This window comes from Poromitra crassiceps (genome assembly GCF_964638095.1).
Source record: "Poromitra crassiceps genome assembly, chromosome: 19".
NCBI lineage: Eukaryota > Metazoa > Chordata > Actinopteri > Beryciformes > Melamphaidae > Poromitra > Poromitra crassiceps.
In genome coordinates, this window is record NC_139646.1 from 3,219,920 (window position 1) to 3,277,419 (window position 57,500).

At 42.6% G+C, this 57,500-nt stretch overlaps 5 protein-coding genes and 1 pseudogene across 7 annotated transcripts in view; 4 read left to right on the plus strand and 2 right to left on the minus strand.

The window, feature by feature from the left end:
- rasd2b (RASD family member 2b) overlaps window positions 1-47 on the plus strand; it is a 1,429-nt gene extending 1,382 nt beyond the window's left edge. Inside the window, exon 2 of the mRNA XM_083655419.1 lies at window positions 1-47. This exon is cut by the window's left edge and continues 521 nt beyond it. Coding sequence (XP_083511545.1) covers window positions 1-27 — 27 coding nt within the window. The 3' untranslated portion in view covers window positions 28-47.
- A 5,228-nt stretch (window positions 48-5,275) lies between these two features.
- LOC310794281 (GTPase IMAP family member 9-like) lies at window positions 5,276-8,264 on the plus strand. 2 transcript variants are annotated; one of them, XM_083656249.1, is made up of 3 exons: window positions 5,276-5,376; window positions 6,287-6,376; window positions 6,592-8,264. In XM_083656249.1, the coding sequence occupies exons 2-3, from the start codon at window positions 6,289-6,291 to the stop codon at window positions 7,575-7,577; spliced, it is 1,074 nt and encodes a 357-aa protein (XP_083512375.1). In that variant the 5' UTR covers window positions 5,276-5,376; window positions 6,287-6,288; the 3' UTR covers window positions 7,578-8,264. The 2 variants fall into 2 exon arrangements, with proteins under 2 accessions (XP_083512375.1, XP_083512376.1); XM_083656250.1 differs by having other exon boundaries at window positions 5,342-5,376; window positions 6,247-6,376.
- Window positions 8,265-9,062: 798 nt separating this feature from the next.
- On the minus strand, window positions 9,063-13,758 carry LOC310794282 (GTPase IMAP family member 9-like). Its single transcript, XM_083656251.1, has 3 exons — window positions 13,309-13,758; window positions 13,043-13,105; window positions 9,063-12,474 (listed from the first exon to the last, which is right to left on the minus strand). The coding sequence occupies exons 1-3, from the start codon at window positions 13,316-13,318 to the stop codon at window positions 11,543-11,545; spliced, it is 1,005 nt and encodes a 334-aa protein (XP_083512377.1). The 5' UTR covers window positions 13,319-13,758; the 3' UTR covers window positions 9,063-11,542.
- Window positions 13,759-16,247: 2,489 nt separating this feature from the next.
- LOC310793471 (GTPase IMAP family member 4-like) lies at window positions 16,248-19,670 on the minus strand (the record flags this gene model as incomplete). Its single annotated transcript, XM_083655277.1, has 3 exons — window positions 16,248-16,251; window positions 17,327-18,098; window positions 19,661-19,670. 3 exons carry the CDS (start codon window positions 19,668-19,670, stop codon window positions 16,248-16,250), a joined length of 786 nt encoding a protein of 261 aa, XP_083511403.1.
- A 5,240-nt stretch (window positions 19,671-24,910) lies between these two features.
- LOC310793472 (claudin-4 pseudogene) lies at window positions 24,911-25,558 on the plus strand (annotated as a pseudogene). The gene has a single exon. The product of its transcript is annotated as a claudin-4 pseudogene (transcript).
- Window positions 25,559-31,372: 5,814 nt separating this feature from the next.
- Window positions 31,373-51,927, plus strand: slc25a10b (solute carrier family 25 member 10b). The gene is made up of 11 exons (XM_083656252.1): window positions 31,373-32,000; window positions 39,003-39,122; window positions 40,876-40,990; window positions 41,132-41,180; window positions 42,526-42,567; window positions 42,667-42,710; window positions 42,798-42,868; window positions 45,081-45,173; window positions 46,229-46,306; window positions 46,424-46,480; window positions 49,505-51,927. Exons 1-11 carry the CDS (start codon window positions 31,911-31,913, stop codon window positions 49,604-49,606), a joined length of 861 nt encoding a protein of 286 aa, XP_083512378.1. The 5' UTR covers window positions 31,373-31,910; the 3' UTR covers window positions 49,607-51,927.
- Window positions 51,928-57,500: the final 5,573 nt, after the last annotated feature.

Genomic DNA, 57,500 nt, shown 5'->3' on the forward strand with positions numbered 1-57,500 from the left:
CCACTGGAGAAATGTCAGATTCAGTGAGAGTCTGAGAGACAAATAAGACCAACCGAACTTGAACTAATAAACATAACTTTAACACAAATTAATTATCATTGTTTGAAGAGCCTATACAGTTAGGCTACGTGCACATGAAATTATGGTTTTGAAATAAAACGCCTATATGGGTCGTTGTGTTTGATGATTTGGCCAATTGTTGTCATCTTATGCAGATCATGTTGACTTGTTTCATTTAATGTTTCCCTCGTTGTTCCTTTCTTTCTTTCTGCCTACCTGCTGTTTATTTGTGTGTGTGTGTGTGTGTGTGTGTGTGTGTGTGTGTGTGTGTGTGTGTGTCAGTCAGTGTGTGTGTGTGTGTGTGTGTGTGTGTGTGTGTGTGTGTGTGTGTGTGCGTGTGTGTCAGTGTGTGTGTGTGTGTGTGTGTGTGTGTGTGTGTGTGTGTGTGTGTGTGTGTGTGTGTGTGTGTGTGTGTGTGTGTGTGTGAGAGAGAGAGACCACATAAAACTGTGGAGGAGAAAGTGGAAAGTAGGAGGATGTTGAGTCAGGAATTTGATTCTATTGCATAACCTTCAGAAAACATTAGATAGCAAATCTCTCTATAACTCCCCCTCACACTTTCTGTGTGCTTGTGTGCATTTGCTGAAAGCTAATAGCTGAAAGCTGAGATGTGATTGCCGTTGCATAATGTTCCACCTGGGTTAAATCTTACAGCTATCAAGGTCCCTCCATTCACCATCCACCTCAACACTGAATTCACTGTAAGTGATTCAGATGTATCCCTGATGATTCTCAGACAGTTCAATCAAGTCTATCCAAAAGCTAATAATCATCATCATCATCATCATCATCATCGTCGTCGTCGTCGTTGTCACCATCATCATCAAGAAACAATTGGCCCTGGCCAATGATATTACTCATAAGGAAAAATGAATGAGGGAAACAGGAGTAGGACTGTTTAATTTCTGGCTAGTTCCAAAACATTAGAATGCAAGATTGTTGACTAGACAACATGACAACTTGTATAGCTGAAGCATCACATCAAAATTAAAGCAATGAAAGAAGTGATATCTTCTGTTACCTTTTGAGAGGCAAAATCATTATTAATCTACTATGTAAAGTGTGGTGGGCTAAACTGGAGTGAAATCAATCTTAATAGCATAAAGAAAATACAGTTTGGTTCTAATGAATATCATTTTCCAACTTGATCAGACTCAGAAAACTTTATTGACCCCCAAGGGGAAATTGAGTCAGTTGCTTGCAGAGACAAATATAAACAGAGACATTATAAGAGGAATAGGAATATAGACCATAAAAACAATAACAATAGAAGTTAGGTATCATATAAAGTGTCACAAATAGCATGCCTTCTACACACCATGTTAAGGGAATAAGCACACAACCACTATCACCTATGGGAAGAGAACAGACGCCTTCTCTCTTCAGTTGTGATTGTGAATTAGCTGGATGTGTTTCACTGTGGGTGTTGCAGTCAGTCATGGTTGTTCCTCACATTTGGAGGCAGGTGCGTTTCCATGGACACCCCTATTCAGTTCATACTGAAAATCACTCGGCAGTGGATAACAGACCCCGAAGGTAATTAGCCTACACGAGCCCCTATCACCTGATAGATATCACCTCAGATAGTTTGAACACTTTTCGTTCCGTGTGCCATTATAAATGGATACAAAAAAGAAATAGCCCTCCCACACTGCACCCTTCACCACACTGCACCCTTCACCACACTGCAACCTCACCTAAAATAGCACTGAAAGTAAAGTGTGAAATGTGATGTGAAAGGTTTCCTTCAAGTATCAAACTTGCAGCTTCTTTCCCACTGAGCTGTAAAGGTGGCCTTGTAAAGGTGTGAACACTTCATCCTCAGACTTCATGATTAAACTTGTGTCTATTAGCAGCAGTGAGTCATGGAGCCTGACTGCTGCAGAGTCAGAGCCTGCCATGGGTCAGACAGTACATCTGGCAAGATCTGATCCACCAAAATGATACCGAATGCATGCCACAGAGAGGCCGAGAAAGAGCCAAATAATTATTTGTCTACTGAAATGCATATAATCACTCTCTGAGGCTACTGCAGTGCAGGCAGTATAGGTCGCGTGCTGGGAAGTTCACATTGCAGGAAACCACTGCCATTTTCACTCAAGTGTTAGTGCTTATATTGATCACACATGCAGGGGCACAGTCTGGTCAACCATCCGGATCACATTAACTCACGTTCTATATCTACATAATATATAAAGGTAATAATAAAGGTAATAATAATAATAATGATAATAATAATATATGTATATTAGGGGTGTCACGATACACTCAGTTCACGATACGATACGTATCACGATACTGGGTTCACGATAACGATACGATACGATACGATTTTAATAATATTTTTTTAAACTTGAATAATGACAATATATGACTGGAAAAGTAGTATTTTATTTGAAATGCACAAATACAAAACATGCTGTTGTGGGAAATTGTTATTACAATAACAACTAGAAAAAACATGAGATTGGAGATAAGGCTTATCTTGAAATAGAATGAGTTACACCGTCACTTAGATTTACTTTGAACTAAAAGGTTTCTCAGCAGTATAAATTCTCATTATGCATCTTCAGTTTTTCTTCAAACTCAAACAACAAGACTTTTCTTAGTCTATTTTTTATGCATCTTCAGTTTTTCCTGTCAAGTAAACAGTTTTGCCAGAAACTCAATTGAATGGTTTCTCTCCTGTATAACTTCTCATGTGTCTCTTCAGAGACTTGTTCAACTGAACTACTTTCCACACATTGAACTTCAACAAACAAAGACGTTTCTTTGTCTACTTTTGAAGAAAAAAAAAAAAAAAAAAAAAAAAAAACTTTTTTTTTTTTTTTTTTTTCTTCACGATATGAGATTTCATCTCAACGATACATATCGTGACGTTTTACTATCGCGAAATTTCGTGGGACGATATATTGTGACACCCCTAATGTATATATATACATGTGTGTGTATATATATATACATATATAGACGGTTTTAACTTGACAACAAAAACATTCTAAATTGAACCCCCGCTCACTTCCTGTTGCAGTGTTTGCTATGGACATGAAAGAAAAAAAAACATTCAAGTGCAGGATTGACCATTCCGTGAAAACCGTCTATTTATATATATATATATATATATATATATATATGCGTATATGCACGCACGCACGCACGCACGCGTGCGCACACACACACACACACACACACACACACACACACACACACACACACACACACACACACACACGCACACACACACACACACAGTACCTTTACTTTGCACACTGTATCACATTCATGCTTGTTTGCACACGTAATTCAAGTCATTGTGAGGCAGTCATGTTATCAGCATGTAGGACACGTGTGATCATTTGTATAACAGCAGAGTTTGAAGGGTCAATAACAGATTTAGCAGCTGAGGAGGAAGACGAACTGATCGTTCTTTATCTCCCTGACCTCCTTGTGTTGTCGTGATGTAGCTCTCATTCTGCCGGGCTGAGTAGTTTGTAAAGGTCATCTCTGATCTGGGACAAGCCTGGCTATATCTTATTAAACACCTGTGTGTGTATAAGGTGTGTCCTTATACCAATCACCTTTCCATACAAATTCAATCCACTTATATTCTCAGTCTGATTTCAGATTCAGCATCAGAACATTTACTGCATAGCGTGTGAGATGGAAATTTTTCACATTATTGCCTGAGCACCATTATAAACGGTAAGGAGATGAGCGATATAAGGTGCAGATGTTTGCATGTTGACACCAACAAGTGTACTGAGAGAGGAACGCTTGCTAGTCAACAGGCCAATCAGGCCCAGTTCACAGCAGCCGGGCACAGATCCAGAGAGAGAGATAAGGATAGAGGGAGGCAGGCAGAGTGGCACGCTATTAGATGATAGACACAGGAACGAGATGGTAGAGAGGGAACAAGTGTGTGCAAGCACAGACACACATACAGATACAGACACAGACGTGCACACACACAGACACAGACGTGTGTGCACACACACACGCACACACACACACACACACACACACACACACACACACACGCGCACACGCACACGCACACACACACACACACACACACACACACACACACACACACACACACACACACACACCATAGCAAGGAATTATGGGTCCTATATGCACAAGAGGTGACTCCACTGTCCTCTCCTCCACCAACATTATACAAACGCTTGTTTTAGGATTGATTGTAGGATATTTTTGTTTACTTCTAAAGCTCTTCATGGCCTGGCTCCAGACTACATTTTAGATCTTTTAACCCCTTATGAGCCTTCTCCTAGCTTGAGCTCCTTGGGCAGTGGTCTTTCGTCCCTTCCAAAGTCCGGTCACTGCTCCACCCTCTGCCAATCTAGGGAGAGCCGTAGACTAGCACCATGCTTCCTGTCCTCCGACACATGCGCCCAGCCGCTTATTTTCACCTGACAGCGGGGAGCTTCACCGGCAGGACATATTCCCACCAGTTCCCTTCCGCCTCAAACAGGCGCCACGGCCGACCAGAGGAGGCGCTAGTGCAGCGACCAGGACACATACCCTCAATCCAGCTTCCCACCCGCAGACACAGCCAATCGTGCCTGTGTAACCGAGGTGAATCAGCGTTGATTCCTCGTGAGTCCAGTGTGGTAGCGAGTGGATTGGTTAAACTCACTCCCCAGTATAAAGGCATGTTCATCAGCTCTGCCAAGGGAGCTAGCTCTCTTGCTGGAGTGGTTAGTGTCTTTGACTCCCAAGCCGAAGGTCGGTGGTTCGTATCCACCCCTGGACAAGCCCTTAACATGGGTTGCTGCAAGTACCACCTACACAACGCCGTTACACCTGTATAGATGCCCGACCACCGTTTCGACCACCGTTTCGGCGTAAGCCTTCCTCAGGAAGGCTTACGCCGAAACGTTCATTGTCACTGCTTGAAGGTAATAAAACAACCCAAAAGGATTTATTTTGAGTGCTGGTTTTTTGCCCCTCTGTTATTTGTTGCGCCTTGCACCGTAACTTTTTGAAACTTTTGAGAGTGCTCACCAGTCGTGACTTTCAGTCACTGACTCTTTGGACAAATAAAAAGCCTCCCTATTTCCAAACATTTGGATAGTCAGTGCTGTCACTCCTGGCACCAGTAGATGCACACACCCAGTCCACCCCATAACACAGCTAAACCAGCTATACCAGCTATACCAGCTTAATTAGGGCTTGGCATCCGTGACTTGCACTTTGGTTCACATAGCCGTAACAATTATTGTACAGTAGGATCTGGAAGCTGTCAGACTATTGGGATTCTTCTCTTCTACCTACAAGCAATACAATACACAGGTCTGTCCAAAAATAATTTATATTCTAAGAATATTTAGAATGTACTTTTCCTAGATTACCGTATCTGCATTATATTTATAACCGAACAAAACAGTAATATAGAAAAAAAGGTGTGTTACGTTAAATGATAAATTCATAAGCAGAGTTTGTTTTAGAGTAGACCATTCTGGTGTGTGTGTGTGTGTGGGGGGGGGGGGGGGGGGCAAAAGAAGAAAACAACGATGATCTCCCTGTGGATTCCAAACTGCTGCACCTTATACAGTACTACAATATTACCTCTGGGCTCAGTTAGGCCGGTCCAACTGAAAACACACATTCAAATACATTGCTTGTAGTAGGCCTAAACATTCCTTTTTAACCTCTTTTTAACCAGTTTTTAGCTTCTAATGATTTAATGATCATTGTGACATTAATAACAATAATAATAATACATATGTTTTATATAGCGCTTTTCTGGGGAACTCAAAGACGCTTTAAAATACATAGAAACAGTACATAAAACAGTAAACAAACTAAATAACAAGAACAAATACAGATACAAAACAAATACAAATCAAAAGATGGCAGAGATGGAATGGTGGTAGAGGTAAAAGTCAGATATTGTAGGCTGTTTTGAAGAGGTGGGTTTTGAGTTGGGTTTTGAAGGAGGTGAGTGAGTCGGGGTTTCTGATGTCGAGGGGCAGAGAGTTCCAGAGGGTTGGGGAAGCGATTAAGATTTAACAAATTGATACTGTAACCTATTTACAACCCCACAATCTCTGCCTATGGATCAATTATATATAGTATTGTCACATGTTTTTATTTATTATGATCCATATCTGTTTTTATTTATTATTATCTATATGATGGATTGTGTTTTTGGAATTTTAGGCTTGACCTCATTGCTTGTTTGTTTGTTTTGTGTGTCCAGAGATGTCCAAAGGAAAAGGTTGCGGCCTGCTGGTTCTGGTCACATTGTGTGGTCAAATCCTAATTGCTCAGTGCCACAATCACCATGAAGGTATAGAGATGAACATACACTTGCACATTATAGCTACAAATGAATTGAGTTTGTTTGCAAAATGTTATATGTCCATAAAAGTAAAAGAATCTTAACTTATTTCTAAAATCATAGTCAGCTTTGATTTTGTCATCCAAAGATTGACATTGCATACTAAGTTGAAATAGTATCATTTATTGGATTGTGTTAATAATGACAATTATAATGGTCCACAGAGTCAAAGCATGTGCAAGATCTGAGGCTCATTCTGGTTGGTAAAACTGGATCAGGAAAGAGTGCATCTGGAAACACCATCCTGGGGCATAACACCTTTAAGGAGGAGATGTCCCCCATGTCTGTGACAGCAGGTTGTCAGAAAGGCGAGGTAGCACATGATGGCCGTAGCATCGTTGTTATTGACACCCCAGGGCTCTATGACACAAACAAGACAAAGGAAGAAGTGAAAGTAAAAATAAAGGAGTGCATTGAACAGTCAGTTCCAGGACCCCATGCCTTTCTACTGGTGATCAGTCTGAAGTCAAGATACACAGAAGAGGAGAGGGGGGCTGTAAAGTGGATCCAGGATAACTTTGGCTCAGAAGCTTCCATGTACACCATTGTCCTGTTCACACATGCAGACCTGCTAAAAACTAAATCCGTGGATGAATATGTGAGAGAGAGCAAGGACCTGCGAATGCTGATCAACACGTGTGGAGGAAGATACTATTCACTCATCAATGACGAGAGAGCCGATCGTAGGCAGGTCCGAGCACTTCTGGAGAAGATAGAGAAGATGGTGGAGGAAAATGGAGGAAAACACTACACCAATGAGATGTACCAGGAAACCCAGAAGAAACTCGAGGAGGAGAAGAAAAGGAGGGAGGAGAAGGAAAGGAGAGAGAAGAAACTCGAGGAGGAGAAGAAAAGGAGGGAGGAGAAGGAAAGGAGAGAGAAGAAACTCGAGGAGGAGAAGAAAAGGAGGGAGGAGAAGGAAAGGAGAGAGAAGAAACTCGAGGAGGAGAAGAAAAGGAGGGAGGAGGAGGAAAGGAGAGAGAAGGAGGAAGAGGAGGAAAAGGTCAGAGAGGAGGAGAGAAGGATTGCTTGGTGTAAATGGGCAGCTCTTGCGGCTGCAGGAACATTTGGTGCAGGAGTGTTTTATCCCTCATACATCACTATCCTAGCTATCGCTGCTTCTCTTGGAATCGGTTATGAATTTTTTTAAAATGTAGTTGTGGCAAAGAGCATGGAAGGAAAGAGTTCATGATTGCCAGACGGCAGAGCATATGAGAAATATAACTACATTTTGTCACAGGTCCAACAACCAAAGAATCAACAGAAATTGAGTGTCACTTCTTATCAATGTACGTTCTTTGGTTGTGGGACCTGTGACAAAATTGAGTTATTTCTCACATGCTCCGCCTTCTGGTAATCCATAGAGCAGAGGTTATCAAATGTTTTTCAGCCAAGGACCCCACGACAAGATAGAAAATATACCGGGGACCCCCTCATTCTGATTTGTGATTTTGGGCTAAGCTCAATTGTTTCCACGGTAACGTGTTTGACTTTTAATTTGTTAGGTTTGTTATTAGAATGTAATCCATGAACCATTTTAGATTTAAAGCATAAACTATTTTCGTTGAACTATGAAGATTTTGCAATATATATATATATATATATATATTTTTATTACATTACATTTACATTACGTCATTTAGCAGACGCTTTTGTTTTGTCCAAAGCGACTTACAATATCACAATTTGTCAACAGTACAGAAAACCACTATGCAACACAATCAATGACAGCCAAGATATTTTGATAGACTAGCACCATGTAGGAAGTAGTTTGAGAAGGAATAAGTAACATAACACAAAAAAAAAAAAATTACCTGAAAACTTTTCGACCCCTGGGGGTCCGCGGACCCCCATTTGAGAACCACTGCCATAGAGTGCCACAGTTATGAGTCCTAAGTTAGCATTGCGTTGTTCCTTCCTCTGGAAGTCAATGGCATTTTTGTATGGGATTGGCATGGTTAACAAAAGTCTATGAAACTTTGATTGAAGTTTATGATTTTTGAAGGATTTTCTGAAAATCGCAACTAATTCTTTTGCATTTACACTTCAAAAATCATAAAAGTGGTGTTAGTTTGTGAAGATTATCATGCTGAACACAAAGGCCTCAGTTTCATAAACTTTGTTAAAGGGATATGGCACTTTTTTGGGAGTTTCATTTGCCATATCCCCCCCATAACCAAGGTACACCATGCCTTTACCATCACTGTCCGAGCAGTATACAGTGAGCTACAGTACAGTCGTGAAGTTATTATCGCCTTAGAATGGAGACCAATGGTACACCCATTCAAAATAACCAAAAACACAGATATATTAATAGTGCGAAAATACATGTTGTGCTTCGGGTACTCACCACGAGATGAAATATTAATCCAAATGCAGAGAAATTATATTTCTTTAAGGTAAATATATAGCCGGAATTACTTCCTAAACATGGCCGCCAGGCATGCGCAACATACAGCGCATGCGCTGTGTACAGCGGAAGCGCTCTTTACAGGCACACAAGGAAGTAACTCGGTGTGGGGATTTACTCCGAAAATGACGTTTCACGTAACTATGGATTAATATTTCATCTCGTGGTGAGTACCCGAAGCACAACATGTATTTTGACACTAGATCTGTTTTTTGAACGGGTGTACCATTGGCCTCCATTCTAAGGTGAGACTTACTAACTTCACGACAGTAGCTCACTGTATAGTGGACAGTGACGGTAAAGGCATGGTGTAGGCATCAGGCATCTAACAAAAATCCCCATACAAAAATACACACAGTGCGATGTTAATGTGTATTGCAAATTTACAAAAAAAAAAGATTTGATGCTTCGCTACATCAAACAATCGGAAAAAAAGGGGAAATCACTTAATTTCACTTTTCTCAAAGTGCTGCTGACTGTGCAGATCACAGTTCACCATGGGCAGTGAGCTTTTAAAGGACTGTGTAGCTCTGTCATATTGAAAGGTAGGCTACTGTATGTGGTGGCGGTGACATAATGAAAGGTAGGCTACTGTATGTGGTGGTGGCGACATATTGAAAGGTAGGCTACTGTATGTGGTGGTGGTGACATATTGAAAGGTAGGCTACTGTATGTGGTGGTGGTGACATATTGAAAGGTAGGCTACTGTATGTGGTGGTGACATAATGAAAGGTAGGCTACTGTATGTGGTGGTGGTGACATAATGAAAGGTAGGCTACTGTATGTGGTGGTGGTGACATAATGAAAGGTAGGCTACGTGGTGGCGGTGACAATGAAAGGTAGGCTACTGTATGTCGTGGTGGTGACATAATGAAAGGGAGGCTACTGTATGTGGTGGCGGTGACATAATGAAAGGTAGGCTACTGTATGTGGTGGCGGTGACATAATGAAAGGTAGGCTACGTGGTGGCGGTGACATAATGAAAGTGATCTGGTGGCGGTGACATCATGGCAGGATAGTGAGCGGTTGCGGTGACATCATGGCAGGATAGTGAGCGGTTGCGGTGACATCATGGCAGGCTAGTGAGCGGTTGCGGTGACATCATGGCAGGATAGTGAGCGGTTGCGGTGACATCATGGCAGGATAGTGAGCGGTTGCGGTGACATCATGGCAGGATAGTGAGCGGTTGAGGTGACATCATGGCAGGATAGTGAGCGGTTGCGGTGACATCATGGCAGGATAGTGAGCGGTTGAGGTGACATCATGGCAGGATAGTGAGCGGTTGAGGTGACATCATGGCAGGCTAGTGAGCGGTTGCAGTGACATCATGGCAGGATAGTGAGCGGTTGCAGTGACATCATGGCAGGATAGTGAGCGGTTGCGGTGACATCATGGCAGGATAGTGAGCGGTTGCGGTGACATCATGGCAGGATAGTGAGCGGTTGCAGTGACATCATGGCAGGATAGTGAGCGGTTGCAGTGATATCATGGCAGGATAGTGAGCGGTTGCGGTGACATCATGGCAGGATAGTGAGCGGTTGCGGTGACATCATGGCAGGATAGTGAGCGGTTGCAGTGACATCATGGCAGGATAGTGAGCGGTTGCAGTGATATCATGGCAGGATAGTGAGCGGTTGCGGTGACATCATGGCAGGATAGTGAGCGGTTGCGGTGACATCATGGCAGGATAGTGAGCGGTTGCAGTGACATCATGGCAGGATAGTGAGCGGTTGCAGTGATATCATGGCAGGATAGTGAGCGGTTGCGGTGACATCATGGCAGGATAGTGAGCGGTTGCAGTGACATCATGGCAGGATAGTGAGCGGTTGCAGTGACATCATGGCAGGATAGTGAGCGGTTGCGGTGACATCATGGCAGGATAGTGAGCGGTTGCGGTGACATCATGGCAGGATAGTGAGCGGTTGCAGTGACATCATGGCAGGATAGTGAGCGGTTGCGGTGACATCATGGCAGGATAGTGAGCGGTTGCGGTGACATCATGGCAGGATAGTGAGCGGTTGCTCTGTTTAGAATGCTGCCTCATTCAAATGGGATCTCCTGGCAGGCGTTTGCCATTGTTTCTCATTTCCTTGAAGGAAGTGATGCTAATAATAATACAGAGAGGAAAACAGCACATTATAGTCAAACTTAGAGTACAAGAAACATATTCATCTGTACGGATATTTTACTCAAGCATTTTATTGTATCATTTATCAAAGGTTGAACTGTGCAGAAATGTTTCATTTACAAAATGTATATTTATAGCACAAAAGATCATTGAGTTCTAACATCATTTATTGGAAATCATCAGTTTTTCTCATTAATCACAAAACATCTCTTCAAGTATATAACTCAAAATGTGTGTATTCCATTTTAAAAGCAGTGTATAATGTAATTAAGCTTTGATAAATCAAAACAATAAATGAGTAAACAAAAACGTACATTTCCTACTGTCTGTCTCGTGTGTGCAGCTCTGTTTTTTAGTGGATATACTGAACTTAAATATTTGTATTACTGTGATGTGTTGTGGTAATTTGTCAAGAAATCGGAATTTAGGAAGGAGAACACAGACTTTTTTCATCAATTTGAAAGTGACAATGTGTGTCTTACTAATTCTGTATTTGGGAAACTTGTAATCACCATCACAGGCTCACATGTAATCATCGACATGCATCGGCGTGTCCCTGTTGTAAGTCTGCGCTCAGCTATACGGGAACATTTACTCTAGATTTGCATCTTAGTCCTTTCCATAAAAAAATGGCAGCTAAGCCACAAAACACTCCTAGGACGAGTGTTGGGGCTCCGAGAGCCAGCGCTACTGTCGTGTCTGCTCCCACTGCTATGACCACCCCAGCTAACACCAGCACCACAGCAGCAGCTGACGCCACGCGTATGTTCTTTTTTCTACCCTTCTTCTCCTTTTCCCTCTCTTTCTCTTGCTCCTCTCTCTCTGCATCCCACATTTTCCTCTCCTCCTCTTTCTTCTTCTCCTCCTCTTGAGTCCTCCGCTCCTCCTCCTCCCTCAGCTTTCTCTGAGCTTTCTCATACATCTCGTTTGTGTAGTGCTTCCCCCCGTTATCCTGTACCATCTCCTTGACCATGGTGATCAGCTCTTTGACCTGAACGCGGTCGTCTGTGTCGTTGTTGTTGAAGGCGTGGTATCTGCGTCCAAATGTGATGGAGAGTCTCCGTAGCTCCTTGCACTCCTTCAGGGCATTGTCGGCCTTGGCCTGATCTTTACACGTGAACAGCATGATGGTGTACATGGAGGCGTCGTCTCCAAAGTTATCCTGGATCCACTTGACGGCATTCCTCTCCTCCTCGGTGAACCTCACTCCGAGCCTGATCACCAACAGGAAGGCGTGGGGCCCGGGGACCGACATGTTGACACACTCCTCTATCTTTGTCTTTAGTTCCTCCTCTGTGACGGCTGTGTCGAACAGGCCTGGAGTGTCGATGACCTGGACCACGGTCCCGTCCACCTCCCCGCTCTCCGTCTCACAGTGTTGGGTCACAGATACTGAGCTCGGGTCCTCTTTGAAGGCCGCCCTCCCCAGGATGGTGTTTCCCGAGGCACTCTTCCCCGATCCAGTCTTGCCCACCAGGACTATCCTCAGCCCGCCAGAGAACTCCAGAGCTGTAAATGCATGAGCAAAGTCAATGGAGTGCACATCGTATTAAAGGAACACTCTGCCCATTTTCAACCAGCTTTGTATCATTAGAACATCAGTAGTATTTTAGAAAACTGTAAACGGTTTTGAAGTCTGTCATTTAATTTGACAGTTATTGAGTGTTAAAGTGTGGACCAGTGACATCACTGGTCCACACTAACTCAAATTAATAACTCATTAACTCAAATCAACTCTAAATAACTGTCAAACTAGATGAATGATGAATAGTTTGACAATTATTGAGAGTTGATTTGAGTTAATGAGTTATTAATTTGAGTTAGTGTGGACCAGTGATGTCACTGGTCCACACTTTAACACTCAATAACTGTCAAATTAAATGACAGACTTCAAAACCGTTTACAGTTTTCTGATATACTACTGATGTTCTAATGATACAAAGCTGGTTGAAAATGGGCGGAGTGTTCCTTTAAGAGTGAATCCATTTCCTGCCATATTAGTCTGCAAGGAGTGGGGAAAATGCGTTGTCTTTCTGTCTGACTGTAAAAGCTGGAGCTATCGAATGAATGAACATACCATCAAGACCACACCCATCAGACCGAGGAAGAGTTCTCTGTTTTTTCTCTCTGAGGGGTATCACTGCAATAGGAAATTATACCAATGAGACACAGTTGAAAAGCAGTTCCAGTCACCAACATTGCTTTTGAGATAGGCCACTTCCCTCTTTCCGACCCGTGCTCTTTTCGGTGTCACAGTAGCAGAGTGTTTACATCTTCACTACACAAACTACTAGGAGGATCAAATGCTGCATCATTTTTAACATCAAGTCATGACATTCTTACCTTCAGCCATGATCTGGGATCTCTCTTTTCCAGTGCGAAGATGGCGACAAATGTGCTGTTCCAGCTCCGAAATGTGAAGTGAACTTACACAAGCTCCACTTCTCTGCTCTGAGTTATCTGGGAAACTCCTGGAAGCCTGCTGGCCAATACAGAAGCCTGGCCAATACAGAAGGGGCTTCCTATTTCCTTCTATTGTTCAAAATAGCAGCTCTGCAAATGTGCATCCCCACGGTGGCTGTCAACAACACTGTGAACATGTTGAATAAGTTTCTGTTTAACTTGTTGTGTTCTATGCATTCTAACAACTCCTCGACAAGTTTTTTAACGTGGATACACGTTGGATTCTGAAACCATTATACCACTTAACCATATAATGCGATTTGGTGTGGTTGTTTAAAAGGGAGGAAACAACCAAATTTATGGACTGCATGACATCCTCCCATTGTAGAATACAGAATACCCCTCCCCCAATCCAGACTGACTTCTATTCCAAGATTAGGCTGGTTGCACAAAGCACCTTAAAGGAACACTCCGCCCATTTTCAACCAGTTTTGTATCATTAGAACATCAGTAGTATATCAGAAAACTGTAAACTGTTTTGAAATCTGTCATTTATTGAGTGTTAAAGTGTGGGAACTCAAATTAATAACTCATTAACTCAAATCAACTCTCAAATAACTGTCAAACTAGATGAATGATGAATAGTTTGACAGTTATTGAGAGTTGATTTGAGTTAATGAGTTATTAATTTGAGTTAGTGTGGACCAGTGATGTCACTGGTCCACACTTTAACACTCAATAACTGTCACACTCAATAACTGTCAAATTAAATGACAGACTTCAAAACCGTTTACAGTTTTCTGATATACTACTGATGTTCTAATGATACAAAGCTGGTTGAAAATGGGCAGAGTGTTCCGTAATCAGTGATGGTCACTGAAATTGTGATGTCATCAGTGAGTGATGTCAGGCAAGACCACGCAGCAGCCAAGTTGTGGGCAAGGAACATAAACATGCAGTTTTCATCTGTGACGCATGTAAGCACTGAAGTGATTTTGTTTTAATTTTTTGTCGCATTCACCACCATTCAGTATTACACTACAGTTACATTGCAGGTACACTATAGTTCAATTTTAGTGTTATCAGTTATAGATTATTATGTGTAAACTATGTTATGTGTGACAATGTGACAAATAAAAATATTTGAAATATGAAATAATGTTTGGTCCAAATCATTGCTAAAATATTTATTTGAACAAAATTATTATTAAAGCCTGTCATTGTTTTGTTTATAATCACACTTTGACTTGAATTGACTCCAGAAGGCTTGAAAACATAGGGATAGACACAAAGATCATTCAAATCTACTACTACACACATTTCTATGAAAATGTGGGTGAAATTGGGGGCGATCTTGACAGACGGGCGGATATTCAGATGGCCCATTGGGCAGATTTGATCAGAAACCTCTAGAGAAAACCGAGCCAAATTGAATGCTTAATGATTCCTCTCAAATATTAATATTATCAGCTCTACTAAAGAGGATAAAGGCAGAATTGAACCATTTAATTTATTATGCAATTTCAATATCATAGGGACCTTTCATTTGACACTAACTGCTGATAAATCCTGCTGTCATGGTAACCAAAGGTATATATTATACACCAATTCCAATGCTCATGTCACTGGTTACTTGCTACTATGTCAGTCTTGTTTCTCAGAAGAGTTAGTCTGTTAGTCCTTGAATTAATCGTTGGAGTTGCAGGGAATAAAACTGAATACGGCCACAGACGAGTTTCAACAAAAGTTCAACCAGCATAGATGGAAGATTCAGTGCATATTTCTTATTCTAGATGTTGCCCTAATTTCATAGAAACAAAAAAGGGAAAATATAATAGTGGTCTTCAAAAATATACGGCATAAACATCTTACAATTTAGTCATAATAGGCTTACTTATCATTCAAAGTAGACACATTGTGAGTAATTTGTGAGCATGTGAATAATGAAATGGATAAATAAAATCTCGGGAGGAAAAAGGAAAATATGATTTCTAACCTATCCAAGTAATAAGGGAACAAGAAAGTTTTATTTATTTATTTTCAATTTATAAATAGTCCAGACATTGTGCTGTTCCATTCTGGCACCAGTAGATGGCTCTCTGCTCTTGCTAATCCCACTGGTGTTCTGGGCTGGCCAGATGTCTGATGTTGCACCAATCAGAATCCTTTCCTTGTCTAGTTTCAAAGAAAATGAAACTGAGCTCTAACACAAAAGACAAAGTGAAAGCTATTTATTTATTTATTTAACCTTTTATTTATCCAGGGAGGACCATTGACAGCACACTCTCTTTTTCAAGGACGCTCTGATTACAGTGTATATCACTATTAAAACAAATGAAAACTATTAAAATCAAGAATAAGATTGCGGCATATATAAAACAATGAAACACTAAAATGATAAAACAATAAGACAATAAAATCACATGAAATCAGGTGCAGACAAATAAGAGGGCTACGTAAAACAGGTGCAATTCCTATGCAGTATACATCCTCAAGTAGCGCCTTGAACGACTCTATGGAGACCAGTCGGTCGAGTCTGAGAGAGTCCTGAAGCTTGTTCCATCTATCAGGAGCATAAAAGCTGATTGCGGTCCTTCCTGACTCACTATTCATACGTGGAGTGACCAATCTAATGTGTGTCTGTGAGCGTGTTTGATATCCTGAAGCACTCAAACTTAAAGGTGAAGACAAATTGAATGGAAGCTTACCACACAAGGCCTTATAAATAAATAAAAGACTTGTTTAAAGCCCAGCACAGGCATGGAGGTTCTGGAACGTGACAATGATGTGTGTCTTACTAATTCTGTATTTGCAAAACTTCTGTAACCACCATCACATAATCGTCAACATACCAACATGTCCCTGTTGCAAGTCTGCGCTCAGCTATAGGGGAGAAGAGCGGGGTGAGTTGAGCCAGGAAGAGCGCATCTTTAAAGTGAGGACATGACAGCTAATGTCTCCAACTTAAAATATGTACATATAGCTTGTATGCAACCACGTGATTCCAACGTCAAAAATCGAGTTGGAGGGCATGAAGTGAAAAGCGGAATGGACAAGATGGAGGAAGGCCCGTACTGTGCTAGATGATATTACGAGAGAAAGGCATAAACAGAAAATCACAATATATGTTGTGGACGTGATCTTTATGCTATGAAGAGGAGTGAATTGTCAATGCAATGGAAAGACTGCTATCAGTAGATAAAACGCAGTAGATAAAACGTTAAGCAACTACCTTGTTCTTCAGACTATCCTTCTACTCAAGAAAACTTAATGAAAACATTCACTAAAAAAGTATGGAGGCATACTGTACAACTCATTTTCCAACATGTAGCCTACGATTCATCAGCCATAAATAAACACCACCCGACAGATAAACCGCATTGACCATAGCTCAACAACTCAGCAATACATTCTCCAACTCAACGGAGCATACAGCCACAGCGTTACAAGCAGTCAAAGCAACCGACCAACAGTCTCCATGGCAGCCCTAAACTGTGTTCTATGGGAGTTGGACCCACCCAGTCTGCCCCCCCCCCTTCCCCGTGGGAGTTGGACCCCCCCTGGGAGTTAGACCCACCCAGTCTGCTCGGCCAGGAAGGATACACAAAATTCTGCTCACACAGGCACGCACGTACACTTCTTCTCGTCCCTATTAGTAGAAGATATCCTGCTTCTTTGCCACAAGAGAATAGCAGCTAAGATACAAAACGCTCCTAGTATGAGTACTGGAAGTCCTACAGCCAGCGCTACTGTTTGAACTGCTGCTCCCACTACTATGACCAGCCCAATTAACACCAGCACAACAGCAACAGCTGACACAGCAATCAGGATCTTTGTCTGTTTCTCTCGCTCTCTGTCTTGCTTCTCCTTTTTCTTCTGATACTCTTCCTCCCATGCTCTCCTCTCCTCCTCTATCTTCTTTAGCTCCTCTTTCCTCCTCTCCTCTGCCCTCTGATACTCTTCCTCCCATGCTCTCTTCTCCTCCTCTTTCTTCTTTAGCTCCTCTTTCCTCCTCTCCTCTGCCCTCTGATACTCTTCCTCCCATGCTCTCTTCTCCTCCTCTTTCTTCTTTAGCTCCTCTTTCCTCCTCTCCTCTGCCCTCTCTTCCAACTTTCTCTGAGCTTCAGCATACATCTCGTTTGTGTAGTGCTCCCCCCCACCGTTATTGTCTACCATCTCCTTGACCATGTCGATCAGCTCTTTGACCTGAACACGGTCGTGTCTGTCCTTGTTGTTGAAGGAGAGGCATCTGCCTCCAAATGCATCCCTAAGTATCCGTAGCTCCCTGCAGTCCTTCAGGGCATCTTCGGCCTTTACCTCATCTTTGCACGTGAACAGCAGGATGGTGTACATGGAGGCGTCAGCTCCATAGTTATCCACGATCCATTTGACAGCCTTCCTCTCCTCCTCGGTGAACCTCATTGGCTTGATCACCAACAGGAAGGCGTGAGGCCCGGGGAGCGACATGTCGACACACTTCTCTATCTCTGTCTTTATTGCTTCTGTTGTCATTTCTGTATCGAACAGCCCTGGAGTGTCGACGACCTTGACCTTGACGTCGTCCATGACCACCTCTCCGCCGTCCACCTCTCCGCTTTCCGCCTGACAGACGTTGGTCTCAGATTTTACGCCTGGGGAAGATTTGAAGGCGTCTCTCCCCAGGATGGTGTTTCCTGTTGCACTCTTCCCTGATCCAGTCTTGCCCAACAGGACTATCCTCAATTCCAGAGCTGTAAGTGTGTTGAGCAAAGTTAAAGTCATGCATACTATTAAGTGAGTCCATTTCCTGACATTATTAGTCTGCAAGGAGTTGAAAAATGCATTGATTTCTGCATGACTGATTAAGGCTGGAGCAATTGAATGAACATACCGTCATGGCTAGTCAGACCAGCCCCATCTTCCCGAGGAAGAGTTGTCGGCTCTGTCTCTAAGAGGGATATCGCTGCAATATGAAATTATACCAATGAGATGATGTAAATAGATTTTAGTCACCGACATCATTTGCAATATATAGGCTACTTTCCTTTTTCCCACTCATGCTCTTTTTTATGTATTTATTCAATTCATTTTCCAAAATAAATAAATAAAAATACAAAAACCACAAAACATCTGCAAAAAACGTACACATAAACATACACATAGATAGATTCACTCAGAACATATTCCCCCTTCGCTGCAAGACCACCTAAAAAAATATAAAATAAATAAATAAATAACAAAGTTATCAATTTGCAGTATTATGTTTGTTTCTGCATGTACAAGACTCAATCATGACAGAACTTATTTTGAACAGATCGTATTACCACAAAGTAAAGAAAAGATACATGCAACCCTAGCTATCCATGCCATCATATTTTCTACTTTAGCACATACGACCACCGACATCTCCACCGACAGCCAAGTCCACAGCTAAAGATGCCAATTGCTCAAAAGGCTAATTTAGTGTGAGGAGCTTTCCATCTCTGGGATACTTTTTTTGGTTTTTGCAGCAGCAGCACTAAGGCCCAGCAACAGGATCAATGCCCCCCCCCCTCCCACACACACACACACACACACACACACACACACACACACACACACACACACACACACACACACACACACACACACACACACACACACACACACACACACACACACACACACACACACACACACACACACACACACACACACACACACACACACACACACACACACACACACACCAGGGCCGGTTCCAGAACAAGATGACTAGGGGTGCATCCTAGATAGGAAGGGGTGCAGATGCCCGGCCGAAGGCATGTCATGTCAAAAATTTGACATGTTATTTTACTAAAAATAATGCATTTGACCATCATTTCAAGTAGAATGATACCACCCAAGCAAGAATATTTCAAGTGTTTCAAGTGCTTTACTGAAATATTTGGACCATATAATGATAATACAATTATCTCAACCTTAAAAGGTTACATATAGGTGCCAAAAAGCCATAAAATCACATCAAAGAACAAAGAAAAACAACAACTATAATTCAAGTTTAAACAGTAAGTGTGCAGCTATAGCATTTATAAAAAAAACAAGAAAAAAAAAACGTTTTTTTTTTTTTTTACTTTTCAACTGAGCATGCAGACAATTAAAATAAGGGTGCAATGCATGCTTTTGCACCCCCGTAGAACCGGGCCTGACACACACACACACACACACACACACACACACACACACACACACACACACACACACACACACACACACACACACACACACACACACACACACACACACACGGTCCATCTAGCCACGATCATCTTACCTTCAGCCATGGTCTTGGATCCCTGTTTTCCAGTGTGAAGATGGTGACAAAACAAGCTCCACTTCTCTGCTCTCAGTTCTTCAAAATGTACCTCTGGCTGCTGTCAACAACCCTGTAAATGATAATAAGTTATAATAAGTTTCTGTTTGTTTTAAGTCATTGTGTGTTCTAAACAGTCCAACAGGTTCTTTAACTGGTTGGCAGTTGAGTCTGTCAATTTGGTTATAGTCCAGGCATTTTATGCAAATATGTGGGTCAACCTCACACTAATTGCAACAAAACCAAACTCAACTGATTTTGTATCCTCAATATGTCCTCAATGAAGGAAAAAAAGTGTTAAGGAAATGTATGAAGGGAAAGTTTTGAAAATGACCTAAATATGATGGTAGCCTATGGAAGCCTATGGAAGCCTTTTTTTTTTTTTTTTTTTTTTTTTTAATGTGCCATAAATCTCATCACTTATATCCTGTATGTGTTTTTTGCTTCAAAGAGAAAAAATAATAATAATAATAATAATAAAAACAAATGTTAAAAAATAAATAAAAAAACGTTTTTGGTAGCATCATATAGGTAATTTTCAAAATTTTCCCTTCATACATTTCCTTAACACTTTTTTTCCTTCATTGAGGACATATTGTCAACACTCTTAAAGGGAGAGAACAGCCAAACTTCTGCATTGAAACCAGTACTGACTTCTATTCCAAGATTAGCCGGGTCAAATTGGTCATTTTTGTTTCAGCTACATCCATTTAATATCTTAAATATATTACGGTAGTTGTTGTTGTTCAACATTTGGTGTCCTCTGGGATTTTTGGACGGCAAAGTTCCTCTTCTTCTTCTTTAGAAAAAGTGATTTTCTATGTTTAAGGAATCAAGTACGATTTTTTTTACACCCCGGACCTTATGATGTTTTACTCACCCAGATCACTTTGGTTTCATTCGGATCCCCATAGAAGATATTCAACTCCAAGTAGAGTCCTGGAACTGGCCAAAACGGGGCATACGTAGTACACACTGTAAATAACGTATTTTCCGCAACATATCGGTTCATATCCTCATATTATAGTCCATAAATGAACGTGAATCCGTCAATTCTCCTCCGGGCTGCTTCGGGCAGCCTAGGTATGCCCCGTTTTCGCCCATTTTTGCCAGTTCCAGGACTCTACTCGCAGTTGAATATCTTCTATGGGGATCCGAATGAAACCAAAGTTATCTGGGTGAGTAAAACATCCTGGAAATAAGGTGCGGTGTGTAAAAAAATTGAATTCTCCTTTAATCCTGCACTTCAAAAATGATCCACAGGTCTTATCCACAGGTCATGAGTATCAGTTACACACCCGACCCGCGCCGGCCCCCAACCCCCAACATCCACTGCTTCCTCAATCTAAAGAGAGACAGACTACATCCTTTTCGGTGCATCCTGGAGGAGGGGGGTCACATATCTGAAATGGCCTTAGATTGTGCAAGGCTTTTAGATAGCCTACACAGTGCTTGTCTTCAGGTTACCACAAGTCCCATCAACTTTCATGCAATATGCCTTCACTGGAGCAGATACTGGTATACATTGTCATGACACGGAGTAGTCTAATGAGTAAAAGAAGATATTCAAACTTCATTGAACCCACAGAAGCAGGTGAGTGTGAGGCAGGTTTGAACCTCATTGTGAGCAATTTCCACATGTAGCATATATATAGTCTCTAACACATTTCAAAATGCATTTTATCATCTGCATATCTTCATTTTCTCATAAAGATGTAAATTTGTTAGAGAAAACTTACCCCTTCTATGCGCATCAGCATCAGCACCCTTGGGAGACGCAGACTCTCTGGAGGTGGTTGGAGGTGGAGCAGCTGACCCTCTCGTCTCGTTTGCAGGTAAATATACTGGTGAGCTGAGAAGTGACGGGGTGCACTCTTCCAGACAGCGCCCCTTTATCTCTCTCTCTCTCTCTCTCTCTCTCCCTCCCTCTCTCTCTCTCTCTCTCAGGTCTGAATAGATCTGCAATGATTCAATCAATCTATTCAGATAAATTGTGCTGAATCCACTCATGATTGATTGATTTATCTATCAATCAGTCCATTTAGCTATTTCTAGAATGTTGTCCAGTTGAAGCCAGATTTAGAGGAATATCTCATTTTAAATTAACATTAGGCTTAGACTGTTGTGATGTGGTTATTCAGTTTTAACCATCAATATTTTGCTCCTTTTCCCATTAGGGTAAATACTGTATATTTATTTGGTGATTTTGGTCAATTATTTGTGCTTTTATGGTTATCAGCTTCTACACTCAACTTCTACACTGCTGCCACTTTTCTTGAAATATAGCCCAATCTGGCAGCGCTTTAGAATACAGCCCGCAATACCCTGTAAGTACAGGGTAACAAGATGATGATCTGTACTTACAGGGTTAAGTATAGGGTACAAAATCTGTACTTACAGGCCAAGTACGAGGTACAAGATGTGACTTACAGGGTAAGTACGGGGTAGAAGATGTGAAGTTACCCTGTAAGTGCAGGGTACCACATCTGTACTTACCACGGTAACATACCTGTACTTAAGCTATGTGAATGGCGTGCGGTGAATACATGGAAACTAATAATAATGGTGCCAAGGTCGTTGAGTCTCCAGAACTAACTTCCCCGTAATCTGAACTAGACATGACATCAGTCTAACTGGAGAATACTGAATGGCTTGTTGTAGACCAGTCGTTCTCAAGCCTTTTCACATCAAGGACCCCTAAACTGATACAAATGAGACCACAGATACGATTTTGTCCCAGAGTCCCCCATCTGATAAGTTTCACCAGATGTTTTATTGCAGAAAATAGCCATACATTCTGTCGGGCTGCTCTGATGCATCTGTCGGTGTCTAAATTGAGTCAAGCCAAAGCACTCTTCCAGACACCGCCCCTTTCTCTCTCTCTGTAAGGTGTGAATAGATCTGCACTGATTCAATCAATCTGCCCAGATCAAGTGTGCTGAATCCACTCATGATTGATTGATTTATCTATCAATGGGTCCATTTAGCTCTTTCTAAAATGTTGGCCATTTGAAGCCAGATTTAGAGGAATATTTAAATTAACATTAGGATTAGACTGTTGTGATGTCATTATTCAGTTTTTACCATCAATATCTTTGCTAATTTTCTCATTAGGGTAAATACTGTATATTTATTTAGAGATTTTGCTCAATTATTTGTGCTTTTATGGTTATCAGCTTAGTCACTCAGCTTCTACACTGCTGCACCTTTACTTGAAATATAGCCCAATCTGGGGCTATAGAATGCCCACAAAATGTTACTATGGCTGTGGCGCGAGACTAGACCATATACATCCATGGACTAAACCAGGGGTGCGCAACATTTTTTTTCCAGTGGGCCATACTGACTTACCTCAGGTAAGGGAAGGGCCACACATTGGAGATCATACCTGCCAACACTCCTGATTTTCGCGGGAGTCTCCCTATTTTTAACCCTCTCTCCCGTTGGTAATTTCTCATTAATCTCCCGATATAATAGTGATACAAATCCAATGGCTGTAACAGATGAGATTTATGAACATAATTCTGCCTTTTACTGAGTTTTTGGGGGTTGTTTTGTTTTTCTTTGAGGACCTTGGGGGCCGGATTGAGATGGTCCGGGGGCCAGGTCCGGCCCTGGGGCCGCATTTTGCCCATGTGTGGACTAGACGGTGGGGGAAGAAAACCCATATGTCTCAATGGGCTGACTCACCAAAGGACGGTGCTGCGGCGCTACACTACAGGATTGGGCATTCTAGAGCAGGAGTCTGTTCAGATGCGCGTTTTCTGCGGTGGTTGAATCCCCGATCCTGTCTGCCTGGGCTGGGCAAGAAGCTAAATGCTAACTATGCTGAATGGGGAGAACGGGAGGATTTCCCCCATGCTGACCCATTGAGCAAGCCTCTATGACGAGACACCGCCTGAATGTATGCTCTCCTACTAATGACTGCCATGAATTTTGCATTTCTTTTATACATTTTTTATTTTATTTCATTTATTTATGTATTCATTTGTTGTTGTTGTTGTTGTGGTGGTGGTGGTGTCTTTTTTCTGTGTGTTTTATAAAAAAAATCTGAGGCACAAACATTATGGTACACCACAATTTCTGTCTCTGGCTGAGTAGCAAAACCCAGAGTCACACAAGCTTTGTCACCTCCACTCCAGACACACACACACACACACACACACACACACACACACACACACACACACACACACACACACACACACACACACACACACACACACACACACACACACACACACACACACACACGCACACAAAACTGCATTTGTTAATGTCTTACACGACTGACAGTATCTATCAGCAATGTCTGCAACAAAGTGTCCTTGTGTTATAATTTTTTGCACTACTGTGTGTGTGTGTGTGTGTGTGTGTGTGTGTGTTTAGCATGCAGTCTTGCACATTGCTGCCCTCCCACTCCCTGTGTATGAGCTCCAGAGAGACAGGCTGGCCAGTCATAGTGGAAGAGAGTAACTTCTCACCATCACGCTGCTCTACCACCAAGAAACACACTGAGGACCATCACAACACGGCTTGTGGACGTCTCGTCATCGGCTTACTGGTTAGAAAAAGTAAGTTCTATAGAATTGGATTTTTGGTGGACCTGTTCAAGTCCTGCCTAGAATAAACAACATCCATAAAGAACTATATTGGGTCCAGCTCGACCAGGTTTCTGTGATCTTGCCTGTTCTTTGTTTCTTAGTGCCCTGTTTTGTGTTGTACTTTGTAAAAGTAGCCTTCTGATTATTTCAAATAATCTTATTATTATTATTATTAATATCTTATTATTATTTCAAATGTAATGTCAAAAGTTAATCAGTTTAAGTCTAAATCAGTGAATGCATAATTTCCATGTGAATTTAAACTGTGTTATTGTGCTACTACAGTATAATGTGTTATGTCATCTTTACAGTACACTCTGATGTGTTAACCAAGAAAGGACACTGAGAAGAGGAAAGATATTAAGCCAGGAATTACTCTGTAATAACATTCTACTGGACTCTGCTACCGGGTGAATGACTGAGGATATACTGTGTGGAGGAGTAGTGTCTTTATTATATAGTCTGCAAAGAATTTCACATTTCAAATCTCAACTCTCTGCGACTTCCTTGTGAAAAAGACAAGTGAAAACATCAGCCGTAGATATTTCAGAAGGAACTTCCCCAGAGTTCGCGATCCAACACTTTTTCAGAGCTCGTTCAGTTGACCATGGCATCGACGGGTCTTCAGGTGCTGGGCCTGGTGTTGGCTGTGCTGGGCTGGGTGGGCGGGGCGCTGGTGTGCGCCGCCCCTCTGTGGCGCGTGTCCGCCTTCGTCGGCGGCGAGCTGGTGATCGCTCAGGTGCTGTGGGAGGGCCTGTGGATGAACTGCCTGTCCCAGACCACGGGCCACATCCAGTGCAAGACCTACGACTCCACCCTGGCCCTGCCCTCCTCTGCCCAGGCCGCGCGGGGCCTCACCGTGCTCTCCCTGCTCCTCTGCCTGCTGGCGCTCATCCTCGGGGTGGCCGGGGCCAAGTGCACCCACTGCATGGGGGACGGCAACCAGCAGCTGCCCAAGGCTCGGCTGGCCAAGATAGCCGGGGTGCTGTTCCTCGTGGCCGGCCTGGCCTACTTGCTGCCCATCTGCTGGACCGCCTACGCGATCATCAGAGACTTCTACGATCCGAACGTCGCGGCGCCGTTAAAGAGAGAGCTGGGCCCGGCGCTGTACCTGGGCTGGGGGGCCAGCGTACTGCTGGTGGTGGGAGGGGCTCTGCTGCACCTGGGCTCCGCCCCCAAGGGAGGACCGCTGAAGGACAAGCCACATGCAGTGGCGGGAGGAGGGGCGAAACAGCAGGAGAAAGCTTTTGTATGAGATCAGAAGAAGGCATTTGTGTGAGATGTTAGCCACACATAGAGGCCATTTACACCTGGCGCTAACATGCGTTTTCTGTGATCAGATTGCAATCAGATTGTGTTTTATCACTTGAAATGCCAGGTGTAAACACCCCCAAAACGCATTGAAGAAGGATTGCAATCTCCCAAACCACCTCCGGAGGTGGTCAGGGATGCATTGTGTACACATTGAACACAAGTGTAAACGCAATGTGTCCTCTCAATCTGGATACACCAACTTTATGCGGATTGAGAGGACAACCATTTCTGCAATCTGATTGCAATCAGATTGCAGAAAACGCATGTTAACGCCAGGTGTAAATGGAATCAGGGTCAAGTACATGAGCATGCAGCATGGACTTCATGGACTTGTGAGGTGCACACAAATATTGGGAAGAGAAGCTCGTTTAAATGGCGAGGTCAAAATCTCTTCTGGGATGTATTCAGCCAATATTGTGTCATATTGGTTATCTTATAAAACAATGTTACTTTAAGGGCCTTTAAATTATAAAGTGGATTTCAGGAAGCATTTTTTACGAGTCATTACAATAACAACAATCATTACGATACCCATAATCTTTTAACACAAAAAAGTGTCATTTCTACTTTTATCATAAAGTCCAAGTTTGCCGAGTGTTTTCTAATAGAACAATACATTTGTGATGAAGTGGGCGTTGAAATGAATTGTGGGATGAGCTCATAGCCAGATGTTTACTAATGTGTGTAATGACATTTCGCAGATGCCAATCTGCCTCTGCTTGTGTGTGTGTGTGTGTGTGTGTGTGTGTGTGTGTGCCTGTGCGCACGTGCGTGTTTGTGTGGGGGTGGGTGTTTGTGTGTGTTTGTGTGTGCGTACGCGCGCGCGTGCATGCGTGTGTGTGTGTGTGTGTCTGCATGCCCCTAGTGTGGGCAGCCTGTGTACAGAAGGCCAATGTACATATGTATATCTGTGTGTGCTGTGTATTCACAGACATTTTTTGTGGGCAGGGCGAGGAATGTTTGTATTTATTTTCTATGACATTTATTTTGAGTGTTCTATGGTTCCCCAGCTTCTTTCATTTGACACTGTCAGCACTTATTTTAATTATTTTTTTCAATTTTTTCCTCTTTCCATAATATGTATTCTGTCTGTTTTTGTTTTCTTTTACTTTACATTCTACAATATATAGAGCAATGTTTTATCCCAACCGCTGCCCCCTTCCTGTGACATCATTGTAGACTAGAGCCAAGAGCCTCAGGTGAGCAAACCAGCTTTGAACTGGAAGGTGACACGGAAAACAATAATTAATTATCTTCAAATGTCTCATTATTCCATGGTTTGCTCACATGGCGCTCTTGGTACAGATCTGCATGTGCTTGGGAGTGCACTTTGGAAACAGACCTTTCAGAATATTAATTCATGAATTTATTTTAATCGTCGCCCTTGTATTTTGATTGCCCAATGCTGATACAACATGCTATCAAAGTCAAAGTCACTATAAAAGGCTAAAAGTCTGCTCATTCTTACAATCGTGTGACAAGTAAATGTTCAATATCTGGATTATAGGGTTAAAAAATAAGGGTCATGTTTGACAGTGTGGAGAGATGCAACAAATAAGCAACTGCCACTTTGTTGATGTACTTTTTCGTCACCTGATACTATTCAATGTTGGACTATCCAAATAAAGTGTTGCCTTTTCGTTTTTGCAAATAACCTGTGCCTTTGTACAATGTATCTTGCTTTATGCACAATAAAACAATAAGCATATAAACCTTCCACTGCATTGTCTTTCTTCAGTACAATCAAATCATCACAGACTGCTTCGGCCTCTCTTTCAAAATATGATTTATTGTGAGTGGTGACAGTGTCAGTACTGACATAATCCACTTGGGGGCAGTAGACACTAAGTAAACAATGTGCTTTCACACAGCAGCAGATACCCTACACCAGGGATACTCAACTTGCTTTGACCAGGGGCCACTTTTGCAAAATGACAGGAGGCCAGGGGCCAGTTAATAAACCAAGATTAATAATATTATTTTCTTCTGTAGTGGATTGTAGTCCCTCCCCCATAACAATAAACAAGAAAAGTTAGACATTCAGTTTGGTCACTTCAATTCAGTTCTCAAATCTGTTCAGAGTAAACCCTCTTCATAAATAAAGGCTCTCTCCAAAAAGAAAATGAACCAAACATCTCTTAGATAGGGGGGCAGTCAGCACCCTATTGTGGGCCGCATCTGGCCCCCCGGGCAACAAGTTGAGTATCACTGCCCTACAGTACACACCTACACAACACAACACATGCACGCACGCACGCACGCACGCACACAAACACACACCCCTTTACCTAAGGTATTTACATACTTTTCAGAGTCGAACATGCCTAGTGCATGTTTATACCTTTCCCAGGGGCTGAACTGCTATTAATTCAATTCAATTCAATTCAATTCAAAGGGGCTTTATTGGCATGAGAAACATACGTATACATTGCCAAAGCAAGTGTCAAATAAAAACAAAAGAAAAAATGTGCGTACAGTTAAAGATATAGGAGAGTAAAGAAGTATAACTTTGCACTCAAATATAATACACATAAGTTAGCTTATGAGTATGCTTACAATTAAATATATACTAAGGAGCTGTGTAAACAGCTATGTAACATTGCAATCCTATCCTATCCTTGCTATTATCTCACTCAAGGCAATGAAGCCAGACTTTTCAGATCTGCACTAGCTGTGGGGGATTAGAAGCTGGATGGGGGAGGAGGGGGGAGGGGGGGGGGGGGGCATTGCCACAGAAACTGACACAGCAGTTTTATCTGGACAGTCAGCCAAAGAAAAGGCTCTGTCTGGATTGCAACAGTTTCTCATGCAGCCTTCCTTCCCTGCATGCTGCTAACTCAGCATAACACTGAAGACTAGCTGCAGGCTGAGGGTTAAGGGCAAAGCACCAGGGGGAGAGAAGGGCAGGAGACAGAGGATTTTCTCGTGTGTGTGTAAATGGAGCAAAGGTGTGTAGTGTTAAGACGATCAATTCCGCATGGCTTCAAATTTGTTTTGGTGTGGTTGGTAGTAGGTTGGCACTTGGCACCCAATCTGGGCACCCATAAAAGTCTATCAGTCTGATAGACTCTGGGACAGACGGCCTATATTTTGGGGGTTCCGGTGTAGAGCAGACGCCCCAAGACTTCCGCTTCCGTCGTTCCGCCGTCAGGTCTGCCAGGCCGGCTGGGGGTAGCCAGTCATGATGTGCTGCACCCATCTGCTGCTCTGTCTTTGGCCATATTGTTTAGATGTTTGAGTTAGACCTAGCAGACTCATTCTCTGTAGCTGTTTGAGACCTAATGGCTATAAGGAGCAGACTTGAACTGGACTGTGTGTGTGTGTGTGTGTGTGTGTGTGTGTGTGTGTGTGTGTGTGTGTGTGTGTGTGTGTGTGTGTGTGTTTTAACACCTGTTGTACAGCCCACAGTTACTGTATGATGTCTTGGAGGTTAACATTGCTTGGCTCAGCAGCACTGGCCTTTCTTGGCACAACAGTGCATACCAAAGAGTTGGGAAACAATGAAGCAAGCAAGTGTGTTTGTCACATGGTACATTTGCCTTCAAAATGTACGTCAAAACAGATAGTGCATCTCTTGGCCAAGATATGATGTTATTAATACATCATTTAAGACAACTTTTTAAGGACTCCTGGTAATATATTTCCAACTTAACCGAACTCTCAGAGTTGATCTCAAGTGGTTTAAGTGCAACTGCTTACAATTTTTGGCTCTACAACCATCTGTAAAGCACATAGTCACAGATAGGCTACAAAGTCATCTCTCAAGACAGACTTTATCATTTTTTAACCGATGGGTTCCCCCACACATTGGCTAAAAGCAGGCCCATATCCAAGCCCAGGGTTTCGAAATTGGGGAGGTCCAGACATAGCAAGGGGAGGCGGGCGCCGGCGAAAAAAAATTGAGGTCCCCCCCCCCCCCTTTTTTTAGCCATATTTAGAGTAATATATATATATATATATTTTTTTTACCTTTTTTAGCCATATTTAGAGGAATATCTCATTTTTTATTAACATTAGGATACTGTTGGGATGTAATTATTCAGTATTTTCTCGTTTTCTCACTCATTCAGAGCAAAGAGGGAGATATATAGCATGATGATAATGCTCTATATCTCCCTATTTGCTCTGAATACACCAGTTAACATGACACAGACTTAACATGATAGAAATATTATCAGCAAACTTAATGACTAGACTAATTATTCTGATCTGAATGGCATATATCAAGAAACATTGACTCCTCTCTTTGCTGTATAGTGGGAGCAGTGGCGCCGGAACGAGTTTGCAATTAGGGGGATTTTTTTTTTTTTTTTTTAATTTTTTTTCAATTTTTTTTTTTTTTTCAATGTTTTTTGCCGGCGCCCTGACGGGAGCCGGCAAGAAAAAATTATGTTTTTTTGAACGTCTGGATGATTTTTAGCCATATTTAGAGGAATATCTAATTTTAAATTAACATTAGGATTATACTGTAGTGATGTAATTATTCAGTATTTTCTCCTTTTCTCACTCACTTGGTGACCTGCTCTCCCTTTAGGTCATTTTACAATTACACTACAACAGACAGCAACACAGGCAGAAACACTGAACTTATTATTATTATCACTTCGAAACACAGTGCAAAACTTGTCACCTCAACACAAAAATAAAATAACAATAACCGTATACGATTATAGCAGCAGCCAATGACAGTGAGTGCAAACAGAGTCCAGGTCTGTCTGTCTCTCAGGTGTAATAATCCCACAATGATCACGGCTTTAACAAGTGTCACAGGCTGTGTAAACAGTGTAAAGTGGGCTCTCTGTAATTTGATCCCTGGGTCTGTCTGTCTCAGGTGTAATAATCCCACAACGATCATGGCTTTAACAAGCATCACAGGCTGTGTAACCAGTGTAAAGTGGGCTCTAAGCGTCAGGGGCAGTTGCCCCCTCAGATTAAAAAAAAAAAAAAAAAAAAAAAAAAATTTTTTTTTTTTTTTTTTTTTAGGGGGCCCAAATTTTAAGGGGGACAAAATGTCCCCATGTCCCCCTTGTTCCGGCGCCAGTGAGTGGGAGATGCATTTTTGAGTAGGCTATTAAAATAGCATGTCAAGTTCACATTTCTTTATTGCCAGATTAAACAATTCTTATTGGTTGTTGGTTGGTTCAACACAACATGTGCGCGCAATCGCGCATGCGTGCTTCTTCTTCTTCTCTAGCCTACAAGCATGTAACTTCCTTGATTGTTATTGTTGATAATTTTATTTAAATAGGCTACATTTTTAAACAAGAAAGGAACATAGTGCACTGCAAAATATTTTTAATTACATTTGTAAAAAAAAAAAGATTTTTTTTTTTTTTTTTTTTTCTATTCTCTGAAATTATTAGGGAGATCCGGACCTCCCTGTGCTCATAGCTAGATACGGGCCTGGGTACTGTTTACATTTTGGCTCTACATAGTCACTCACAGATAGGCTGCAAAGTAATCTCTCAAGACAGACTTTATCATTTTTTAACCGATGGGTTCCCCCACATTGGCTCAAAGTAACCAAATTGACTCGGAAGTTTTCTGCCTGCTTGAGAATGTTGAGCCTGGTGGTGACGCGAGGTTAGAGAATGTTGACTGTGTTCCTCTTAAAGAGACAGGACGCTGCTCCGCGGATTGTGTACAACTGCGAGGGGTGCGTGTCACTTTAAATCCACAGGAGAGTTGCACACAATGATGAAAGTGACTGCAGCGAGTTTAGCCCTGCGACTGCTGGAGCTGAAGGAAGGAAAGACGTGGCGGCGGAACACAAACTCACCCCCACTCTCTCTCTCTGTCGACCTTTGGATCTACGGAGCACGGGGAGGCAGTTCCGCAGTCCGCGGTGGCAATTGGCTGCACTCCTCCTCCCCACTGCTGACAACCGCTTGCTCTCGCGCGTTGTTGAACAAGAGACAAGAATGCATACTGCGCATAGCCTTTGACACGCTGCTGCTGGCCTCTACACGGCACGCGTGCACGTACGTACATGATGCGGTACGGTACGCGTGTGCGCGTTGCTGCTGCTGCTGCTGCTGGAACCCAAAGTCCCCCGGTCGGTCGGTCGGTCGGTCAGTGCACGCCGGCGCAGTGAGGCAGTCTGCGGAATGTTTGAAGATTAACGAGGTTACTAACCGAGTCCTTTAAACCGCACGAGACTACGACTGAGGAGCCATTTCCCTGTTCCCACAAGCAGGCCAGGAGGCACCGACCGAGGCGAGCAGCGTGCTGCTGTGACTGGCTGGACCCGGGAGGAGACAGAGCAGAGCACCGTTCAGCAGAAGACAGACACCATGACGGAGCAACGGATGTCTCGGTGGTATTTTGGCGGGTTGGCGTCGTGCGGGGCCGCCTGCTGCACGCATCCTCTGGATCTCATCAAGGTGAGTGGTGGTGCTGAGTGATGCACAGATGCAGGCAGGGCCTGCTGTCAGTACTCTGACCCGACGTGTAGTAGGCTCTGAGGCTGCCAGCTGTTTCCTGAACAGAGGAGCCACACACACATACATACACATACATACACATAGAGGCCATTTACACCTGCCCCTAACATGCGTTTTCTGTGATCAGATTGCAATCAGATTGTGTTTTATCACTTGAAATGCCAGGTGTAAACATCCCCAAAACGCATTGAAGAAGGATTGCAATCTGATCGGCCAAACCACCTCCGGAGGTGGTCAGGAATGCATTGTGTACACATTGAACACGAGTGTAAATGCAATGTGTCCTCTCAATCTGGATACAGCAACTTTATGCGGATTGAGAGGACAACCATTTCTGCAATCTGATTGCAATCAGATTGCAATCAGATGTCAGAATGCATGTTAATGCCAGGTGTAAATGGAATCAGGCTGAAGTGATAAAATACAATCATACACATACACATACACTCTCCTCCTGCCGAAACATCACCATCATTGTAATTCAGTGAGCTTTATGTAGCCATACCTACCAGGTTCGTTGTGTTGGGGAAAGTTATTCTGGCATGTGTGGTGTATTATTCTGGTTCAGTGTTTCATTTTTTTATTACTCTCCATGAAAGAGAACATTTCAATTCAATGGCAACTGTTTAAATGTGATGCTTTGTTCAATGAAATCATGCACCGACCTATTATAGTATATATATTTTCTCTAAGTTAGAGATACTTATCAAATGCTACTGTAATTGCGCCACATTTGCGCCACACCTGGCACGGTGGCTCAGTGGTAGAGCTGTCGCCTCGCAGTCAGAAGGTCCTGAGTTCGATTCTCGCCTGGGACACTGCGGGCGCTGTGGTTGTGTTCCCCCCATATCTTCAGTGCCTACTGCCCAGGTGGGGTATCTCGTCGTAAGGGCCTTTCTCTCTGTGTGGAGTTTGCATGTTCTCCCCGTGCTCCCCCAGGGGGGTTCCTCCGTACATAACCCCCCCCCCATTAAAAAAACAAAACATGCAGAAGATCAGATCGTCATCGTCATCCGACCAGTGACGACAACATCCGAAGTTGGTCCCCGGGCGCTGTACGAGAAAGTGACCACTGCTCCTGGCCTGCCCCCCTGGAGGAAAGGACAAAGCCAGGATGGGTTAAATGCAGAGGACACTTTTCACCGGCCACCGTCAGCATGTGTGTGTTGTGGCCGCATGCATGTGTTGATGTGTAATCGTGTGACAATAAAAGACGGGCTTGTCCGTCTAAAATCGTGTTTTTTTTTAATCGTGTTTACAAAAGAGGGTCTTCTCTCCGTTTGGTATGGTCACGTGTGTGTGTGTGTGTGTGTGTGTGTGTGTCCTCATTACCCAGTGGGGTTGTGCTCTTGGTTGGTTCACTGCACAGAGTAAACAGGAGTAAATGATCATATAACCATAACCCATACTAGACTAAACATCACGTTGTTCATTTACACTTTTCAGTGTAGTCAGTTGGTCTACCCAACGCCAAAAGGACAAAGAGTGAATGGGAAGAAAATCCTCGTTGGATTTACTTGCATACTTCCCAGCTGCTACCTTATTAAACCCATAGAGACTCAGCACTGAGGACAGCACCACACACAGCAGCCAGGATAACCTTATTAAACCCATAGAGACTCAGCACTGAGGAGAGCACCACACACAGCAGCCAGGATAACCTTATTAAACCCATAGAGACTCAGCACTGAGGAGAGCACCACACACAGCAGCCAGGATAACCTTATTAAACCCATAGAGACTCAGCACTGAGGAGAGCACCACACACAGCAGCCAGCATAACCCTGAGAGCAGTAAATGTCCCTCAGGAAGTCACGTGGTGTGTAATGATGTAGACACAGTCTGTTATTACTACGCTGCATGTGCTTTAATCCTGCTCTTTGTTGGCCTGTGCCTTGGATCAACATGTTTCCACCAGAAAGATTCACCTAACCTGGCAGAAAAATGAACATCTCCAAAAACAAGACTAGTTTAATTGTGCTGTAACTGGGCCCAGGTTTGGTAGCAGGCAGCCACATAAAGTAGAGTTAGTTAGTATGAAGCATTAGACTGCGACCCCTGATTTCCCAACTCAGCGCATGTTGGGAAATTGTTTAAATTGCCATGTGACCTGCAGTGAAATAGCCGGCCCACGTGACAGTTGTTTCAACTGTTGGGTCTAAAATACAGAGCCTGGTCTTCTACCTGCTCTATTTGTTAAAGGAACACTCCGCCCATTTTCAACCAGCTTTGTATCATTAGAACATCAGTAGTATATCAGAAAACTATAAACTGTTTTGAAGTCTGTCATTTAATTTGACAGTTATTGAGTGTTAAAGTGTGGACCAGTGACATCACTGGTCCACACTAACTCAAATTAATAACTCATTAACTCAAATCAACTCTCAATAACTGTCAAACTAGATGAATGACTTCAAAACCGTCATCTAGTTTGACAGTTATTGAGAGTTGATTTGAGTTAAGGAGTTATTCATTTGAGTTAGTGTGGACCAGTGATGTCACTGGTCCACACTTTAACACTCAATAACTGTCAAATTAAATGACAGATTTCAAAACGGGTTACAGCTTTCTGATATACTACTGATGTTCTAATGATACAAAGCTGGTTGAAAATGGGCAGAGTGTTCCTTTAAGCGCCTTGAGATAACTTGTTATGATTTTGTGCTAAATATAAATTGATGATTGCTTGATTGATTGATTGAACTCGCTCACTAGGACAGACAAATGTTGCAGACAGTTGTCTGTTGGTCTGTTATGGACTTTGCTATAAATGTCTTTGCCTGTGCAGGACAGAAGTCGAGTGCCTTAACCTTGAGTTGAGTGTGAGTTGAGTTGTAGTAGCTTGTTTTCAGTGTGGCTGCAGTGATCATTCTGTCTTGTACACAACGGCAATCAGACACACACACACCCACACACACACACACACACACACACACACACACACACACACACACACACACACACACACACACACACACACCACACACACCACACACACACACACACACCACACCACACCACACACACACACACCACACACACACACACACACACACACACACACACACACACACACACACACACACACACACACACACACACACACACACACACACACACACACAAGTGCACATCATCAGCAGCTTCAGACAAAATATCAAGCGTGTTAGTTGCTTTCTAGGTGCTTGGGTGGAGGCGTCAGGTGTACGACTGGGGTGATTTCAGAAGTCCAGTGTTGTGACTGCGAATCACTGAACAAAATAAAATATTTTGTTCAGCGATTTACTTTGTGCATTCATTGACTTTGCCACCACAGGTAGAAAACCACCCCGACCTTCAGTTGTTTGTTTGATCCATCATCGCGTTAACCGAATATTTCCCGTCCTTCACAGACTTTTATGGAAACAATGACAGGAACATGTGAAGGCTGTCATTTTAATAACACAGATAATAATAGATTGTGACAGAATTCTTATGACCCTGTCTGTCAAAGTCAAAATGACAGACAGGGAGACAGTCTAACACAACCTCTGGTTTGACCTCTACCTTACTGCATGGTGTATGAGCACACACTGTATTTCTGTTATGCGGAGCTCTTAAGGGCCTTATTTCAGACCATGGCTCTTGTGCTATGCTTGCCATGTTAAAAAGCAAAATATTGTAGCCTTTCCCCCAGCAGCAGCAGCAGCAGCAGCACACACTAAGGGTGCTTTCTCACTGCCGCCCCGGTACCGTTCCCGAGCACACTTGTCCCCAAATTGACCCAAGTTTCGGAACATTTGACGAGTGTGAACGTTGTACCCGGGCGTGCAACAGGGAACCGTTCCGAACCTCATAGACAACACACGGGCGACGATAAACTCCAGGCATAGTTGATGATGCAAGTGCACTCTGTTCCGTTTCCGAGCGCGGAAGAAATGTTGTAATGTGAAAGCTGACTAGCGAGCGAGAGGGGGGGGGGGGCAATCGTTCCCGGGTGCGGAACAGAACAGAACAGAACAGAACAGAACAGAACGGAACAGAACAGAACGGAACGGAACGGAACGGAACGGAACGGAACAAAAGCAATCGTTCCCAGTGAGAAAGCAGCCTAATTGACACTCAGTTAATGTGTATCACACACTCCATGGAACAACCTGCACGAAGCAAGCGACACTTTGATAGATTTTTGTAATATAATCTAATGTGATGTAACTTATCACATGATATGCTGTTTTCCTTTTCTCCTCATGGTAGAGATTAATACATTGAGGGAAAGGACTGATTGACCTTTTACTCTTTGGAAATCATAATAAGACTACAAAGATGGTAGGTTTGGTGGTTAGGTTTACTACAAATCCCTGCGGCGGTTACATTTATTTGAACTTTGATGCAGCGTGATGCTGCATGGGACACCATGCATGACTCTGGGATGTGGGCCTTTGAGGGGGGGGGGGGTCATCTTAGAGGTGATTGGCCAAGGAGGACTTTAAAATCTTTCTTGAATTAAAATGTGAACTTAACGGCCTAAAGAGTGCAAGCGCTTTGCAAAAAGCAATTCACAAATGAACAAACCAATGAATGAACTAATCAAATGAACAAACGGAGCCTTGTGCTCCCGGGCAAACTAATTAAGATCCTCAGGCTTTGGAGGCAGTAGATCTTCCTTTGGCCTGGCTTCCACATTGACTTCTTTTCTAGAGTAGATACTCCTTTTCTAGAGTAGACAGTCTTCTGTCAAGTTATTTCTTGACAATGTTCTAAGCTACACAGTACTTACCATATTAATTTCCATCAAATCTAACAGTTACTGACATCTTAATTTGGAGTAACTGCAGTGCAATTTGCAGGCGTGTGCGTGCACACACATACACACACACACACACACACATTTTATACTGTAGATTTCCTGTTAAAACTTAGATTTCCATTGTATCGGCCACCCTATTGTCCTTATCTGCCCTGGGTGTGTTTCCAAATAAGATCTACCTGACCTACCATAACTATTTGTCACATTGTCACGTGTGCGTGTGTACGTGTCGTGTACGTTTACGCAAGGTTGTGTCTCAACTCCTTTAAGCAAGACTGTTATGTTGTTCCCATTTCCAGACGTTAAAGGAGAACTGTTGTCAGTCATCTCATAGCCCTGCTGTCTACATATAGTTAACACATCTCCCCAAATCATTTTGAAATACTTGCCACATGTAATTAGATTGTTATGCCTCCGCCAGCGATAGCCAGGCCGGAGGCATAATGGATCCAGTCCGTCCGTCCGTATGACGTACCTCCGTCCGATGTTCGTTAACGTGATATCTGAGGAACGCCTTGACGGAATTTAATCAAATTAGCCTCAAACATCGACTTGGACTCAAGGACGAACTGATTTGATTTTGGTGGTCAAAGGTCAAAGTTCAAGGTCACTGTGACCTCACAAACGCCATTCCCAAGTTTGTTAACGTGATATCTCAGGAACGGCTTGATGGAATTTCTTCCAATTTGGCTCAAACATCGACTTGGACGCAAGGATGAACTGATTAGATTTTGGTGATCAAAGGTCAAAGGTCACTGTGACCTCTCGAATGCCATTTTCAAGCTCGCTAAAGCGAGGAATGCCTTGATGGAATTTCTTCGAATTTGCCTCAAATGTCCATTTGGACTCAAGGTTGAACTGATTTTGGTGGTCAAAGTTCAAGGTCAGTGTGACCTCACGACCGCTCGTTTCATGCTCGTTAACACGATATCTCAGGAACGCCTTGACGGAATTTCATCCAATTTTTCCTCAAACGTCCACTTGGACTCAAGGATGAACTGATTACGTTTTGGTGGGTAAAGGTCAAAGTTCAAGGTCACTGTGTGACCTCACGAACCCCATTCCCAAGTGAAAGCCAGTAGTTTGTGAAATGGCTTGGTAACTTTTAGACCGAAGAGAAAGCCAGTAGTTTGTTGATATTAGTGGCCAATCTAAAAGGGGCTCAAGGTGCATCTCTCTTTATTCTTTATTATTCTTATATCTAATGGATACTTGTGTAAAACATGTGAAATATGGTGTATGTTTTTTACCACTACATATTTTTGTTTAATGATAGTGTGGTTTGAAGGGATCCATGGCCTTCCAGCTCAAACACTGATTGGCTAGAACAGAGGCCACTCCTCATTGTTTGAACGGAGGCCAGACTTGGAACAGAGCCAGTTCTAGAGATATGGACATAATAAGATAACACACACACACACACACAGGAGCTAGTTGGCTATGCTTTAACCTGTGCGTGCGTGCGTGTGTGTGGTGTGCATGCATGCTCAGGGTAACCATTAGGGCTGCCCTTGACCAACGATTATCCTGGTCGACTGGAAATCGACCACAGCTCCGACCAATCGATTGGTCGAAACGGGGTTTAAAAGAAAACAAAAAAAACTTTTGCAGTGTACTTTTTTGTTTTTATTTTTTGCAGTGTACTTTTTTTCCGGAGGCATTATGGATCCGGGTTGTCTGTCCGTCCGTACGTCCGTCCGATGTTCGTTAACACGATATCTGAGGAACGCCTTGACGGAATTTCATCAAATTTGCCTCAAACAGCGACTTAGACTCAAGGATGATCTGATTAGATTTTGGTGGTCAAAGGTCAAAGGTCAAGGTCACTGTGACCTCTTGAACACCATTTTCAAGCTTGTTAACGCGATATCTCAGGAATGTCTAGACGGAATTTCATCAAATCTGCCTCAAACATTGAGTTGGACTCAAGGATGAACTGATTAGATTTAGGTGGTCAAAGGCCAAGGTCACTGTGACCTCTCGAACGCCATTTTCAAGCTTGTTTACTCTTACTTGAGTTAATTTCCTGGACTAGTGGTAATTTTAATTCTACTTCAGTAGGATTTGTCAGCACTCTTTCCACCTATGCCAGTGTTATTGTAATGTCCAGCATGTTAACTATGGTAACAGATCATGCTAATGTGTGTGTTCAGGTGCACCTGCAGACGCAGCAGGAGGTGAAGATGAGGATGGTGGGGATGGCCGTTCAGGTGGTGAAGAATGACGGACTGCTGGCTCTGTACAATGGCCTATCTGCCTCCCTCTGCAGACAGGTGTGTGTGTGTGTGTGTGTGTGTGTGTGTGTGTGTGTGTGTGTGTGTGTGTGTGTGTGTGTGTGTGTGTGTGTGTGTGTGTGTGTGTGTGTGTGTGTGTGTGTGTGTGTGTGTGTGTGTGTCTGTGTATCTGTTTGTGTGAGGTTCTGTCAGTATATTATATAAAATGGCTTCTCCTGTCAGTGTGGTTGCACCATTCATGTTAATGGTTATCCCATCTCTCCTAGAAACATTAGACCGCTGATGGCTCTCTGCAGGCTCTTTAGTCAGCTGCAGTATCTCTGTCTATAATTATGACAAATAAATGTATTTTTATTCTCAGTATTATCTCATACACACATATGTCATTGTAAGATTATATCTTTTGTACTGATTGATTTATACTTATATTGACTTTCGCAGTTTGCTTTCTTCCCTCTACACATGAAGTTTGAGCTGAATAGTATTCCCCCTTGCCACTAGAGTTCTTAAGTAGAGTAAGTTGGAAGCCCGAGCCCAACCTGACCCGACCAATTAACATAAATTGTTGGCCCGAACCCGCCCCGACGGGCTCAGCGCGTGCTCAGCCAGGGTCAGGTTGGGCTGAACCTGAGATATCGCTCTGTGTGGACGTGTGGTTAGAGGAAGAGAGACCTGTCAGTTGACATCAGAATAAGCTTTTGGTAACTCTTATTATTAGTTTAGAAAAAGATTAAAAACAGGTTGGTTCAGGTTGGTTGGCTGTTGAAACATGTTATTGTGACTGATTCTTTCAATGGCGCATATCTGGAGGCAATAGCGACTTTGTGGTTGATTTTCTTACCATCATCTGACTACAGTTGTGTGGCTGAAGCCCAGAGTCACTGAGACTGAGGTACCGTATGGTCCTCCCAAGCCCTTCTAAGAAATGATAAAAATAAGAGGAGAGCAAGGTGTTTGTCAGATGAGGAGAGCAAGGTGTTTGTCAAATGAGGAGAGCAAGGTGTTTGTCAGGTGAGGAGAGCAAGGTGTTTGTCAGATGAGGAGAGCAAGGTGTTTGTCAGGTGAGGAGAGCAAGGTGTTTGTCAGGTGAGGAGAGCAAGGTGTTTGTCAGGTGAGGAGAGCAAGGTGTTTGTCAGATGAGGAGAGCAAGGTGTTTGTCAGATGAGGAGAGCAAGGTGTTTGTCAGATGAGGAGAGCAAGGTGTTTGTCAGGTGAGGAGAGCAAGGTGTTTGTCAGATGAGGAGAGCAAGGTGTTTGTCAGATGAGGAGAGCAAGGTGTTTGTCAGATGAGGAGAGCAAGGTGTTTGTCAGATGGAATATAGCTGACAGGGACGTGGAATACTCAAAACTATGTCTGAACTCCTGGCCTGTGTAGCCATAGATAGACTCCTCCTGGTGGTTGAATGAAGCAACTGTGTGACATTATGATGAGGATAACACAGGATTCAGCCCTCACATGGTGTCCATCTTTCTTTCTTTTTTACCTTCCACTTCCTGTCCTCTTTTCATTTTACACTTCAATTTAATCCCAATTACAGATTACAACATCCCTGTTCCATTTCTTTCTCCATGACTTGTTTTGTTTTATGCTGAACATCTGTATACCCCTCACATGTCATTTCAACCTCTTAAAGTCTCCTCTCCTCTTTTTCTCCTCTTCTTCTCCTCTCCTTCTCCTTCTCCTCTCCTCTCCTCTCCTCTCCTCTCCTCTTCTTCTCCTCTCCTTCTCCTTCTCTTCTCTTCTCTTCTCTTCTCTTCTCTTCTGCTCTGCTCTGCTCCCCTCTCCTCATAGATGTCCTATTCCCTGACCAGATTTGCCATCTATGAGACGGTAAGGGACACGATTGCCAGAACAAGCCAGGGACCCATGCCCTTCTACCAGAAGGTCCTGCTGGGAGCCTTTGGAGGTAGAAAGACACACAGGCACACACACACTCTCTCTCTCTCTCTCTCTCTCTCACTCTCTCTCTCACTCTCTCACTCACTCACTCACTCACACACACGCACACTCACTCACACTGTCTTATGTTTTTTGTCTTTGCCAACAGGTTTCACTGGTGGTCTTGTTGGCACGCCAGCAGACATGGTGAATGTCAGGTAAGATCAGATCAGATCAGATCAACTTTATTGTCCCCGAGGGGAAATTAGTCTTGGGCTACAAAGTGCATTACAGCATGTCGATCGGCAGTAACATGTACCAACAAAAGAAAAACGACAACGACAACAACATGACAGCAAGACAACAGTAGCATTAGAACAAGACATTGCACAGAACCCGGGTTGAACAGGCGGTGCCTGTTTAGGCAAGAAAAATTGCACCCCCCATATTACACTGACCCTTATTGCACTATCATGTGAAAATAAGATGATAAAATAATAAGATAAATAAAAGCATATAACCATAAAAATCATAGAAGCATAAAACCATGGCGAGATGAAAACAAGGAGAAACCACAAGAAGGACTAAAAGAAAAGAACAAGCGCGCTTACCTACTGCCACCTCCCATCAGTGCAGGTGTTCCACCCGTGAGGAAGGGGCTCGCTGTCTATTCAGCAGTGCTATAGAAGTAGGAAGGAAAGATAGATTATATCTGTTGCTTTTACAGCAGCTGGCTCTGAACCGTCTGCCCGAGGGTAGCATCTCCTACTCCGAGTAGAGGATGTGGTTTGGATCAGACAGAACTCTATTTGCCAGGTTAATAACTTTGTTTTCGAAGATGGACTGAAGTGTCGGGTAGTCCTTTCTACCGATCACCTTCATGGCAATTTTTACCATCCTCATCACTCTCGATTTGAGCTGTACAGTGAGAGTCCCAAACCATGCGGCCATGCCATATCTAATCAAGCTTTCTAGTACGGCTTTATATAAAGTGGACATGATGCTGGAGCTCACGCCGAACAGTCTAAGTCTGCGCAGAAAGTGGAGACGTTGAGCCAGCTTCACACACAAGTAGTCGACATGCACGTTCCATTTAAGCGTGTTGTCCATCTGGATCCCCAGATACTTATATGAGCTGAAGATACCATGTCAATATCCACTTTAATTAAACATACAGACAATTACAATTATGTGTTAATGAAGCATCATGCAAATGATGATGATTTATCATGAAAACTAGATTTGGGTCCTTGCCCGGGAGAGCAGATAAGTAAGGGGCCCTCTCAAGAGATAAACTGGTTATTGAGATAACAATTGCCCAACTGCCTTGGTGCTGTCAGTATTTGTCTTGCTTCTGACAGGTGTAGCTTTCAAAAACTTGGTTGCGCCATTTATTTTATTTCTCAACTGACTGCTATCAGTGTCTTAACATCGTGTTACACTCAAGAACTTCATTGGAAAGAAGTCTCTAACTTTAATGTGTCGTCCTTGATCATTTTCAAATCCAGGTTCTTTTGTTTAGTGCATTTTAAAGATGGTCAACTAAACTGTGATTCCTCCTAGGATGCAGAATGATGTCAAACTGGCACCGGAGCTGAGGAGAAAGTGAGTGCTGTAACTTGCTGGAAACTGGAAATTTGCCAAGGCATTATAAACCTCTTTCACATATTTAACTGTTAAAGCTTGTTTGTGTGTTTCTTCTAGCTACAAACACGCCATTGATGGGCTGGTCAGAGTCTTCAGAGAAGGTAAATCACGCACCAGCAGAATGTGTAACTGCATGCAGAGGACACTTGTTTCCATGTCTGAACCCTGACCTTTGTCCTGTCCTGTAGAGGGTGTGAGGAAACTGTTCTCAGGAGCCACCATGGCCTCCAGCAGAGGAGCACTGGTCACTGTGGGACAGGCAAGTCACACAGCTCATCGTCTGAACTCTGCAGATCATTTTAGATCACTGAAGTTCACCATCATGTGACCTTTGCTCATATTCCAGGTGCACGCTTTACGTCATTAAAAAAATCGTGGAGATTTTTCTAAAGCCTGAAGCTTTTGTAGGACTAGTCTGGGGCCAAAAGCTTGGCATCTGGTCATCCGGTAAAAAAGAAAAAGCGGAAACAGCAGTTGCAGATCCGGCGGATACAGAAACGGTCTGTGTTAAAAAAAACAAATCTGCTCTGAAAACATGGCATCATAGTAAACAAATGTGATGCAAGTGATCTGGCCATGTTGCGACTACACAAAAATCAAATGAACTAACAACCATATAAAAGCATCTTTCTATGCGGGAAGGATAACACTGTAATGCAAACAGGCAGGGAAATCCGCCGGATCTGGCAGATCTTAGACCGGAAGACCAATTGAGCGAGAGAGAGCCTGGTGACACAAGGTTACTTAGGACAGTAAAGAACAGAGTTTTTCTCTTTCTCTTTTCACTTTAATGTGTATTTTATCACACATACTGTACACAAGATACATTCATTTGCTAACACCTTACATTACGGTTCACCAGATGCTTAATTATGTAGTTACCGTAATCATTGATTATTGAATCAGGAATAGCATCATTAACTTGACAGTTGAATTGATCATTATGTGATGTATGTGTGTGATGTATTCATTACCTCTTTGGCCCAGCCACTGGTAATAATAATGATAATGAATGGGCTGTCTTAATTTATCAATTAGTGGTTATTCAGACAGTGATGAATTAACTACATAATTAAACATTAAGTAGCCAACTGCAATGTCAAATGTTACCATTCATTGTTTCTGTTAATGATTAATAACAAGACATGGAATAGTCATTGTGTTTATGGTTTGTGGTAATTTATCATTGCTGAATTCATTTCCTAGATGAATAGCGTACTTTTTCCAAACTGTCCCATTTAAACATTACATAATGGATTAGGGCATTGCAGCCTTAGCTTTACTTTTAGAAAGTGGAAGTTGGCAAGCACAACCAAAGGAAATTGCTTTCAGACTGTAGGTCTAACCTAGGTGAAACGACAGTATCGGTGCAACTACTGTACTCACATTTATTGAGTCCAAAACATTCATAGCAATTACTTAAAGTCTTATTAGTTGACTAAATATAGAGTATGCTTGTATAGATAATTTGTATACATACATGCCACAGCATTTTCTTTGTTAATTTGAGTCTACCTTGATTCCACACCTACAATGCAAAGGCTGGAGAGTCATTAGAGTCAACCTTTCATCATATGTCCAATTGCAGGGACTGGATCTGAACAATATCAAAATACAGATGCTGTTAGCATTGGCCTGTAACTTAATAATTCTAATAACAGGTTGATTAATCACTTGCACTCATCCAGTGATTGTCGAATATTTCTAGTTTTATAAACAGACTGATAATGGCAACAGAACCTACATGCTTTTCTGAGGCTCATAACACTCAAGGTTACACATTGTTTACAAAACTGTGGTTGCCTGGGGGGAAAAAAACAGTGTTAAGCCTTTGTAACAAGCTAAGATATATTGCTAATAGGTAGGGCTGGGCCATAATTCAATATTATCATTATTTGCTTTCAGTGGAATCATATTGTGAAGATATGAAGATATTTTAATATTGTGAAACCTTTAAATACGTCTAAATTGATGATTACAAAGCAAATTTGACTTTTTTTTTTTTTTTTTTTTTTTTTTAATCCTTTATTTAACCAGGAAGGTCCCATTGAGATACAATATCTCTTCTGCCAGGGAGTCCTGGTCAAGATGGACAGCAAAATAAAAGGTTTCATGTAAAAACAAAAACAAAAAACAAGAATACAAACAGGGACAAATAACATCACAGCCAAAACTTAAAAACATAAATTGAGGTATGGTAGGAATATTATTCGAATATTTATGTTTGTTTTGACATAATTACCATTCGGTTCAATTTGATGGACATGAATTTGTTTATTTAACCTGATTTTGCAGACTTGAACCATATCGTTGTGTATTGATATCAAGAAAAATCCTTCTGATTATCGCAAAGTGATACTGTATTGATATTATTGCCCAGCCCTGTCTGGCATCATGTGACAGAATTGAGTATTTTCAGATAGAACAGATGGTCCTTTACAAACTTCCTCCCTCTTCTTCCACCTGTTTAGTTGGCGTGTTATGACCAGGCCAAGCAGCTGGTGCTGGGAACCGGCATGATGGGAGACAACATATTCACACATTTCCTTTCCAGCTTCATCGCTGTGAGTATCGGCTCGTCTCATTGGTTAGATTGGTCTTCTGTGGATTCAGATCAGTACATCTCTATTCAGATAGGGACCACTCCATGTGCACACTGAGCATTTAGAGCGTACTTTTGCTTTGCTTGCACATTCTGTCTGTGGGTAAAGTGGAAAACGGCCCTTGGACTTTTTCTCCTTTGCATCTTTCTGCATCTGCCTTTTAAAAACTTTTATTTCAGTTTTGCTTAGGATGAAAACACACAAAGATTGAATTGGCATCATGCCCTTGGGACTTTAATTGGATATAAACTTAATTCATACTGTAATGAGTTAAGCTGTTCAGTTTTGCCTATAATAAATCACTGAAAGTTATTATATTTTTATTTTATTTTATAATTTCTTATTTAATTTCATAACAATAACACTCAAGACACAAACAATACACACGTCAGCAACATGCAGTGGCACTGTCACTTTAACAAAACAGTTCCAAACATTTCTAAGTTACACACACACACGGACACACACACACACACACACACACACACACACACACACACACACAGACATTAGTCTATGACATAATACATAAGACTAATGTCAAATTCAAGCGGATTTGGTAGTGTGGGAAGCACTGCAGTACCAGACTCGCACACTAAAATAATGGTGGCATAATGCAGTCTGAATGAAGCCTATGGAGGGCTGGAATTGAAAGACACGTGCCAGCTGTCTTATTTCACGTCTTCTTTTTTATTCACCGGTTAATCGAAAGTAAAGTTAACCGAAAACTGACATCCCTAATACAAACTGACATCCCTAATACAAACTGACATCCCTAATACAACCTAATACAAACTGACATCCCTAATACAAACTGACATCCCTAATACAAACTGACACAAACTGACATCCCTAATACAAACTGACATCCCTAATACAAACTGACACAAACTGACATCCCTAATACAAACTGACATCCCTAATATAACCTAATACAAACTGACATCCCTAATACAAACTGACATCCCTAATACAAACTGACATCCCTAATACACATGAACTGTGTTTATCTGTAGGGAGGCTGTGCTACCATCTTGTGTCAACCTCTGGATGTGATGAAGACGAGGCTGATGAGCTCAAAGGGAGAGTACACAGTGAGTGAGCCCCGTTTCTTTTCTTATCCTCTCATTTCTCTCTGGCTTCTTCTCCCTAACTCTGTGTGTGTGTGTGTGTGTGTGTGTGTGTGTGTGTGTGTGTGTGTGTCTCTCTAGGGGGTGATGCATTGCCTACAAGAAACTGCCAAGCTGGGTCCACTGGCGTTTTACAAGGTTAGAGGTGTTATTGAGTGTATTCTATGTTGCTTTCAACCAGAACTTCTTCATTATAGCTACTTAATATTTTATGAGACTATTTCAGTGAGTTCACTAATCGCCCAATTCCACCGCTGGTATTGGCGCGGCCCCACCCAGCTTGACTTGCTTTTTTGTCTCATTCCACTGGTCAAACACCTGGACAGCCTGGGTTGAGTCGTGCTAGTTTTAGTCCCTGCTTTCTCGGGGTTCTAGGGCCGTGGACCCGGTACCATATACAGTGACGTGAAAACACTGCAGACGACTGATTGGTCAGGCAGAATCGTGTCTACTGTGTCTGGATACTGTCAATGCTGCATACCAGTTTAGTGGGACTTACCGTCTCTTCTGTTACTACCATCAGTCTTTTTGTGTTGCTGCCTTCGGCTCTGGTGAAATAAAATCGATCTCCTTGCTCAGCTTTAACCTGACGGTGGTTTTCAATTGTTTTGAGAGAGAAAAAGTCCACTGCTCGGGAAGCCCTTTGTAGTTGTGTGCTACGTCGGCTCCGCTAGGCCGGAGATGGCGGTTTAGCGAAACCGCAGCCTTTCCTGGTGAGTTGCCGCCGGGCTGGCTGCCCTTCTCCCCGTAGCGTAACCCCCGTCCCGCGCGCAGCACATGCATGTAAATAACAACAAATTGATATCTATTCTCCTGGCCGAGGGTCTCATTTGCCCATGTAGGTTAGAGGCACCAGTATTTCATAACCAGTTTAAAAGTTCCGTGTATGGATTTAATTTTAACCTTATATGTTATAGCCTACTTCCTGGTATGGTGGCAGTGACTACTAGTACTGACAGCACCAAAGTCACGTCGGCTAAAGTCACGTCCTCTCCTGCATTCAACATACAACCAAGGGATTTCATCCACCATTCATTTTCCATCTACAGTTTGTTCAAATGTCCTTGTGTTCATTTAACGTTTTATACAAATGGAAGGTGGAGGGAAGATATGTGGGCGGAGGGCGGATATGCGGTTGCTATGACGACCAGTTGTGGCCGAGGCAAGTAAACTTGCAGTGGAATCAGTCTATTCAGGTTAGAGACGAGTAAGGCCAGTAAAAGTAGAGCCGTACTGTGCTGCTATATGTGGTGGAAAAGAGCCATAGCTGTCAGTATAACCCGCGGCCTATTTACTACTACTACTATACTAACTGTGCCTGACCACTGTAGAGCAGCAGTTAGAGATAAGACCCCTGACCTCTCTAATCTTCTACACCTGGTTCAAAGACAGTTAAGGTCCGCCAAGGTTGCCCCATCATATCTTTACTGAGAAAGGCCTAAACTACTAATCATAATGTCCTCTTTCCTTACTGCCCTTACAGAAATAGGGACTTTACAATAACATGTCCTAAATGGAACCATACGTGTGATACTCCATGTCGATGCGGATATCTTCTCTATTTTACAACAGTGTGGCACAGTGGGTCATTTTGTCTGCTGCATAAAATAAGGTCTGTGGTTAACAGAAGTTTATGGGAGCACGCATTTGGGTTGAGCAGGATAATCTTCACAAACGTGACTAACCTTTATGACTTTTGGAACGTAATGCGTGATTTTTAGAAAACGCTTCAAAAGGCATAACAGTGATTAACGTCCGTGAAGATTATCCTGCTGAACCCAAATTCACACTCCCATAAACTTGTGTTAACCACAGACCTTATTGAATGCATTTAAGTAAAATCCCCATTTCTAAAACCCCATAGACTTTTCTCCCGACGAACCAACATGGCGGCGATTTCTGGTTAAGCCTACAAAAATACACGTCATCCCTGCGGTACTCTATTGTGTGTGTGTGTGTGCATGTGTACAATGACAGCCTTTGTACAGACAGCCTGTATACTGTGTACAGTTATGTATGTAGTATTTTTAATAGCAGTCACTGTGTGTATGTTATTTGTATTTTTAACAGCAGTCACTGTGTGTATGTTATTTGTATTTTTAACAGCAGTCACTGTGTGTATGTTATTTGTATTTTTAACAGCAGTCACTGTGTGTATGTTATTTGTATTTTTAACAGCAGTCACTGCACTGTGTGTCAAAGACAAATTTCCTTTAGAACAATAAAGTCTATCCTCGTATGACTAAGAAACACATGTCAGGCATTTAAGCGTATGCCTTTAGATCAAATTGGCTTTTTAGATCATGAAAAACAGCACGTTCAATCTGACGTGTCCAAACATTTGATTGGTAGTGCCAAACAGTAGTGCCAATTAATGGACCTTTTCACGCTTTATTACAAGTTCTGCAATAACAGACCACATGGTTTAGTACCTCAAAGGAAGGCTTTGCTGATTTACCACCCGCTTTTTATCATTATAATCTCGGTAATATAAAGCAGATAGTGCTTACCTTGTGTATATGTTTTCTGCATAGAGTAATCCACGTTTGACTGCCTGCAGAAACTCCGCCCCTGCCAGCTGGTGTGGGTCATTAATGCTAGTTAAGGCTCTGCATGCGATTCTCTGTGGATGTGTGAATACAGAGAAAATAAAAAACAATAACAAGCCGCCCTCTAGCAACATCTGTTCACTTCCTGTACAGAATGATGCGTTTTGCATCATTCTGGACACGGAAGTGCTGGAATAAGCTGCGGAGCTCTGTGTGCAGGAAAACATGAAGACAAGGTAAAGGCTGCCCATCTGCATAATTACCGACATTGTAACGATACAAAGCGGGTTGAAAATCGGCAAAGCCTCCCTTTAAGTCCACAGATGTAATTAAAGGAACACTCCGCCCATTTTCAACCAGCTTTGTATCATTAGAACATCAGAAAACTGTAAACGGTTTTGAAGTCTGTCATTTAATTTGACAGTTATTGAGTGTTAAAGTGTGGACCAGTGACATCACTGGTCCACGCTAACTCAAATTAATAACTCATTAACTCAAATCACCTCTCAATAACTGTCAAACTAGATGAATGATGAATAGTTTGACAGTTATTGAGAGTTGATTTGAGTTAATGAATAGCCCAAACCTTTACTAATGCTAACCGTTGTTGCAGGGTCTCGTCCCAGCGGGTATCCGGTTGATTCCTCACACAGTGCTCACCTTCATCTTCCTGGAGCAGCTCAAGAAGAACTTTGGCATCCGCATCATCAACTGAGCACGCTCCGTGACCTGCCACCCTTTTTAACCCTTCCACCGCCCTGCGAGGTCAACCGACGACACACCACTGACTGCCACTGCCATTCACAACTCCCCATCACTGCTGTTCTCACAAGTCGCAAGGAAGAAAGGGAAGAAAGGAAGTCAATTCAAATTGTCTGGGCTTTTGCACGTTTTCCTCCTCCTTTGGCTCTACCTCTGTCTCATCAGTTGTTGTACAGTTACAGTATGGACACTGGACAGTAAATCATTATGGACATTCACAGCAGCCCTGACCCTCTGGAAAGAGTGAGTTCCGTGGCCATCAATATGTTGCTAAGAAACCGCATGCTGTCTTAATGAGACCCTTAGTGACCTGCCCCATGTTAGAATGGAAGTATAAAGTTAGCTTTACCAATTGTTTAACATAGATATACAGTAGTATAGAGAGATGCAGCACAGTATAATGTGTAGGTAAGGGACAAGATGAGCTGTTTTAAGATTGAGTTGATTTTGAGTAAAGGAGGCCAAAGGAATTCTAATTTTACGGTGATGGCAGAGTAAATGTCACACTGGGACTAATTCAGAGTTAGATTTTTTCTGGCTTGTTATATTTTAATCTCTGTAATGTTTAAAGCCTGTGCCAGGAAAGTCTTCCCCAGAGACCTTCTCTCCAACAGTTTGTTAGTGCCATAGTAAGCCAGGACAGTGTTTATGCTTTGGTGGAGGGTTAACTTTAAATCTACTGTTGCCTTCAAAGCATATAATGTAGCCTTTTCGTCAGTGTCATCCTTACCTGTCGACCATTTTCTCCAAAAGCCATTACCAAAACAAGACTGAATGAACTATTATGGAATTGCATAATAATCATTGCTGCCAGTCGTGACCAACTGTTGTGATGTACTTCGAATTTTACTCTTGTGTTGATTTGTTTGTTTTTGATTGTTTTTTCCACCAGGTTAATCTTTTAGAACTGGAAATCGACTACTAACATATAAGGCTACATTTCGATTGCTTTTACTTGATTCCTCTTTGCTTCATTCCAAACCTCTTCCATCATTTCATTCTTGAATCTATTGTGGACAAGGACCAAGCTTGTTCATCTAATGAGGTCAAGCGAGGAGAGAGAGGTTGGTTGAATAGTGAAGCAATGAGAACGAATTGTGCAAATCCTGCTGACGGTACATGTTGTGTTTGACATGTGGCACAATGGTTCAGTGTCTTGTGTTCACAAGGATGTGTGTGACCACTTGAGCTCTTACTGTTTTCTCAATAGAGACGCTTGTTGAGCCCTTTATGAAGCCTATTAGAGAATTGCTATAGAGTGAAATGGCACCTCTTGACTGTAATGTTAACCATTTCATGATTCTAGCTGAATACATGTCAGACTTCATGACTCAGGATGCGTCTCTGCTTTTTAAGGCACTTTATGACAAAAATGTACATTGCTGTGTGGAGAAACACTGCATAGAAACACCATGCACATGTCGGGGGATTGTTTTGTGTATCTTCTAACACATTCTAAAAGCATACACAAATTCATGACAAATGGATCCAACGGAGGGGACCCTCCAAACGTTTTGTGACTTAAGCTGCGTTCACACCGACCTATTAAAGTTTTTCGCTGGCATCGAGTTTACATACAAAGTCAATGCAAACGAGCGAATGAGCGTATAATTCGCCTGTGAGAAAAATCGCTGGGCGTCCGAGCGACAGAGACGGAGCGACAGAGCGATTCCAAAGGGTTGAATCAAGCGACAGAGAGAAAAATAAATATCTTGGTGTGAACACAGCATTAGCAAGTAGTTATTTTCTTGCAACGGAGATTTGATCTTGATTCATTATTGTATAATGAAATAACGAATCATTATCTCTGTGCCATACCTACTCTGTTGTTGGAGCCTATGTCATGTTGCCTTATAGTGTCTGTCCCCCAGGGGGCAGTATGGTACTTTGTGAATGAAATCCTACCACTAGCTGGGTCTGAATGACGCAACCAAGCAAAAAGGATCCTCTCAACAGCTTCCCCTACACACGTACCTTTTCCCCAGATCAAATGAGAGGAGTGAATGGGATCGAGCAGCAAGACTGAATAACCTATACGTGTGAATGAGCTCCACAGAGTCAATGCTACTTAAAGAGAATGGCTGTTTGTGTGTCTGTGCATGTTCTTCAGTTTGAGAGTCTCTCAATGTGATTTAGATCAGTCATAAGAAGTGGAGTTAACCCCTACTTATGCAAATGCAGATAACTAACTGGAGGGAGTCATAACTGAGAGGTTGTGAATTTATATTTTATAGATCATGAACTAATCATTTTGGAATTAAAATACTAATGAATTAAAATACTAAAAACATGTCTCAGTTTTTGTTATGTGAATATGTGAGGTCAATGAAACATTTATTTTGGTAGCAAACCACCATCACCGAGCATTTTATGGGCCTTTTTCACAGTGCCATTTTGTGTCTAAAAGCCAGGGTAAACGGGGGCAACCAACTCATTAATTAGGGCCCCAGCACTGGAACACCTAAATGCTGGAAGTTGTAAACCCTAATTAATGTTTTGGTGCACCTGTGTTACTTCCTGCCTTTTAGACACAACATTGCTGCTGTGAGAAAGCCCTGTTAGGAACACCTGTACACCTGCTAACTCATGCAATTGCAGTGCATAAGATCATGCAGACAGAGGTCAGCATCTTCAGTTCATGTCCACATCAAACATCAGAATGGAGGAAGTGATCTCATGGTTGTTTGTGCCAGACGGGCAGGTTTGAGTATAATGATCTGGGATTTTCACGCACAGCAGTCTCTAGACAGGTTATACAGAATGGTGTGAAAAACATCCATGGCCAGACTGGTTGGAGCTGACCAAAAGGCTTCAGTAACTCAAATAACCTCTACAACTGTGGTGAGCAGAAAAGCCTCTCAGAAATCCAACCTGGAGGTGGATGCCACTTTGCTAGCTGACACGAGTAAGATTCGTACTGAGCACTTTATTAGAAACACTGGTGTTCCTTATAAAGTACTCGGTGCACTCGTCAAATCGTTGCCTACAGTGGTGGTTCTCAGCCTTTTGTGGCTCACAGCCGCCCAAAATAAAATGATGCCTACTCATCGCTAGAAGCTGTATTAATTATTTCAAAAGAAGAAGAAACAATACATCCATCGTACAAATTAAAGACATGAGTTTATGTTTCTCACATCCCATCAATCATTGCAACCCCCCTAGGCTGTACTGACTCCAGGTTGAAAACCACTGAAGTCTGCAGTAACTACAGGACTGGGTGACCTTTGTGTGTCTGTATTCTTCTGCCCCCTATTGGTCAAAGGCTTGTAGTGCACTGAAGCTTGCTGTCTGAATCACGCTTCACAATTTGACCCCATCAGATCAAGGACATTGCTACAGTATGTATGTTCAGCCCATAGACCTCACTTTAGCCCCAAGCTAAGACTTGATAGCAGGACATTAATAACAGAATGACAACCTCCCAGTCTGCCCTATGTGGCATATAGAGTTAAGTCTGCCCTATGTAGCAGTAAAGTTAAGTGGTGATGTTCAGAAATGCTGATGGATATGGGCACTGTGTGACTCTGTTCCCCTGTCCAGACGGACATTTCTGCCCATTGCTTTATTAATGCCATCCATCATCCATGTAATATGACATCTGTTTAATGACTGCAACCGTTCACATCTATCACCGTGTGCGTGTGTGTGTGCGTGTGTGTGTGTGTGTGTGTGCGCACGTGTGTGTGTGTGTGTGTGTGTGTGTGTGTGCGTGCGTGTGTGTGCATGTGTGTGTGTGTTCTGCAGAAAATCAGACAATAAGCCTATTATTTGTGAGGCAATTTTTAGCTCATCCAATAATATAAGGAATGATGGCACAGATGCACGTTTTGTGAAATGTATATGTGTGTGTGTGGGGGGGGGGGGGGGGGGGGGGGGGACTTTGATGCGTACATTTGTGTCACACAGTAAGATTTGATACAATATCTTATCTCTCCACCCCAGGCCCCTTATCAACATGTTGCCCTATCTTGCCCTGTTCCGCCACTTTTACTGTCACATTACAATTACAATCAGCCGTTGCTGCATTGTCTGAAAAGATTTGACATAAGCTGTGATTGATGACGTTCCTGTCAAAACCTTTCCTTGGACACAAAGCCCTCTCAAAACGTGATAATGAGAGAATAATGCCTGCCTGTCATAACTCCGTGTTGAGAAGTGTGACGCAGTGGAATTAAAAGTATACTATTCACCTGCTAAACCAATCATTTGTATGAATGGCATGTTTTAAAAACAGCGTGGGGGTGGAGCCTATGCAATGACAGCATAGGGTTCAGCGAGCGCCGAGCTGAATGTGGATAAGACGAAATTCAGCCCTTGATCTGTCTATTTAAACCCTGCTATTCGTGCAGCTGTAACCTCTTAAAAACGTGTGTCTCTGGTCCATAAAACATGATTCTGGATTAATTTGTCGAAAATAAAAAATCGTTTTGACGGAGTTGTCACTTCCTCATCTCGTCGCTTCCCAAGAATGGTCTGTTTCTATAATATATTCAGAACTAACAGTTCCCATTGGCCACTGAGGGAGAGCCTGCCCCAGCCAATCAGATTAGCGTCCGTGGACCAGCACGCTAGGTTGTGTCCACAACTAACGTTAGCAATGAGCTATCGCTAACTTAACGGTTGCTACGCTAAAGAGGACATCTCAAAATGCCTAGACTTACCGAATGCACCTCCGCAGTTGCTGGATCACGTACAGTTGGCGTCGCTCCAGCTAGAAGTGTTAATTTTGTGGCTATAGACAAAATGGTGCAGGTAGCTTGTGTGAGAGAGACCGCGCGCAGTATGCTTAAGGACCAGAGTGACATCACATTAACCCGTCTGGGGGAACAGAGTGTAAGGGGCGTGGCTTGAAGGAGACTGCAGGGGGAAGCTGGATAGGGACAAATCCAACTCTGGCAGTTCTGAGGTTGTGACCACTCATTACAGGGAGGGATGACAGCAGTATGCATTTACAAGTAAAAACAGCTTTTGCACGGAATGGGACCTTTAAACATCATCCTTGACTTTACATTAACCTGTATAGAGACTGAAAGAAGAGCCCTGCTCCTACACAAACTAACTCTCCATCACTGAAGGAGAAAGATGAGGAACCGCATTGATTTACAGCAGGGGTGGGCAACTATTTTTCATGGGGGGCCACATGAGAAACCCAGATTGTTGCCGGGGGCCGAACAAATATTGTCATGCCATAACCCATGGATGGGCAACTTTGATGATAGAGAGGGCCACAAAAAAATGTCCTCGCTACCAGATTTTGCTGAGGGCTGAACAGCGCCAGCGTGAAAAATTTTGGGCATTTGAAGCCAGGTTTAGAGGAATAACTCATTTTAAATTAACAGTTGTGATGTCATTATTCAGTCTTAACCACCAATATTTGATCCTTTTCTCACTCACTCCTATGTCACCACCTGCTCTCCCTGCAGGGCTTGAAATTAACTTTTTTCACCACCTGCCGATATGGCTGCTAGATTTTAAAGTTACCAGCCAATTCGAATTTCCACTAGCCGAAATGTTTTTCTTGAAATAAACCAGAATATGAGTGTGTTAATTTAAGCATTTAAGTATCAGTAAGTGGCCTGGGATTCTCAAAGCCTGTGTTGAGGGTCACACAAGAACAACAAGGCCAGGTCGAAACCTGGCATAGGGCCGGTGCATGGTAAAATTTCCATTTCTGCACTGCATGGCAATGTCCTGTACCACCAACTATTTATACACAGACAAAACACAGCAATGAGATCCTTTAGATTTATTTCTAAATTCCGTTTTATTTTTTCCCCAATTATTATTTTTGCTTTTTCTTTCTGTCAGACAGCCTCTTCCACACTCAAACTGAAAAGCAAGCTGTGACATGATGTAAGGGTCCCACGCACCGCAATCCAAAACAGAATTATTTATCTGGACCTATTTTCCCAATTATGAAACCATTTAGGTTCTACAATAACTACGGTTACTTTAGATTTTAATAATTAGGCCTAATTCTTTTTTAATCTATTTCTGACAAATTGTACATTCCATGTTTTACAGTGAGTTAGTACACCTTTAGAAAACATACATTATGTACGCACAAGTACGCACCTTCAGTCTATGCAAACTGTACACAGTGCACACAGTTTCCAATCACACAACATGCATCCATAGCTTACACACATGAAAACAACGATGTTTTGCGTTCTACATTAATTAAATGAAGACATTACCGTTTGGCAGCTTGCTTTGTTTGTATGATAGATAGGTATTGGCCAAGTATATAAACATTTAAGAGCGAAGACTTTCAGGAAGTGACACAGAGCTCTCTCTCTCTCTCTCTGGACGAGAGAGAGAGAGAGAGAGAGAGAGAGAGAGAGAGAGAGAGAGAGAGAGAGAGAGCGAACACAGCACACGGTGGGAGGGAGACAGAAGCGCTGTGCACTCGAAGTGGCAGAGCAGAGATTATATAAGTCTCGTCGGCGGTGTGTAGAAACCTCTCCTCTGCCTGCTGCGGCGCTGTGTGTGTGTGTGTGTGTGTGTGCGCGCGTGCAGAAACACAGCTGATGTAGATGCAGCCAATTGTGCTCTGGAACTTTTTGCCATTTTTCGCCATAAATGTTCGTAAAGTGGCACTTATTGAAACCTACTACCCTGCTTGTAGGCATCAAAAGTCATCAGAAATTAATTTAGTGATGAAATAAAACTTTAAATTGTAAAAAACTTTCCGGAGCTTATGGCGTCTTCTCAGCTTCTGTGCCTCTGCTTATGCCGAAATGCATGCTGGGAGTGTGGAAAGACATTTAGAACCTGAATCGGTGCTCAAATATGCAAATCGGCGACAGAGTCGAATGTAGGGGTCCTGGCTGTGCATGCACAACCGGCCCCAAAAATGCACTCTTGAAGCTAAATAAATCCAAAACCAACAAGTTAATTATTTAAATTTCTACTTCAATGTAGAACAGTCATTTCTTACACATGAGATTACTTTTAGCCTTTTAGTCATAAATATTATTGAAAGATATTCCATATTCCAGACTGAAATGCTATAACAGAAGAGTATTGGCCAGAATGACATGAACATTTGGACACTTATTCAGCGGGTATCTTGCATGTTGCGTTCAGGTGCACTGTAATTTTTTTTTCTTTTTTTTGCAATTCCATCGCGGGCCACACAGGGGGTGCCCGCGGGCCGCATACGGCCCGCGGGCCGTATGTTGCCCATGTATGATTTACAGGATGCCATTGTCCCCTCAAGGTTTTGACACACACACACACACACACACACACACACACACACACACACCCTGTGCAGACAAATAGCCTATTTTGTGGTAAAGAAGTTTTAGAGTATAGAATATTGTCAGTGTTGTACGGACTCCTGCTCTAACAGCACCTGAGAAGAGTGCTGCAGAGAGCATCGTCAAACTATGATTTAAATAGAAATAAATCAACAGCCAGCAGTTAGTCCAGGGCAGAAAAGTGTCTGGAGTCCGAGACAAGTCATAGAGCACAGACATGACAGGGCATCAGAGGAATAGAATCAAGCAGGAAGAGCACTGGAGACAGTTCAACAATAGGATGACAGTGACCTTTGAAGGGAACATTGTGTCTGTCATTGGGTTTGTACAGGTGTTCAGTGAATACAAATGTGTTCCTCTCTTCTGAGAAAGACACACTTGAAGCGTTTTGAGGGCATCTGCACTCTTGAAGGTAATGCATATGCATAGATGTTTTGTTTTCTTCTGCGCTGATATGTGCCATCAATGATGAATACCAAAGACTGATGGAAAACATGAGGACTCTTCTCATGATGAAGGATGCGCTTCAAGATGTTTGGGCTCATTTAAACGCTCGTGGAAATGGTTGCTTCTCAGCTGAGA

What these genes read in the sequence shown, in the direction of transcription:
- LOC310794281 (XM_083656249.1), top strand. Translation starts at nt 6,289, where the DNA reads ATGTCCAAAGGAAAAGGTTGCGGCCTGCTGGTTCTGGTCACATTGTGT. An exon ending in GTGCCACAATCACCATGAAG is followed by an intron (nt 6,377 to 6,591) that starts GTATAGAGATGA and finishes AATGGTCCACAG; the next exon opens with AGTCAAAGCATGTGCAAGAT.
- LOC310794282 (XM_083656251.1), bottom strand. An exon ending in TGATGGGTGTGGTCTTGATG is followed by an intron (nt 12,475 to 13,042) that starts GTATGTTCATTC and finishes ATGCATTTACAG; the next exon opens with CTCTGGAGTTCTCTGGCGGG.
- slc25a10b (XM_083656252.1), top strand. Translation starts at nt 31,911, where the DNA reads ATGACGGAGCAACGGATGTCTCGGTGGTATTTTGGCGGGTTGGCGTCG. An exon ending in GCACCGGAGCTGAGGAGAAA is followed by an intron (nt 42,568 to 42,666) that starts GTGAGTGCTGTA and finishes TGTTTCTTCTAG; the next exon opens with CTACAAACACGCCATTGATG. An exon ending in GCTCAAAGGGAGAGTACACA is followed by an intron (nt 46,307 to 46,423) that starts GTGAGTGAGCCC and finishes GTGTCTCTCTAG; the next exon opens with GGGGTGATGCATTGCCTACA.